At 32.5% G+C, this 65,258-nt stretch overlaps 1 protein-coding gene across 2 annotated transcripts; it reads right to left on the bottom strand.

Annotated features, from left to right (window-relative positions):
* Window positions 1–5,152: 5,152 nt before the first annotated feature.
* Window positions 5,153–54,607, bottom strand: LOC117212825 (aminopeptidase N). 2 transcript variants are annotated; one of them, XM_033457885.1, is made up of 15 exons: window positions 54,311–54,607; window positions 42,405–42,774; window positions 36,026–36,324; window positions 32,770–32,928; window positions 29,407–29,706; window positions 28,678–28,861; window positions 27,856–28,012; window positions 27,698–27,779; window positions 25,935–26,118; window positions 21,897–22,104; window positions 20,384–20,661; window positions 18,465–18,664; window positions 15,719–16,030; window positions 13,575–13,656; window positions 5,883–6,032 (listed from the first exon to the last, which is right to left on the bottom strand). In XM_033457885.1, exons 2-15 carry the CDS (start codon window positions 42,759–42,761, stop codon window positions 5,883–5,885), a joined length of 2,952 nt encoding a protein of 983 aa, XP_033313776.1. In that variant the 5' UTR covers window positions 42,762–42,774; window positions 54,311–54,607. The 2 variants fall into 2 exon arrangements, with proteins under 2 accessions (XP_033313777.1, XP_033313776.1); XM_033457886.1 differs by lacking the exon at window positions 54,311–54,607 and having other exon boundaries at window positions 5,153–6,032; window positions 42,405–42,761.
* Between the last annotated feature and the right edge of the window lie 10,651 nt (window positions 54,608–65,258).

The raw sequence follows: 65,258 nt of genomic DNA, 5'->3' as shown, positions 1-65,258 counted from the left end.
CTTATTAGGTGGGAAAATAACAATAGCTAGACATGTAGAGGTCATTGAGACAGACACTAAATGTATCGGTTTTGAGGAAAATTCATTAGAGGCAGATAGAAATGATAGCGAAGATAACTATTCATTGGATGGTATGGATAAGGAAGAGTTAGAAGGTAGGAAAGATGAAAATAATAGTAGTATTGAAAGCTCAAACACTCCTAGGAGATCTACACGTATTAAGAAAACTCCAGTAAGGTATCCAGAAAAGGAAAATATTTGCGAGATTCATGCAAATTATTGTAAAGTAGATATCCCTCGTACATTTGAGGAGGCGATTTGTTGCGAAAATAATGAAGTTTGGAAACAGGCTATGGATAAGGAAATAGAATGTCTCTATAAGAATAAAACTTGGAAATTGGTAGAAAGGGTAAAAGGCAAAGAAGTATTAGATGTAAAATGGGTTTACACGAAAAAATCAGAGGACAGGTATAAGGCTAGATTAGTGGTAAGGGGATTTCAACAAAGAAACGTAGCCGATGACATATATTCTCCAGTGGCGAGTAATCAGACCTTTAAGATATTGCTATCATATTGTTGTCAAAATGGATTAATAATTGAGCAAATGGATGTAGAAACTGCCTTTTTAAATGGTGAAGTAACCTCGGAGGTATATGTAAATCAACCAAAGGGATATGCGGACGGAACGAATAGAGTTTGTAAATTATCGAAAGCGCTTTATGGGTTAAAAGAAAGTCCGAGGGACTGGTATGAGTGTTTTGATAAGTATGTGACGAGATTAGGTTTTAAAAAGAACAATACAGAGCTGTGCCTATATACTTATGGAGAGGGAGAAAATGTTGTTTATTTGTTAATATACGTAGACGATTTGTTGATTTGTAGTAAAAACAAGGGGAAGATACAAAGTGTAAAAAAAAATTATTAACTGATAAATTTGAAATGAAAGATTTAGGTGAAGTAAAAGAATATCTTGGAATAAATATAGAGTATGATTATTTAAAAAATGAAATGAGATTAAGCCAAAAGAAATACATAGAATCATTAGCAAACAAATATAAATTACATAACGGCAAATTGTACTGTACACCTATGGAGACCAACTTAAAAATTGAAAAAGCTGAGATAAATAGAGAGGACATTGGATACAAGAATTTAATTGGCGCATTGCTGTATATTAGTGTAAATACCAGACCCGATATAAGTTATAGTGTGAATTATCTGAGTAGATTTCAAGATTGTTGTAACGAGACACATTTTAAATATGCCTTGCGAATATTGAAATATTTGTACCGGACTAGAGATTTAGGGCTACATTATAAAAGAAATGAAAAATGCGAAACGATAGATTGTTATGTGGACGCTGATTGGGCAGGAGATCATATAGATAGGAAATCGACTTCTGGGTATGTAATTAGATTGTATGGAAATGTAATTGGATGGAAGTCTAAAAAACAAAGGTGTGTGACAAAAGCCTCGACGTATGCAGAGTATGTAGCTCTATCGGAAGCGGTGAGCGAAGTAATGACTATCAGAGAACTAATGAAAATCTTCGATGTAAATGTAGACGATAACCCTGTAAAAATCTATGAGGATAACTCTGGAGTAATGAGTATAGCAAAATACGGAACTTTTACAAAAAATTCTAAACACATCGAAGTTCATTACCACTACGTTCACGAGTACGTAAAGGAAAATAAGATAAACATAATAAAAGTAAGTACAGAAGAAAACACTGCGGATATTTTTACGAAGGCACTGTGTAGAGAGAAATTTGAAAGGTTTAGGTCATGGATGAATGTAAAATAAGAGAAATGTAAAGAAAGCGATAAATGTTAAATATTTTGTTAATTCGACAAGTATGTAAATAAAATTAAGTGTACAGTATAAATGTAAGGAGGCGTGTTAGGGAAGTGATACATTTACACTGTACATGAGAGTGTGTGTGTAAGGGTTAGAGGGCGTCAAGGACTCAGTGGAGACAAAAGACTGTTGCCAGATGTTAGAAGAATCTAGGCTAGTCGGTTGGCAACCAGCGTGCGTGCAAGACGTCCTTAGAGAGGAATATAGGTGTATAACTATTATATGGAAATATAGCAAATAATTTGTATTCCCAAATCCTCGAATTTCCTTAACAATAATATCCCAATAATCTATCACATAAAAAGAAAATTAGGGATCATGTTACGACCGTTCGCGGAGAGACGCGATCGCGAGATAGCACGTCAACGAGAGTTGTAAATTCTCGCTACGATCATGTTAATCGACGCCGCGAAATAGTCGTTCCCCTGTTTCGTTTAGGATAACAGAGGTGGTTTTATGAATATAACACTGTATTAACAGGTTAACATAGAACAATATATTTTACAATAATCTGATGAAGATGTTACAGAAATTTGACTCGACTTTGATCTCTAGATAAATTCGTTTGCTATTGGTCTGATATGTTCGGTGTGTCACGTTTGACTCGTCAGAAGGAACTGCCCGCCCTTCGATTATTTTCGTCTTTTCTGGAAGGCGACCCCCCACTACGTTCGGATCACGCCACATTCTTTTACGCGAGGTAAAATAACGCCCACGAGTCGACGTTTCTGGAGGTCGCCCTGCTTAATGAACCGTGCGCTTGCCACTACAATGTTTGTTTGCCGGGCAGCCGCGACGATCCGTCTGCGACGTTGTAGGACCGCGAGCGACGGTTAGAAAATACAGCCCGTGGTAAGCCTCGTGGCGTAACAGATCAAAACTATACTTTACGAAGAAAACCTAAATGGACAGACCGCAGACACTAGGTGGAGATACAACATGGCCCTCCCTCCGAAAGACACTAAAGACAAACATAGAAAAAATACAAAAAAATATTGGTGGATACTGAATCCATAATAAAATAAGAGAGAAAACCATTAAACCGACAGAACTCAATTCTGCCCCCGTATAACACAGGTGTAAACATTGTAAATATTGTACATTTTGTAAATAAATCTATTTAACATCCCCCCTCCCGCTCCCTCTCATCCCGCCCCTCCCCAAAGTTACACAGCACCCAAAAAGTAGACTACCGAAGCGTCCTGTTTTACGACCAAGTTTTCAGGACAGAAAAAACAATTAAAAACAAAATCACATAAAAGCTCCGCTCCCTAGCGGCTGAAATCCAATAAATATATTAAAACACAAAAATGTAAATCGCCGATACATAACAGTATGGCTACGTCGTACCGTCGCGTATCGATACTTTCGAGTTTTTAAAAGTAATTTAAGGGGACGACGGCTATTTATTACCAAGGACAATCGAACGACATGCAATTTGTTGGAACTAGTATACTCTTTTCCTTTCCTAAAGCTCTACGCGCTTTATTATTTTATTGTTTGTGAACCGTTAGTCGGATATTCCAACGTCGCACATGGTTATGTAAGGTTTATGTAGGGGTTGGACATTCTTCTTCTTTGAAACATATACACACCAATTACTTCTTCTTTCCACCTGCTCCATCTCAAGAAAATGCGAAATTAGGAAATTCGAGTATCTACCCCTAGCAACTTGTCTAACTTTAAACATCGTTTCTATCGTTATCTGTAGTAAAAATAAAATAAGATTTAAAGAAACACGAAGTTGTACAAATCATTCAAAAAACCAACACACTGCACAAGGATACTTATCTGGATCCTTCACATTAAGACATAACTGGAAATAAAAAAGCCGACACTGTGGCCAAAAAAGCAATAACTAATTAAACGAACGAAACTAAAGAACCAATCCCGTACCAAGATATGGACCACTACCAAAGAAATTAAAAACGACGACATTGTATAAAATTGTCTATATTATATCTACGATACATAACACACTCAAGAACAAAAACCGATATAATTTTATTATATTGAAACCAAAATACAGTGTTATTGTACAATATTTAAGAAGCAATTTTTCAGTGTGTAATATTCACATAGCGGAGGTCTTATTTTACAAATAAAAAAAATTACAAAAAAGAGCCATCGATTCATGATTTCATGTCGGATCTTCTAAAACTTACATGGCCAATGGAATGTACACGGCATTTTATAGACTCAGGAAAAGGAAGTTCTTTTAAGTATTGTGCATAATAAAAAACAAACGTTGAAACAGGAAGTGTGTAATAAATATTTTGTGCATAATTTGTCTCTATAATTTTGTGTTACATACCACAACTTTGGCGATAATTATTGTAACAAACAATTTCAGTTGTGATTTCAAAATTTCAAAATTTCGAGTGACTCGTGCTTGCAACAAATAACTCATTGATATTATCAAATTAAGTATAAATGAATAATTATTTTCCTGGAAATTGTTGCGTTAAAGTCAATCATACAGAAATTATAATTGTTAAGAAACAGTAATGTTTTGAAGCTACCACGATTGAAATTTCATTCCATATAACTTTTGCTTTAATATTATTGTCCTGTAATAATACCATCACAATGTTATCATTCATAATTACTGCAAGCAATAATTTTTCGATTCTTCACTAAAACATTTAATTCTTCTTGCTTACCTTTATTAATTTTTTTAATTCGAAAAGAAATGTTACAGTCTACTTATAATAACATGTAAAGGTCATAACAGCTATGATTTTAAATGAATAATAACAAGAAGCATATTTACGATACAAAATTAATTGCAAGAATCTTCGTTAAACCTTCGTGAAGAAATTTAAGTTGCGCTAAGATTGTATTTTAACACTGTATAACCAGAATTATGATGGCTTATGAGAACAAAAAATTATGATTTAATACGTTATTGTAGGCTTCCGATACTAATATTTTATATGCAGTTAGTTTTAACAAACATACAGTTCACGAAAGTATTTAGCATAGAATATTAAATATTTATCATAGAAGGAGTCTATTGTGTGTGTAATACAAAACAATTTAACATTTTATTAACAATGCAATAAGACACTGCACAATCATAATTATATTGATAAAATGCAGAAGGTACCTGAAATCATGTGTATACAGAAGTTACAAAATATTTATAATATCATACATATCGCAAAAATCATAAAAGTATTTGAACAATTAATTACTTGTTAGTTATAATGAATGAAATTAGTAAAATCGCCATGAACATTAATTATATGTTTAAGGCCATTATTGCTTTATGCTAATTTTTTATTAAATGTTTGTTTGGGATAAAAGTGTTGCAATCTCTATATACATTTTCAGATTGGTTTCACATCTTACCAATATCATTACAATAATCGTATCTTAGTGTAATATAAAGAAATTTCGAAAAGTATCGTATAAAATACATAGTACATTTATAAAAATTTTTTATGTTAAGTGTTTAAATATTTCCGTGATGCTAATATCGTCGAATACTGTAGATATGTATGTATGCATAAATGATGTTACTTTTAAATCACATATGGAGGTTCAGATTAATTTAATGAAACAAACTATTACTAAAGATACATTGAAGTCTTATAAGGAAAAATAATTCAACTTATCCGTTAAATAATTTGAAGAGAATATTTAAATTATTACTATACACGAATTTGCGTAAAATACTATAACATCGACAGAATTCAACCTCTTCTATCCAAATACCTAAATGTTCCATTATACATACATACATTAATATTTAACACGTATTTACAAAATCATGAAAAAACACTTAATATTTGTTTCATAAATTTCAGATATAGGTCGTTTTTCGTGGACTACGTTTAACCATAGCGACAAAGCGATTATTTTCGTATGAGTAAAATGCTTTCGAATAATCGAACAATGTTTTGAAATATTTGCACGCGTGAGGATGGAGTCCTCGCTTCGACAATTTTAATTGCTCCATTGGATAACGCGCAGATATTACAATTATTTATGTAACACTAATCCGCTTCGTTTTATTGTTACGCGGTATTTCTTTTTAGCCAATCTTGAATCGTATTGTGATTGGCTTCCACCCATCGTATGTTCGCTTCAGCTTGTTCTATCGATTGTTGTATTGACCTCGTTGCACTTCCAAACTCCCCCTTGTGTTCATTAGTAAATTCCAGCAGCTAAATATCAAAAAATATATTTATTAGAATATGCTTATTTTTAAGAAATTAAATTGATGAACATACGAATACTTCATTATTAAATCTTTCTGCAATACACAATGCAATGTAACATTCCAACAAACTAACGAGACAAAACTATTGTGAAGGAAAATGTGAAGTTTGAACGCCTTGAAGGGCCGCTTGGCCTTCGTCACTCTCAGCTGTGGAAACAGAAAGCGTCAACACTTAGGGTGCCATAAATTCGGTCCTTCCCCGTGCGGCGTCGTGCGCTGGTGGGTCGCAAAAACATTTTGTGACTGCGATGCCTAGTATATTCTTTGTACAATCGTCGACGTGCACGAACGTCGAAATAAAGCTACGCGAGTTCGCGTACTAATATTTGTTAGTTTTATGAGATTTTCTATTAGTATATATAGAACACAATATTCAGCTGAACATGATAATATTTTTATGAGCTTGAAGTACTTAATTTTTATTTTAAAAAAGCCATTAAATATCAAATAAACTATTAAATAAGGCAAAAAAGAAACATTTACGACAAAATGAAATAGCAAAATAAAAGTGGGGAAGATCAGAGTAAATAATGCAATTCTTAGTTTTCGGTTTTTATAGCTGTTATTCACGAATTATCTTCTTTTAGTTTAATGGTAATTCAAGGGGAAATTTTCGAATTAAGCGTTTATTTATAATTGTAAATATTACAAAACGAATTCATTAATTAAAATAAATATTATCGTAATGTATCAAACCCTTTGTATTAAATCAAGGCTGAAGGAGAACTTAATCCTAATAAATATTTGTTAGCGGTAAAGCATTTTCGTAACGATAGCCCACTGCTATTTAGCGTTATCGTAATTAATGATTGGGCTCAGGACTCAATAACAATTATGGAAGGGTGTTTGAGTGAATGTCTGGAATGACGATAGCCAATGACACGAAATCGCGGAGTTATGAGGTGTTGATGATGTTTAGAGTTTTAAAAGATTTATGAAATAGTATGCCAGCAAAATGGCAAGCGAATTGACATTGCATTCCTAAGAAATAGAGACTTTGTGCAAAGGATTTCGAGTCGGGAATACAGTGATGCCTTTTGATAAGCGGACTGTGAGGAAGTGTTCGAAGGAACAAAAGTATGAGTATCATCGTGAATAATTTAAGACGCTCACTTTTGCAATCATGAGACTACTTTAGAGAACGGGATTTTAACAGTTAAAACGGTCTCTTTCAATATTCGTCGTAGTATTTTTAATTTTCTATGTCTATTGTAGCTTCGATGGCCGAGTGCGTCATAAACGCGGCATTTCCCGCTGAGGACTTCGAGCGCATCGAGCGCACGAAAGGCAGAAAATGCCTTGCGAGCAAGAATGCTGATTGGCAATTTTTTGCATTCGGTGAAAACCAATCAACGTGCGTTTTTCGGGATCTCTGTTTCGAGTCTTGTTGGATGCTCGGACGAGTTCAACATCATAAATATCAAAGAATCAGTCTCGTGTAATCGTTCAAAACGATTAGTTCTGTCTCGTCAGTGTCTTTTAATCGTTAACGTTTTTCCCAACAGATGTGGAGTAAGAATGGATTATTCTCTCAAGTTTCAAAGAGGAGAGTCTCACACAATCTCCCTTCTATGATAATATCTTCCCCTCCGGACATGGAACAAAGAATCGTTTCAATCTCTCAGCATTTGGAAAGGACAGTTCTATCTGTATTTGCTGACTCATCATTATCTCCAAATTTTTATGGACTCGACTTCAAGCGTTCGTGGAGACAAAATCATTCCAGCAATCGTAACGATCACTTGGTAGTCTTCCCAGCTGTCTTTCCTCACTCGTCAATGCCTCCAATCATTCATAGAGTTCCATCAGTCGAAATGATCAGTTGACAGTCCAGTGCGAGATTTTCAAGCGCAAACAATATCTCCAAGCACTCGTGGAATGAAGTAATCGGAGAACAATCAATGAATGGCTGCGTGCGGGTCTTTCGATTGCAAGCGGCATCGACACGCATTCACGGACGAGTATATCATTAACCATTCGTAACGTTCAGCTGTACATCGCGTCACAATAGGCACTTCATATCACATAATTATCCGCTTTCATGAATCTTGTCTCAGCAGTCGGGGACAATTCAAAACCTGCTCATCGTTCGAAGAATAACCTTTGGCGTCGTTGGTCGCTGTAACTACCATGCAACCAATACTCTTCCTCGTGAATCAGTTACCCAAGATTAATTCGGCGGGTAACAAGTTACAGTGCAATGACATCGATTATCGGACGCGTGAGCACATAACTCGCGCACGTAACTCGCACACGAAACATATTGATGTCAAAGCGTGACCAATGTGGCATGCAATAGCACAAATATTAATAAGTATTAAATATTAATGAAAGGCAATACATGTTATCATTTGTCTGATGGATAATTCCACTTTTTGGGTAATTATTTAGAGGTTTGACCACATTTTTAAATATGTCATTAGGAGCACGATTCTGAACAACTTTACCTGACAGAGGTATGAAATGATTATATGGCTCTCCTTAAAACAAAGATTAAACCGAGAAGCGGGGACAGGAGTATATAAGGTCAGCCTCTTTTGGACTGACGGAGTCAGAGTGAGAGTTAGAGTTAGTCAGTTAGTTAGTGAGTCGTTGGACGATTGAGTTATGGGGAAGTTACCCGAATCGAGTAGCACGTTGATACGAGTCCTCCCATGGACCGTGGATTCGTCCGGTGACCTGCCATGTCACTTCGAGCCCAAACCCATCGTCATAAAGTCAGATTGGAACATTAAGACTATTTCTTATTTTTATTACTTAAGGGCGGCTATAGTAAAAGTCTGGACTAGTGTATTGGGGTTTGTCCCAACATTCCGGACGGGAAATCCCGCTGTCTTTCCTTCTCCGATATATATATATGTCGGAGATGAAAGAACACCGGAGTCTTTGGAATTTTGGATAATCCCGCAATATTGTAACCTAGAGTCTACTATAGCTGTAATTGAACAATTGTAGTTATTCAATCCGATTGTAATTGTTCGAGAGTTGTGATAATGAGCTTGGGCTCGAGGCGACAGTCAGTCGCTGAACGTAGCCGCGGTCACGGGATGAACGCTTTGTCTAACAAAGGCATGGAATAATTCTATAGCTCTCCTTAAAAAGGAAATAGTTGTAACACTCGACAGTAAACATTCCAACGGTCTCTATCCTGTAGCTCGCCACACGCAGACCCTATTCCTCGAGTAAGATGATTGCCAAATGTCGACGCGTCTCCGCAGTACATGTTCAGCTAGCTCGAGGGCCCGTTATAAATCTTAAGATTTAGTCAACTAAAGTCCTTCAAACAGACAAACAGTCTTTGTCCCAACGACGAGAAAATAGTGGAGACCTATTTTTTAACGAATGACGTCTCCCACTAGCAACTTTCCCTCGAGGGCGGCTAGCATCTTTTTCTAACCACCGATACGGAGATTGACAAATTAGCAGCAACCCCAATTTTCCTTACTTTCTGAACGAAGGCTTTTCTCGACGAATCCGATGATCTCGTGTCCTTAGACACACCCCAATATAGTTTTCCTCTGTGGCATCATCGGGACGGGAAAGTCATTCCCGCTCGCGATCTCATCGATGAAAAAGAGTAACCCCTTTCGACCAGTGAATATTACGCGTCCGACTTAGATTTTGTGAGTACGTTCATCTATCATCCCGTCGACCGCGGATTCGTTATTGAACCTAGGATCATTGTCATTAGTTTCTCGAGTACCTAACTACCACGGTTACTTGTCCGGTTCTATAATAATCGTATTTGCACTAGTCAATGTCTTCTCTATTACATAACGACAACGTGTAACCCAAACGAAGATTCGTTTTACGCCCCTAACCCTAATCATAATGTAAACCCGACATATATATATACATAACTGTATCTATTACACCTGCACTGTTAGGCCCTAGTTTCCAAGATATATGTAGAAGGCTGCTGGTACTACCACAGTGTATTCTTCTTACGATTGTGCGTCCGTAACAGCGTACATGTAATTTAGTATTGGTTAGTAACAGCGAGAATTGGATTGAATGTTATCAATGCATCGGGTAAGGGTCTGGGAAAACTTTTTTAACCCGGCCACTGCGAGGTGACCGGCAACGTTTACATACAATAGTAACAATTATTCTGTTTCATAAAATAATATCAATTATTCACTCAAACAAACACTCTACGATAGAGCAAATGTACAGGCTCGTCAACGAAATTTTACTAGCAATAGAAAAGAAACAATACTGTACAGCCCTCTTCATGGACATTGAGAAAGCATTTGATAAAGTGAACCATGAAAGCCACTTACAAACAATCAAAGAACATTTCCCGGAACAAATCTACCACTTACTCAAATCATACCTCAGCAATAGAACCTTTGTATTAAAAATAAGGGACACATATTCTGAAGTTAAAGACAATAATGCAGGGGTACCGCAAGGAAGTGTCGTAGGGCTAATATTATACGCACTATACACAGCCAACATATCAACAACTACCAATACTGACAGCAAGATACTGACATTGGTGGACGATGTGACTATACTAGTCAGGCACATTAATCCAGAAACAGCAGTCACATGACTACAAGAGCATATCGCAAAAATAGAAAAATGGCTGCAAGATAAACAAATAAAAGTAAACCCTAGTAAATGCAAACATATTACATTTAAACTATAAAAATGGAAACCGCTAAATATTCAATTGAATGGCAGGCATGTAACACAAACAAAGCAAGTTAAATATCTAGGACTCCACTTAGACTCATAACTTACGTGGAAGCAACATATTAACTCAGTTATAGACAAAATACGGATAAAAAGAAGACACATGTACCGGTTGACCAGCCGAAATTCTAAACTCAACATAGAAAATGAATTAAAAATTTACAAAACGATAATAAAACCAATTTGGACGTACGGAATACTACTATGGGGGACAGCAGCAATGAGCCATATAAATAAACTAGAGTCGCTACAATCGAAGATACTGAGAACAATAGTCAACACCCCATGATTTGTCAGAAACGAGGATATACGCAAAGACTTAAAAATACCAAAGGTCAAAAAAGAAATTGGCAGGTACGCAGAAAAATATATTGAAAGATCGGCAACACATTCAAACCTGCTGGGTGCTGAAATGACCAAAACCTATATAAAAAGAAGACTAAGAAGAAAACGCCCCACTGATCTTACTGAAGGAATAAAATAGTCAAACTCGAAGATGGGTATCCCGCTGGGGGTAGCCATCCACATGTTATTTAGTAATTAAGTTAGAAAAATTTATCAAATGTCCAGCTAAACAAATAGTAAAGTACAAATTAAATAATAAAAAAAAATTATTCATTCACCTATTATTTCTACAAATTAATTTCTATTATTTTATCCATTTTAAGTATTGTCGACTGTCACAGGACGGCCCGACTGGAAAATGTATCCTAAACTCAAACCCAATACATTGATGATTATTCATTTTTAATTGAACCATAACTGATATTTTTTACAATCTCACACATGCAGTTATGCACAAAGCTTCATCCCAGATCGCCTCACTCTCGTTTGTCTACATAAACTGAAGTTAGGTGTTAGGTTTCGATCGGATCATTCTACTTCGTCACTGGCAACTAATACAAATGTCATGGATGCACAATTGCAAGCAGAACTCACCGTAGTGGCATCGATAGATTTTTGCGAATATTTTAGAAACAATAGTAGATTGACAGTTATATGTAAATAAAATGTTATTCAAAATGTTAAGCTTTGCAACATATTCGAAAATCATCGAAATCAGAGGAAATGTACCCATTCTACAGTTTCTTCTACAATTAAACTATGATCACCTTGTGTTGGGTTTGAGTAACTTTTTTCAATTCGGCCGCCACGAAGAGAAGGGCAACGCTTGCGTAAAATAATATGTTGATTACGAAAATAATAGCGCATTGAATAAAAAATAATAACGGAGATCTGTGCTGAAATAAAATTTTCGGCGACATTTCATAGAATCACGCATATGCAGTTATAAACGAAATTTTGGTAGAAGCTGTTTGTTCTCATTAGTAAAGTATAATATAAAGGTAAAGAGATCGTTAGCTGATGAATGTAGGCAGATTATAAAGCGGCAAACATGCAGGCTAAACTTGTTTTGTGTCGCAGATACACACAGGTAATTATACACAATAGAGGATTGAATGGACTAGTAACGACAGTTTTTCGCGAATATCTCGGAAACTAGAGCTAAGTGGTGGTAACATATATAGTAAAAAGTTAGCCAGAATCATGCCCTCGACAACATATTCAAAAATCATCGAAGTCGATAATAAGAGCAAATTTCTAAATTGTTACCATATTTGTTTATTACGTTACTTATACTTCTATCTTTAAAGTAAAAGATATTAAAATTGCATATAGTTGTGTATGATCCTACTTCTAGGTTCCGCTTTAATTATTGGGACAACGACTAGTATGCCCTATGATACCTTGATCGAAAGCTTCAATGTCAAAAATTACGATGAATGTGGACGGAAGTATAGTAAACTCATAGTTTTCGAAATATGTACATATCATAAAAAATATATTAGTACTATTACATTGCACTCTCTCTATACATACATATACATGTAGTATCGCGAGCGAGGGGCCTGGAAGTTGGCGGGTGAACCGCGTAGAATGTCGCGAAAGCCGAGGCGTTCGTTTCGATCGTGTAGTTTTGGAAAGAGGAGGCCTACGTGATCTTGACCACGAGCGGTTGCCAAGGGACGAGAAACGAATCAAAAATGATTGCGAGTTGCGTTGCCGAGAGAGTGTTGATTGCGTTTATGAAAGTCGAGTCTTTGATTAATTATTTAGTTGTGTTGTTTATTATACGTTTGCTGCGATTAGTTCATGTTGAACAACTATCGTTTTTCTGTCTGATTAACACCTGTATCATCCATTCATTGTAAATATATTCCATCACGATATTACATACATATATAACTGTAAAGTGACGCAATAGTCGCTTCGCTGTTTTGTACGCAGTCATATATGTATATGTATGTATAGGCAGAATGTAACGTAGTAGTATGCACTAATATATTTTTCTTAATACATATCTCAAAAATTATGAGTGGCTACATGTTGAATCACTGCCATTATAATTCTTGTGGCATAAGCTACTCGTTCTCCCAATAATTAAAGTAGTGTCGAAATGATAACAAATAACAATACATACACAACAATTTCACGAGAAGATCTCGATTTAATATATCTGCCAAAAGAAATGAAATAAATGAAGAAAGTTACTCTTTAGAATCATATTAACAAATCATTACGGGCCACTTTTTACGATAATAATTATATTTTCTAGTGAACTGATTTGCAATGAATTTTTATAAACCTGGATCACTAACAAAATTGAAATTCGTTCAGATCTCTGAAATGTCACATTGCAGGCAAAAGCAGGATTTTATCACATTTTTTAAATTTATTTACATTATTCTATTTTTATTATATTGTGTTATATTTTTGGACTTACATCTTTAAGGTCATATTTGGTGTTAATACCGCTGGTTGCTGATTTTACTATATTGTTCATCGTCATTAATGATGTTCCGAAGCTAAAACAGAGAATAAAGATTTTATTGCAATTATACTTGTAAACTTACTTAATAAAATGAATTATTTGTAAAGTAACGGTTAACAGATATCAAAAGAAATTGATAAAATATGTGTTTAAAATATATATTGTAATTAAAAATTTCGTATGATTTAGGAAGAAATGAAATGAATGGTCATTATTAATTTTGTTTTATAGGTTGATTCACCGAACTCGAACAATGTAAATTATTTATAAATTACCTGTTACATATAAAAAGATGTATATAATATTAGGCATAATGAAAAAGTTTGAAACAAAATTAAAAGTCTACATATAGGAACTACAAGATATTTAATTAAAGTACAATATATATTTCATAGAGGTTATACAAATATTTAAGCAAGGTAATTTTTCATTATGATAATGTTCAGTAAGACTATCTTTAATACCTATCATAGACTTTATTATACGTTTTACTTATTACACGTTTAAGATAGCTATTTAGAATATGTTTAGTACCTAGGCCGGACTATACCCCTATTTCTATTGCAGATAGGATTTTTTCTTGTAGGGTTTTTTTTTTAAGCAGGGTATATGTTGTGTATACAGAATCTTTTATTTCAATAGATGACTTAAAGGAACAAATTAAAGAGAATTCTTTAAGTATGAGTGCTGAACAAATGAACATTATAATGGAAAATGTAAAAAAAGGAGCGCAAAATGTTTAGAATCCGATAATAGAGAGATTGAGTATTTGTTGTAACTGTTCAAGAAATGTTACATATTTCGACAAGCATTGAGTTTTTCATGACTTCACTCTGTACTTTCCTGGTTGAAACTGTAGAAAAGCTACAATTCTTTCCAATTTTGATGATTTTTGAATATGCCGTAGAAATCAATATTTCGGACAACTCTTTTCTGTACATGTAACTTCCGGTCGGCCATAGTTTCCGAGATATTCACAAAAAGTTATCGGCATCATTATAGTGAATTCTGTCGAGAATTGAGCGTCCCTAACTGCCAGATTAAGGTAGCTAACCTAAATCCAAACCCAATACATTGATGATATTTATTTTTAGTTTGATTATAGCAAATATTTCTTACAGCCTTGCATATGCAGCTATGCACAGAGCTTTATCCAAGCTTGTCTCGTTTATACATAATATGTATAAACAGAAGATAAGAGCTAGGTATCGCTTGGCCGTTATACCCGCCCGCCGCACGCCGCCAGACTTTTGGCAATCAATACTAACGCGCACGCTGCCACGGACCCACAATGATAGAACACTGTAATGGTATCGATGGATTATTATGAATATCTCGGAAACTCAACTCTCAGTTACATGTACAGGAAAAAATTGTTCAAAATGTTGAGCTTCTCATACTATTCAACATATTTAAAAATCATCGAAATCAGAAAGGACATAGTTTCTCTATAGTTTCGGCCTTTTTTATTCCAAATGTCACGAGCAATCAATTAATACAAAAGTTTGTAAGTTTAAATTTAAAAAAAGGTGCAATGGCAGTTTGCAATTTTTTATTATGACAGACACCATATTTTACCAAAATTTGAATTTACGTACTTACTTATCGCTATCAATATAACAAACGACTGAAAAAAAGGCTGTACAAGTATTATCATATACATTTTTTCAATATTTACGCTTTTCAATTTAAACTTCTTTCTGCAAGATTATTATATTTCTTGCGTGTTTTTAACAATGACACCTAACTGTTCCGAGTTTCAACACAAAACGAGTTTCAAACACATATATTTCATTTCAAATGATCTTACAAACCATTTTGTGCAAGAAAATTACTGTTTACAATTTTTCACGATTTTGGCTGTCTTGAAGACTAATTCGACGGGTCTTCAACTTTTACCAATATCATTATAATAGTATAATGTTTCATTGCTAATGAAATTCAAAATGATTTATATAACATATATAATATGTACATGCGATTTATATAGGTAATATGTGATATTAGTAATCTGTGATAAATGTTCAAATATTTTCATGTACTACTGTAGATAACAGTGACTTAAATGATGGAATAAGATATAATAAAAGACTTACTATTCTCGAAGACGAGCCCATTTATTTCTGAGGAAATTAAATGCTAGTGGCTGTCCAATAGGGTTGCTAGCAATAGAATTTAGAACATGTCCTGCATCTTGCTTCCTGATACCCGAATTTTCCGTAACCATCCAGTCCAAATAACGACTTAAAAGCCAAGTTTCTCTCGTACAACCAAGAGAATGCAGAAGTAAATCCTTCTCAGAACCGACATTAGTTTCTAAGTACCTTTGCCAAGCAAAGTCCCATTCAATTTGTCCTCCGAATCGAATAGCCGTACAGTAGACGACCAATTTCAGATTTGGCGAGATCCTAACAATATTTAAAAGTTTTATTAAGAGATATTACTTCTCTAATATTATCAAATTTTGCAATATGTATTATCATATTGGATCGGGCAAATAGATAATTTTTCTTTGAAATGTCATTTCAGATGGAGTTATCTTTTAAATGAAGTAATATAATGTATTATTTCTATTTTTAAAAGAAATTAATTCCTAGTTAAAATGTAACTTTAGAGAAAAATACATTCTTTTGTGTAAATAACTTTATAATAAAGGACCACACACTTTTAATTTTGAATATCAAAAAATACGATACATAAGATTTCACAATCTTGATTAAACTTTAGAGTAACTTAAAAATAGTAACATAAAGAAATAGAAATATAAATAAAAAGAACTTTAAATATGTTGAGTGTCCTGGAAAATGTAATACTATTGAGCAGTATAATAGTCTTCAGGAAAAGGTAGGTTGAAAATATAGAAAAAATGTTTTAAATATATGACTGATATATTTATTATATATGACCAATATATTTTTTAAAATATATAGAGGGTTATCCATTTAACTCGTAACCCGCGCGAGACCGTGGAAAGTGGCAACATTGATCAATGTTAACAATTGTCAATCGTTGAATTTGTAGAAAGTGATCGTTAATAAATTTTAAATTATAGCATAGAAGAAGATGTACATACTAAATCAATTATAGACAAAGTACGGATAAAAAGAAGACAGATGTACTGGCTAACTAATCGAAATTCTAAACTCAGCATAGACAATAAACTAAAAATCTACAAAACAATAATAAGACCAATTTGGACGTACGGAATACCGCTATGAGGGACAGCAGCAATGAGCCATATAAATAAACTAGAGTCGCTACAGTCGAAGATACTGAGAACAATAGTCAACGCCCCATGGTATGTCAGAGACGAGAATATACACAAAGACTTAAAAATACCAACGGTCAAAGAAGAAATCGGCAGGTACGCAGAAAAATACAAGGAAAGAACGGCAAAACATCAAAACCTGCTGGCTGCTGAAATGAGCAAAACCTACATAAAAAGAAGACCAAGAAGAAAACACCCCACTGACCTCACTAAAGGAATAAAATAATCAAACTCGAAGATGGTATCCTGCTGGAGGTAGTCATCCACATATTATTTAGCAATTAAGTTAGAAAAATTTACAGAATTTCCAGGTGGACAAATTGTAAAGTACAAATTAAATAATAAAAAAAAGAATATGTAAAAAATGTAAAATGTTGGTGGAAGCAGAGAAAGCGCCATGATGTTTGTACGAATGCGAATAGTAATATTGTATATACATACTTTACTTTTCAAATTACTTTTCAAATAATCATCTTGTGTGGCAGGAGGTGGTGACCACGGTGCCTAATCGTTCTGTATTCTTGGCAATTCTTGTTTATAACCTGTATAACTCCAGATAATTCTAGTTCTAATTCTAGCAACAACTCATAGATAGCAGATGTCGATCATACGATTGCACTAGTAAATACATGCGGGTTCCGAGTTAAGTGGGTATATTAAGTGGTATACTTTCAGCTCATATCAATAATAAACTAAGATGATAAATAGTAAAGTAAAAGTAAATATGGACATACATCACCTGATCATTATTTTAGAATAGTATTATACTAAATATACTAAATAGTATTAGGTTGTCCCAAAAGTTTATTTCATTTAATAAGGAAATACTAGATGCACAACATTTTTTGTTTTATATTATTCTATTGAATTATGTATGATCGATTTTGCTCTATTATTATAAAATTTCTTCTATTATTACAAAATGAATCATACATAATTCAATAAAATAATATAAAACAAAAAATGTGGTGCATCTACTATGTGCATATAAAACGAAATAAATTTTTGGGACAATCTAATATTATTCAGTATATTAATTCCAAAATAATAATCTGATGATGTATGTCCACATTTATTGCAGTAATAGAGCAAAATGGATCATACATAATTTAATAAAATAACATAAAACAAACAGTGTTGTGCATCTATTATTTCCTTACAACACAAAAGGAACTTTTGGGACAACCTAATATATAATAATTGTACTGATAATTGATTTCCGACTTTCTCGAAAACAGTGACTTACATATGTATTTAGAAAAGTTTTATTTTCCAAATTACATATGTTACTAGTACTGCGTTTGTCAAGGCATCCTTTATACCGAATGATGAAGTTATTGTTTATGAAATAATCAGAATATATTAAACACAATTAATATTATGTATAATATTCACGATGCCGTATGCATTCAAATATCAATTGAAAAAAGGAAATTATTTTCAAACAAAGTTAGAATGTCAATGAATTACAAATATTTTTTATTATTTGTTTTATAAAGGTATAGAGAATTTGTTACAGTACTAGTTTTCATAATTTGACAAATTGCTTAATACATAATATAAGAGGTACTTACGGATTATTTTTATCCGGGCTAGGCGTATTACGCCAATTATAGAACTGTCTGACTGCATTTTGCACACAATCATCATGGCCGAAGTTACATGCCCATGTTAGCACTTCGATCCGGGTGAGAACTGTCAACTGAGGATCCCGAGAACTATCCTTAAAACCAACTTGTTTGTACACGTTGTCGAGTAGCTTCAAAATGTATACCTAAAACATTACTTAATGTAACATAAAGAAATATATGTGTCGGAGATGAAAAGAACACCGGAGCCTTTGGAATTTTGGATAATCCCGCAACATTGTAACCTAGAGTCTACTATAGCTGTAATTGAACAATTGTAGTTATTCAACCCGATTGTAATTATTCGAGAATTGTGATAATGAGCTTGGGCTCGAGGCGACAGTCAGTCGCCGAACGTAGCCGCGGTCACGGGATGAACGTTTTGCCTAACAAGGTATGGAGTAATTCTATAGCTCTCCTTAAAAGAAATATTCGTGGCGACACGCGACAGTAAACATTCCAACGGTTTCTGTCCCGTGGCTCGCCACGTGCAGACCCTATTCTTCGAATAAGATGATTGCCAGATGTCGATGCGTCTCCGCAGTACATGTTCGGCTAGCCCGAGAGCCCGTTATAAATCTTAAGGTTTAGTTAACTAAAGTCCTTCAAACAGACAAACAGCCTTTGTCACAACTACGGGAAGATAGGGGAGACATATTTTTCAACGAGTGGCGTCTCCCACTAGCAACTTTCCCTCGAGGGCGGCTAACATCCTTTTCTAACCACCGATATGGAGATTGACCAATTAGCAGCAACGCCAATTTCCCTTACTTTCTGAACGAAGGCTTTTCTCGACGAATCCGATGATCTCGTGTCCTTAGACACACCCCATTATAGTTTTCCTCTGTGGCATCATCGGGACAGGAAAGGCATTCTCGCTCGCGATCTCATCGATTAAGGAGTAACGCCTTCGCGATTAGTGATTATTTTCAGACTTAGACTTTGTGTGAACGTTCTGTTGTCATCCCGTTGGCCGCGGATTCGTTATTGAGCCCGAGAACATCGTCACTAGTGTCGCGAGTGCCGAACCGCCGTGATCAATTGTTAAGACTGTAATAATTCTATCATTGCAATAAACTACGCCTGTGTGTACTGTATCAATGGCTAATCCTCGAGAAGATTCATTTGACGCCCACAACCCCATTCCCAGTGATGATCCGACATATGTATTTGTTCTAGCACAAATAGAACATTCCATTTATTATCCAAAAATTTAGTCACACAACATTCAGTGTACTAGTTTCTGTATGTTATAGGTATAAATAAACAACTCTTACATCCATTTGAAATAATGAAAATTTATCCTTTTGGATTATGAATTATATATAAGGAAAAGATTGTGTAGAAATTTTATTTAACTGTCTCCGATCTTATTATAAATGAGTTAATGTATGTTAAAACATAATCATAAATATGGTCCTACTGGGATTAAAAATTCTATCCTTTTTCTAATATCTTTTCATATTCTTGTGTTCAGACTTTCATTCTATCTTAGACATTTTCCCGAGGCACATTTAGTTATATCTGTCTAAAACTTTCTGTAATCGTGCATTTTTCGTGCAGTTTACTTTCAAATAATCGGTCATCCCATGTGTTTGTAACATTTAAAATTCAGTCATAGTAAGATACACATCAAATTCCCGTTCATAAAATTATAAAAATTAATTTATTATAATATTTGAAATAGGATATATGACAAAATAATAATCAAATCTTTAAATAGCATCGTATATCATTTTCTAACTTACGTAAATTATGTTTGTGTTCAAATATGGAGGATTCTGCTATGAATAGCCAAAAAAACATGGCATATAGTGTTGTTTTGGGAAACTGGTATAGAAAAATTAATAAATTTTTGTATTTACCCGAAATTTGTCGTAACTCGGCGTTTTGACTAGCATGCTATCCAAATATTCCATGGCAGTGAAAGCAGACTTCCAAGGTAAATACTCAGTTTCGTGAGCTAAATACGATGTGACATCCAAAGCAATGGCGTAATCTAGCCTTCCGGCTCTGGCCAAATTAAGCGCATCATCTATTAACTGAGCACGATTGATCGTTGAAATATTTCTAAAGGAATCCTTGTTCAGTTGTTTGATTATCAATTGCCAATTTTTCCTGTCGTAATTCACTCTGTAGTATCCTAAATAGAGAAAAATTTCGAAACAAAGGATTAATCAATGTATGTGCTCAATAATTCATATAATATATTAGATATGTGTAATGTATTAAATATATTATATATATTATATATATTTATGAATTGCATGTACATAAATTAATTATATATTAAATATATTAAATTTAGACCAGTATAATATACATATAAAAAATGAACTTGATGTGAATCTTTATTGTGAGAGACAATGAATTTCGAGTGTCAAAGATGAGTGGAAGGGTTGTGCGCATATCTGTGTGTGTGTACTTAAGATTAGGCTATCAGAAGAATATGTGATAACCCATGTTTTGGGATAGGTGTAATAGAATATCTCTCTCAATCGAAATAATTGTCTCTCAAAAAACAAATTGATCGACTCTACCTTTCTTCAATTTTATTGCATAGATACTGTGCGGAGTTGGAAGATGAGCAATAAGACAGCACTGGGTGAAGGGTGGTACTGCTCTTTATCGTTCAATCTCACGCGTCGCTATATTGTTTCATTTCGTATACGAATAACCAATCACAGTCGTATTGCATATGCTAGTATTCTTTCTAGCTCCGCACAATACATGGTTATAATTAAGCAAATGATTTATTTCTTCATGCCTATTTATTGCAAGACAATTGTATAAGTAGTTGAAAATTCTAATATGAATTTTAAAAAATTCTGTTTTTGAAGATTTATTATTTTTTTCTGCTTTTTAATTTATGAAGTTGATCAATATCATATTGCATTGAAAATGTATGTTGTATAACAAAATTAGGTATTGAATAGTAGCGATAAAAGAACACATGAGAGTTTTTCGTTATTTCGCGTCGTGCTATTAAATATTTTATGCTGTGCTGCCTTATATAATCTTCACGTTTCAAAATTATTTTTAATATATTTAATTCTAATTTTATTAGATCGTGAGGTATTACGTCATTTTTGAGCGTGTTTTTATCAAATAATATATGTATTATTCTATATACTATGCCATTAGAATTCACATATTGTTAATGTAAGAGAAAATAATTCATACTTGATAATGTTGCAAACAGAATCCTAAGAATTTCCATCTCTATTTGAAACAAAAGATGTAAGAACCAAGAAAGCATAAATCGATATTTAATTTTATGTTAGGAGAGAGAAAGAGAGAGAGAGAGAAAGGTAATATACATTTTTATATACGTAGACTGATATTTGTTTCAAAATTATTTCAGAACATGTTCCTTACCAGTTTCTTGAATATTCAAGATCACCCACTCCGAGAAATTCCAGTTCAAATTCGATAGCGTAATCGATTTTTCTGCTTTCATCCATTGAGAAGGTTGAGTTGTATTGAAATTTAATTGACTTTCAGTCGTATATGTGATTGGTATCCACCATAGTGGTTCAACACTAGATGTGGTCACCATAGTACCATTACGAAGCATAAAACGGTCCTAAAATGAAAGAAGCGAACGAAAACATAACAAACGTTATTCGTGAACGATACATCGCGCCGATTCATTGTAATATTGTATTGAAAGCCACGGATAAAAAATATTATATGATAATTTACATTACCTGTCTTTTATAAAATTTTTAAATTCGCAGTCTTTGGTATAACTGGTTGCGTTATTAATATTCTGCGATAGTTCGAGTGAGAAATGAAGTGTGACAACCGATTTACTAGTGCTTTCTAATGAGTGAGAGTGCGATAGTGATTACGTTGGTTAAACCAATAAAAGGGCAGAACAACTGCCTTCAAAATCCTTCAACAATGACTTTCCAATTTAACAAATCGTACTTCATACTCTGCAGTTATCTCCGATATATTTCCCCAAAAAGATCTAACCCCAATCATAGAAGAAAATGGATAAACGATTAAAGACTACGAACAAAAACCACAAAGTTGTAACTCTACCATTATATGCATATTCCTATCCAACAGAAATATTACGGGCGGATTAACGGAGAACCACAAGGAAATTCACATATGATACAGAGGCATGCCCTTCAATCAAGATCCTTGATATTAAAATGAAAACAAATAATAATATCAAATGTACCACACAATGTAATTGTGGAATCATTAGATAAAATTGGTAAAAACAAATTAGATAAAAGGTACTCAAGTACAATAAAAAAATATAAATTAAAAAAGTTTTTTAACAAGGTTTTATTCATAAAGGCACTAAAAATTTGAAAATAATCTCTATTTTTGTGACTTTTATGAGGCACATAAATCATCTGAAAAAAAATGAGCGCCCTACATATATTACGTATATGTCATATATGGCAAACAGAGATTATATTTAACATTTTAATGCGTTCACGAATAAAATTTTCATGTGAAATTTTTAAAATTTATGTTTTTACTTTTTACTTTTTAGTAAATTCCCAGATAAAACAATTTTTAAATTATACTAATTGATTTCATTATTATTGTTCAAAGCACGGGAAAATCCTTGTAACGAATGAACAAAAAACCTCGTAACGAACAAATAAGTATTATTAATTTGACCTAGTTTCCTAGGGTTTCTGATAGAATATTGTGTTATCATATGTAATATCGTGATGTAATATGTTCACAAAGAGTGGACAATAGAGATGTTAATCAGACAGAAAAGACGATTGTTGATTAACTTGAACTATTCACACCAAACGTACAGAAAACAGCGCAATCCACACCCTCATCGGCAACGCCACTCGCAACCTCCGTCTCCGCTCGACTCGCACTCTGTTTCTCGACTCGCACCCTGTTTCTCGACTCGCACTCTGCTCCTCGACTAACTGTTGTCGCATTCTATTGCCCTTTTCCTAGGCCCACCGCACACGTGTTCTGCAGACGCTCGTGGCCAGGGTCACGTAGGTCTTTTCCACGAAACTATGCACTTGAAAAGACCGATGACACATTGATGGGCCCGACGGCTCCTCGGCTCTCGCGACACTGTTCATAGTTCGTCCGATATTTCCCAGGCCTTTCGTCCACGATACTACACATATGTTACATCGCGTGAGATGGTCCGTGCCACGTCCTTCATTGTCTGACCGTCAAAGGCCCATGCACGGTTATACAGACCCTCAATAAACCTAAGGAATTACCATAAACAAAATCTTTTTAACTGAATCTTTAATCCTGCAAGTATTTTCGGTTTATGGCTGGTCTTCAGAACAGTCCTTAGGTTCATCATTCGCTCTTAAAAATTACGGAGTAAGCGGATATTTACCTAACGGGAAAAGCCGGTTTTTCATGATCAATGTCACCCATGAGCCACGTTGGAAGGAAACTTCCTCCTCCTATCTTTATTCATTAACGTTGGCTATAACCAATGGGCATCGCGGATCGTTACTCTCACTTTCCTAACGAAAAGTGTGAACAACGAATCCGCGTACTTAGTTCAAAACGCACACCCACACCGAGCTTTCCTCAGTGATAATACGAGAACGAACTTCATTTGATCTTTAGACTTGTTCTCTGGACTTGTTCTCTGGACTTGAGCTACACTACAGAACAGTCACCACATTTCTAAACTTGTTTCACAAACAGTTCGAGTAACAGTAACAGTTAAAGCTCAGAAGTAACGATCAATCATCACAGTCCCCAAGTCGAAGACAGTCAATCGACAGAGGTCATATCATCACAGTCGCCAATACGAAAAGAGTCTCAGGTCGTACTCATTCGTAGTTTGGCAGTCAACATACGCACCACTGTATTAAATATTGAAGTTATTAGATTGTTGAAAATATATATATTATAACCTGTTAATATCAGCGTTATACCCATTTGACCACATCTATTATCTTAATCGAAATATCTGGGCGCAAGGTTTGAAGAAAATTGATTAAGTAAAAGTGTGTCAAAAATCGCTCGCAAGATTTGACAACTTCAAACAAACATAACAAATTGTATAAAATCTTATAGTAATAATAAGCTTCCTTCTTGTTGGCCTGGTTGATATTGGTTTGTCGTAACACGTATTAAGTTTTAGACATCAGTTATATATCAACCTTAAGGAGAAAGTTACTAAGCCCAAAATGCGCTTTGAATATCATACACCTTCTTCAAAAGATACAGAGAACTACACAACAATAAACCTAAATTACCAACCCCATCCTATACTAGACTTAATAAAATTCTATAATCACCCATAATCGAAACGTTTTCTACCATTGGACGAAAACAAACAAAAATAGCCCCCTGGATTATTAAGATTACACTGACAAAGACCAACCTTATTGATCTCCCGAAAAATCAAACAGGCAGAACAGAATACAATATCACATTCCTAGAATTAAATGCTAATCGAATAATAAATCGATCCATCGAGATCAGAATCAGGAGTAGGATATACCGTTATCACAGGCGATGAAATAATAAAACAGAACCTCCCGAAATTGACATCGATCTTCGTCGACATAAATTGCCATATGTTGCCATATTGAAAGCTCGGAAATTTGCACTCATCAATAACCTACAAAACTTTGCCATTTAACCGGAGTCCATAAGTGTGATCAAAGTCTTCGACAACAAAAAAGCCGATGATGCAGCTAAAAATGTTATAACCCTTTCACAGACTGAACCAACGTCCTAACCAACGTGGATCCTAATTCCACGTCAAGATCAAATAAACAATATAAAAATAAGCATAAAAGAAGGATGGTACAAAACCAAAGGAACAAGAGTTGACAATGTAATTCAGCATTTTGGTCAACAAGTACCATGTAAGAGTGAGAACAGAAAAGAAAGAACTGTAATTTCCTGGATGAGGACTGGACATACTAAATTAACGCATGAATGCCTAGTCACAAGATCAGCGCCTGCTCGGTACAATATACGCCAAAACCAAACATTATATGAGCGCAGAGGAATAGGACCACGGCATAAAGATAAACTTACAACATAGTACCAGATACAGTTCTAACACTATAACATTACATAAAGAATACAGTACACTACCTTAAAGAAACAAATATATACTTCAAAATATTACCCATCCAGGTGCAACATCGTGGCTAATGATCTTGTAATCTATGTGACATAAAGTGTAGAAAATGAAGAGGAAGAATTTTCTCATTTAACATATTGTCATCAATTTTCCACTAAACTATCTCCTCATTTAATTTTGGAATTATGTATATGTTTTGTTACTCAACCGAATACTTAAAGAAATATCAAAAATATTAGCTATGACTACTGAACATTAGACTAATACTAATTAAGTTAAAATCAAGAAATTGGGCTTCTTTCTTTCCTGTGTGGTTTCCAATCTTTTTATTTGTAACAAACCTGCGTTAATGTCGCTGAACCAGTGTTATAATCTCGAATAACTGTCACCACTGGAAAACCAGTCTGGAGAGTCCAGGTATCCATAATTTGCTTTATCGTTATCGTTGGATCGAGAACGTTGTCTTTGTGCGCCTGTTTTGTCAAAGCATCCCATAAATCATTTTGCTCGGCACTTCGGTACGCTCTGTTACAAAAGTATGAACCATGATTTTAGTTTAATATATTAATCCTTCGCTCCAAAACAATATTTTACAAGTATAAAGTATATCTAACATTTAATTAGACATTATTATCATTAACTGTTACGTTATGTATTCTGTTTCAGATTTAAATAGCGAGACCAAGACATTTTAAATATACAGCAAACACGCATACACACATACACACACATTACACTCATCCCATATACCTCAAAATTATGACCGATATTACAATCATTTTTAAGGAAGACGCGACTGCAGTAGCGCATTGTGTATAAGACACGAAATCTCAGTTTCGAAGTGAATTGTTTAACCCTTTCGCTTCGACAATCCAGTTCGCCGAAGTACTGTCACTGAACGAAAACGCGCGCCAGAAATACGCACAGTGTGCCTGTTTGCTGTATATATGTTTCTCTAAGTCTTTAATAACAATAATTCTTGCAAGAACCATATATGAAATATCGTTTCACTGTCAATGGATGTAATAAATTTTTTAGCATGAAACAGTAAACGATCGTTTGGATGTTTGAAATATATTACGTGAAACGTTCTGATGTCGTTTCAACAATGAGTAACTTTAAGAAGTGATTAATCCAATATGTCAATAAAATCAACAGAAGATGTTCTGCCGATAGCGGAAAAGTATATTATTGACTACAGATAGCACTTGTATATGCATCATTTGGATGCCGGATATATGGGGTGCCAGACCCAGGAGTCATCACGTGGTCGCAGCCTATATGCGACACTCGTACCCATAGGTCATCTCGTGGATGCCGCCTATAAGCGGCGCTCGAAGCGAAAGGGTTAAACACTTTGTTTTGTTTTGTTTTCTCATTATCCATTTGTCAGATCATTTTATCGCTGGGTTAATTAACTATTTCTGCCATATTCACTCTCAGACGCCCATAGAACCTATTTTTCACTTCAAATTCAATAAATTGAAATCGTTTTTGATATATCTATTATTTCTTAACTTTAAGATATATAATATGGAGTAAAAGTAATTTAAGATATTTAAAAAGGCATTAATAATATATAATTGATTATATATATATAAGATATGCCATATAACGTGCACCCGTGTTCAGGCACTTCCAATAATCTGTCAAAAAACTATTGGAAACAAAAATTATACAGCTTTAAGTCGACAACACATTGCAATGGACAAATTTCCAAAACATATTTTCTCGACAAAAAGCCAAGGATACTTTTACTGTTTTAGATAATACTATGTATTTCTGACTTCAAAGTGAAATAGCTGATGTCAGAACAAATTCAACAATCTTCTATACTATGATCTTGACATGACCTTGAATTCAGAAATATTGAGGAAATCAAGAAAAACATTATCGAAAACATTATAAGCTAATACAAGATCTAGATTGAAGACACATAAAATAAATCTTAATCAAAAAGGAAGTGGTTATACTAAATACCTTCTAATCTAAAGTACGTTAACTAACCTTTTGTACAAAAGTCATTGCCTTTTCTAATGCATCCTAATTTGGTCCGAAATCTGAATAATGAACGTGAAAATTAAATTATTATCCTTATACTTACTTTCCATTCAAATAATTTGTTAGACCTTGCTTGAATACTTTGTTAGTAAGAAAATGATCCATCATTCTTATTATAGAAGCACCTGTTCAAATATTAATATGATTATATTACCATATTGTATCATATTATATTACAAACAACACGTCTTTTATTTATACCTTTTTCGTAAGAAATTCTGTCGAAAATTTCACTAATCTCATCGGGATGTTCGACTTCGATCGATATCTGATGTGAAGATTCTAACGCGTCTAAAGCAAAAACATTTTGCAGATCATGTACAACGAATTGTTCCAAAACCTTCCAAGTTGGTTCCACCTAGAAGATTAAACCGATAAAATCTATGAAGAATTCTAATTATTTAATCCAAAAGGAAATAAGAAGAAAGTTGAAAATACGTATACTTCATATAGTACAATCTATTACCATCTATCAAATGGAAATATTTTACTTTTATCAAAATAGAGAAACTTCATATTATTTTAAATCCATTGTTATTACCTAAAAAGTATTTAATTTAAAAATTATTAATATAAAAAATATTAATTAATTTGAAATTATTTTCATAATGACTATTACGTGACCTTTTCTTGTTTTCTATATAGTAAGAGTTTTTCAAGAATCTTAACAAATAATTTTTCAATAAATGTATTTCATACTATTATTATACGCAATAATTTATTTATGTTTCTGATTTCCTTTTAGAAATAGTTCTATATGTGTTTTATATTTAATGTGGTACTTTATCTATTGAAATATTTTAAACAAAATTGTAAATTCAGAAAATCTGCAAACAAGCAGCACCCCGGAAAGAATATCTAAGAATAAAGATTTATACCTAGAAAACATTATATGAAAATATTTCCTAAAATTAGAGATTAGTTGCCGTTATGAGATTACCTGTCGAAGACGACAAAGTATTGTATTTTTTATTCGAAATAATCTTATGGTATTATATATTTTTTTCCGGTTTATCAACTTACTGCATTCACACCGATATATTCTACATAAGTAGCAAAGCCTTCGTTCAACCAAAGATCCGACCACCAACTTGGAGTGACCAAGTTACCAAACCATTGATGAGCAAGTTCGTGAGATATTACAATTGCTACACGTTCCTGATCACTGCTGGTCGAGACGCCTTCTTGATATAGCATAGCAGTTTCTCTAAAAATTCAATCATATCACTTACCAAATATCGTAACGAATTTTATTCCATAACATGTTACATGTAGAATGTGAAGAAATTGTTTTGGTGTACACAGAAAATTAATTTCTATAAGAAATAACGAACCAATTAAATAATTAATAATCTCCTTAACAGATTGTTTAGATTATAAGAGTTTAATCAAAAATACTTGGGAAGAATTTAAAAATATTATCAAATATTAATTAATCGGTTTTAAATACAATTCTTCGATATCACTAGAAATAACTATATCCATGCAGTAATTGTGTAATATGATGAATATTCTCTTATAAAGAAATCGGAATATATTGATAAATAAGATGAAGTAGATAGTTAGTAGACGTTTTAAGTAGATAGAGTATTGTTTCGTGTTTCTAAAAAAAGATAAACATGAACGAAGGTCACTTTTGTTATGAATTCTCCAACTGTCATTCAGAGTATATAGGATTAAAATCGATATGCTTTAAAATACCCTATAAAAATACACAATTTAATGATAAAAATGATTGTTGATAAAACTTACCTGCAAGTGATTAAACCCCAGTTTTCCATAGCTCCTGCTGAAAAATCAGGTAGAGCAACAGTATCTATCTTGGGCAAGGGAAACTTAATCTTGAAATAGTCTTCGTAATATTCGAGTATTCTCGGGCCAATGTCTAAAGTGTAGCGTGCTTGCTCGATAGCGTCGATCCGTGCCCAAACTCTAAAGTGTTCAGATTCGGATTTCAGTACCTCGAAATCCGAAACAATAAAAGCAACCAGGTATGTGGACATCGGCACCGAACGTTCATAATGGTCCCACACGTATGTTGGTAAGCCAGGCCTGATTACAATTAAAGAAGAAAGATGTATTATACGATACAAAATTTATGGAAAATATGAAAAAATTAAAAATAAACATGTGAGACAATAGAAATGAATTGTGAGGCACAATAAGATTGTCATGGGGAGAAATGTCACAAATGGATGCGAAAATGCACGTAAAAAATATATAAGTAAATAATTATTCATTTCGTTATAAATGTATAGTATTCAACATCTTTTTCTAGCCCTTCTATCAGTTAAATACTTTTTGCTTCTTCCATCTAAAATTTAGCAACGAACATTTTCCAATTAACATCATACACGAAAATTTGGATCATATAGTTAATATTATATTTTATATATTTTTTGTATTTGTTTCATATAAGATCAATTTACATTTATAGGTACATATATGAATAAAACTATACCTATATTTAACTTCCCCATGTATTCTATATTTATATCAGTTTAATCGTGTGATTTTATATTTATACCATGTCATTTTTATTATAATTATATCACTGAGCCCTGTTTTAAAAAGTTTAGCAACTGTAATGTTATATTTGCCATCCCGCAATGTTTTACGGGTTCAAATATTATCTGTTGATAATATTTGAAATTTAGTACTATTTTAATATAACATTTTTTATTTTTCTTGTTATATTTAAACAATCATACAACTTGATTCTAAGCAAGCATCTCACAACATTTTTAGATTGTTGGGAAATAACTGACTACTTCAAATTCAAAATTTACTGAGTAATTGTGATAATAAGTATCAATTATCTCACAATAATATTAGAGAAAAATTATATCTTATTGGAGAAAGAAATTATCGTATAGATATATAGTTATTATAATTATCATACAGGAGATACTTCTATTAAAGTAGTGAAAATGTAGATACTCTTCTATCACATATTGTTGTGGGCTTGTATCTACGAATTATTACATTTTTTAAGAAGACAATTTTTAACGCAGAAAAACTTTACTACAGGAGTCGTAATAATCTAAATTTTTATAAAATTTATTAAATTGTTGGGGTTACGCACTCTGCACGTTTCGTGAAAAGGACGCAGAAAATAGAAACGGTTGTATCCTAAACATTTATCTAATTGTAAGCAATAAGAAGGCACAGTCGCGATTATTCATTATATATATTCGGAGAGTTCCATTCTTAAAAATCTTGCAGAATGACTTTTTCCATATGCATACGATAAATTCTTGATCCATCCTTACTGTGAATTTAAAATTCTCATAATACATGTATAAGGAGTCAAAAAGTCATGATTCTCAGAGAGAACGGGCTGAACATCAACTGTGTGACATTGCGTCACGTTTGTTAAGGGTGCCCTCAGACGACCAACAATATTATCAATATTTCAAGGTTCTCTACGAAAATGTGGTTTATCAATAAATATTGACAATAGATATTGGTTCTTTTAATTAGGAACCTTGAAGTATTGACAATATATATTAAACGCCCGAGGGCCCCCTAAGACTGTTAAGAGTCAGTGCAGTGAAATCGGACTAAAGTTCTGTTTTCTTGATCAATCGTTAATTCTACAGAATACGCATGTCAGTATAAATTCTGTTCGACATTATTTTGGAATTGCTCTTAGTTCTCGCATTGTTAGTGCGTAAAATACCATCTAAATAGTCATGTAACGCGTAATTATACTCCTTTATCCACGACATATACATACTTGTAACAACCTTTCTGATTTCAACACATATACATATATAGATAACTGTATTGTCGCGTAAATTCGAATATGATTATTTAAAATCTAACATTCTACCCAGCAATCCTTTACATTATAGTTGGACAAATGCATTAGATATGACTTCGTGTCGACATCCACTAATTAAAATTACAAGGCCTATACTAATATTGTAATCGTATTCCCTAAAATACCCCAGTCTGTCTTTTGCGTTGTTCGAATCCAGCTCGTAATAAAATCAAGCACATCAGAATGTTTTAGAAAAAAAACGAGTAGTATCACGTTTTTTCAATATTCATTTCATTTTTTAATATTTAAATAATTTAATACGGTAGAAAATTCGCAATTGCTACCAAATTCATAATAATCGAAGCTTTCTAAAATTTTTCAAATCAAGAATATTAGAATCTATAAAAAAGATTCATGAAAAATATATTTGATATATGAAAATGAAATAAAATAATACGTAAGTAACGACCATAAGATTGACCAAAATTTATTTCCCACCAATACAAATTTTATTATAAAGTTTCCGCTATATCGAAATGTTAAGTTATTCTGTTATTCCCTTACTTCTTGATCGTGAAGGAATTTTTTCATTGTCAATTGTATTATGGAATCTAATGGACAAAGAACAGTACAGAACAATTAACTTAGACAACACGTTTTGCGCAAGCAAATTGATTACACAGTTAATAGACAGAGCCTTTATTGGTTCTACAAATTACGTCTACGTTGAAATGCCGCAAGTAGTAAGAATGTTACATCCATGTCATGTTAAATTGCCAGTCATGCGCATGCTTTGTGTGTTCTATCAGTCACTATCAGAAGATTCGTATAATTGTTACTCAAAAAATTTTTATTTGAAATTTAGGTAATTAAATTATAAAATTCATTCAATTCAACGTAGTACCCAATGAAAAAAGATTATTATAATCTATTCAGATACCTAAATCATAATCTTTTAGATCCAATTTATATACATACCACAATCGCGCACACGCGCGCACACACACACATGCACGTTCCTACACATAAAACGTCCTGTTGATCTATAATAATTTATATATCAAAGATTATACCTTGAAACACAACATTGGGGATGACAAGAACTTATGATTCATTTTTGAAAGTCTAATTACGACACATCTCGTCTACGGAATTGGACAGTCTACATGCAAATAACTTGACAAAATTATGAACTTCTCGAATAATCCTATACATTTGATTCGATTGCGAAAATATCTCATAATATCCAAGTAATCGAGGTAATGTCAATCAACTAAACGGTCCAAATGTATCGCGTGTCTTGCGAAACCGTTTCCTCCATAGACGTGTTAAGTAGTTTAGTCACTTACACTGGCATAGGCTCCCCCGTTCTAGGCATGTTCGAGATGGATGACATGTTCTTTGGTCGTGCAATGCTGATCTTGAACGTGGCTTTCAGAGCGGGTTCATCGAAGCATGGAAAAGCACGTCGCGCATCTGTTGGCTGGAATTGTGACGTGGCGATCCATCTGTAACGCAAGATACAGAAAATGTTCACAATAAAGTGATAAATGATCATGTTCAATATATCAATACATACAAAGTTCCCTTTACAATTAGAAATTAATTGATAAGAGAATATCATGATTTAAACAGGCAAGAATAGTAAATGGAAACGCAACTTCGAAAAGGAAAATATAAATAATTATGATAATGTGAGTAGTATATTATAAAGATTAATATCAATAAATATGATTCAGAAAATAACTCTAATTATTGCTAATATAGATATATACGTATGTTCATCGCAAAGTCAAACATTAAGGCATATCTCTGTGTTCTTTATTTCTTCTATTTTAAGGATATAGATTGCGTACATAAAATATGTCTCTTCATATAATACGCTTTCTTTCTACGATTAAAAAAGATAATGTACAAATATTTGTTAGTTTTGTTATTTTATATTTTTGTTTTCATTTATGTATATATTTGTATAACTAAATAACTACACATATATACATATTTGAAATGCTTAAATAATGGAAGAAACCTAAATATTTGGGTTTCCAGTGAGATTAAAACTAGTTAGTACATACATTTTACATACATCTGCATATATACATATGCATATATAATTGTTCAATAACGCTATGCACGATTTTTCAAGCACTTCCGATAATCTACAAAAAGGTATTCCTAACAAAAGTCAGTAAGTTTTGAATAAGCATCAAAATTATTTCAATGCATTTCGTTGGTGTTTGCCTTAAGTGCTACCGAAAAAATTTCAGATTGAGTTCCCTAACAAGTTATTGTAGAAAAGTAATTGTATATTGTCCTGATACCGATTCAAATAATGGCTAAATAAACCTATATGGATTCGTCTAAAAAAATGTTACGTTGACATTTTATAGAGTGAAAAACCTTTTGGTAACATCTACTATCCCAATTTGTTGAGCCACACACCTGTGATTTAACGTCTTGATAAACCTTTCATACGTTAATGTTCCTATAAGTCCGATCTAGATATCCGAACTCAAGGATGTGTCGTATAGATTACATATATATACACCCGGCATATATATTTCGGGTTCGCATTATGATTAGGGTTAGGGACGTGAAAAGAATCTTCATTTGGATTACACATTGTTGTTATGCAATAGAGAATGTATTGACTAGTGCAAGTATGATTATTACAGAATTTGACAAGTAACCGTGGTAATTAGATACCTGAGAAGCTAATGACAATGATCCTAGGTTCAATATCGAATTCGCGGTCAACGGGACAACAGAATGCGCTTTCTTCCAAAGCCCAAGTTGTACTCAACTTGCTTGTCTACGGTACAAGTATTACTAAACTAACTCATTGTTAAAACGTGGAATATCCACCGAACGTAAAGACGCTAAGTAATACGACCTCACCAGAGAATGCCTTTCCCGTCCCGATGATGCCACAGAGGAAAACTATAATGGGGTGTGTCTAAGGATACGAGATCATCGGATTCGTCGAGAAAAGCCTTCGTTCAGAAAGTAAGGGAAATTGGCGTTGCTGCTAATTGGTCAATCTCCATATCGGTGGTTAGAAAAGGATGTTAGCCGCCCTCGAGGGAAAGTTGCTAGTGGGAGACGCCACTAGTTGAAAAATATGTCTCCCCTATCTTCCCGTAGTTGGGACAAAGACTGTTTGTCTGTTTGAAGGACTTTAGTTAACTAAACCTTAAGATTTATAACGGGCTCTCGGGCTAGCCGAACATGTCCTGCGGAGACGCATCGACATCTGGCAATCATCTTACTCGAAGAATAGGGTCTGCACGTGGCGAGCCACGGGACAGAAACCGCTGGAATGTTTATTGTCTCGTGTCGCCCCGAATATTTCTTTTAAGGAGAGCTATAGAATTACTCCATACCTTGTTAGGCAAAACGTTCATCCCGTGACCGCGGCTACGTTCGGCGACTGACTGTCGCCTCGAGCCCAAGCTCATTATCACGACTCTCGAACAATTACAATCGGGTTGAATAACTACAATTGTTCAATTACAGCTATAGTAGACTCTAGGTTACAATGTTGCGGGATTATGCAAAATTCCAAAGGCTCCGGTGTTCTTTCATCTCCGACATATATATATGTCGGAGAAGGAAAGACAGCGGGATTTCCCGTCCGGAATGTTGGGACAAACCCCAATACACTAGTCCAGACTTTTACTATAGCCGCCCTTAAGTAATAAAAATAAGAAATAGTCTTAATGTTCCAATCTGACTTTATGACGATGGGTTTGGGCTCGAAGTGACATGGCAGGTCACCGGACGTAGCCACGGTCACGGGAGGGACATGTACCTGACAGGAGTATGAAATGATTATATGGCTCTCCTTAAAACAAAGATTAACCCGAGAAGCGGGGACAGGAGTATATAAGGGCAACCTCTTTTGGATTAACGGAGTCAGAGTGAGAGTTAGCGCTAGTCAGTTAGTTAGTGAGTCGTTGGACGATTGAGTTATCGGGAAGTTACCCGAATCGAGTAGCGCGTTGATACGAGTCCTCCCGTGGATCGTGGATTCGTTGTCGAACCTGAATTCGCTGTCACCATCATCCCGACCATCCTATTACCATTACTCATAGCCTCTGGTAGTGTCCACATTCTTACTGATAGAGATTGGCTACATTCGCGACGGTAAAGTAAGTAAAGGTTCGTCGAACGCCCAAGTGCCACCCTGCCTCCGACATATATATATATAGACTAGATTGTTTAAAAATTTTCGATAATTTAATCGAGATTGCTTTTTGAATAATAATTACGGGACCAAGTTTCCAATTATATCTAAGTGATCCATAAATTGTTTTTAAAATATTTTTGAAGTACGAATTATTTATAAATTATTTAAAAATTGCCTATTATTTAATTAAAATTAATTATCGAATACTAATTACACGATTAAATTTAACGCAAATTAAACTGTCATGGTTTGATTGCATACGTTTTTGAAATAACTGACGTCTCAATGAACCGTTCCAAATAGATTAGTCAACTGGCAACTACAGATATTGCTTGATAAAGCAGTTTAAATTTACTGGCTACAAATAGCTGTCACCTACACTCTACAGAACAGAATTAAATTGCCGAAGCGTTTACCTCGTCTGACTGCCAACAGTATACGAGCTTCTATAAAAGCCTTGCAAGTAGTCATTCAGATAACCAACAAACTTTAGATGCACCACGTATTGCTTGCCACTCTTCAACGTGTCCAACGTTCTAATCACGTAAAACTGCCGTTCAGTGTCGTTTCTCTGTTCCATGATTTTGATTATCTTCTCCACTTTCTTGATTTCTGAATACTCCTTGATATTTGTGAAACTTTCATTGATATGCATATCCACCGCGTGCAGTGTCACATTTTTCGTGTCTTCCGTAACGTTCACTAGAATTTTTACCTGAAAATATAAAAATTATTTTAATTTCTGCAGTGTTTCCTTAAAAGTAACGCAGTGAGTCATGAATCATGAAAGTATTTCAACACTTGTAGAAAGTCTTCGTGAATGTATTATTTATAAAGGACATTTTGACATTTCATTATATTCATGACATTGTATCGAGGTGCGACTATCGTGATTAACATACTGATAAAATTTGAAACGAATCTGAAAATATATATACAAGTTACAAGACATTTATTCTAATCATACAATCATATTCTAATACTACAAAAATCATCCAAGTCATTAAATTATTCATTAATCATAGATATAGTCATTAATATAGTTATAAGTCAAAATATTTAGAGAAATCATCTATAGTGTTGATTATATGTTACATAATGGTTCAATTATATGGTATAAGACCTCCACTAATTGACAATAGAGCACACGCACATACATACATCTAATTTCATTGTTAATATGGATCCATTAATATTGCACTTATGTATATAATCATTAATAATGATCTAATGATATAAAGATAGTAGACTGTTTCCTATCTTTTTCATTTATTATTAAGATGATGAAATTAAGAAATTAATTCCAAAAGTTCCCGATATTTATGCATTATACATATATCTTGTAAAGTTCATTCGTTAATTTTTATTTTTGTATAATTATTATAAAGAAACAACACCAGTTCACCAAGGGGTGAACGAGCCACTGTAAGTAGAAAGTTTGGAGCGCCATCTACTATGAGTATAGTTTACAAAACTACAGTGAAAACTTGCAGAATTTTATGAACTACACTCATAATAGTTTTGTTTATGAACTTGTATAGACTCCCCTTTATTAGTATTTTTGTAAAATATATAATTATTAATATCTATTTTCCTCTTTATATTCATACGTTTAATCCTTTTTATTTATATAAAATTATTGGAATTGCTATTATAGTGTTATCTCTGACGTCTGGTAAATATGATTATATTGAAGAAGGGAAAATATGGCTAGAAAAAATCCCAAACTTTCTGTTTTTACAGGCTATTTCACTCCTACGTGAACTTGTGATCATCGTTCTAGTTTTTAATATTTGTTCTACATCTTCTGAATTAAAATATTTTCAGAGCATCGGGATTCGTCGCTCTTTTGATCTGTTAGGCAAAGAAGAAACAGTTCCTGTTTGATAGTTTCATGATCGTTTCACTAATATTTCAAAAAATTAATATACAGAAGCATTCTTGAGAATTAAGCTTTTTGTACAGAAAATAACTTTCACTGAATGCAATTCTTACTTGTTTTCCGATTCGTTAACGAGTTCACTGTTTGTTTGTGAGAATATCGCAGGAGAAGTACTTAGATTCATAAAAAGTGCAACTGCTTCATTTAAAAACACAGAAATAAACTCACAAATGCATGTTCCTAGCACGTAGTACGTTCCAAGCCACACTACTTCCTGTCATAAACCGCATTACAATTATAAAATGACTCAAAGGCTCCAACGTATTACTAGGATTATGATAATCCCTTACCCTAAATTGAAAGAATTGAATTTAAAATGAAAATTTCCTACCATCACCTTTATCAAATAAGACGTTAATGGATTTGATCTTTTTTACAAACTAAAAAACTAATCGGTTATATCTGTTTACTAAAACACCTATTTCCTTCGAAATCTCGACGTAGTTATCTGCAATTGTAATTACTTTTATGGAAAATGTGAATATTGGATTAGAATTATATTCTAAGAAATGTATTTTTAACGTATTTTCTTTACGCTATTGAAAGTGTTTTTTTATGTAAATGTAACAGACGAAATGCAGATTACTTAGTCTTTATTATACTAGGGCGTAACGTATGAAATATTTGTTGCCTGTCTTCGCTTAGAAAAGGAATAATTTTTGTTTTGTATTATAACGCATTTAATAATATAAGCATTAAGAAGTATTATATAGAAAAATTGGTTTTTCTAATATTAAGTTTGTTGGAATGTATGTTAAATCTCTTTATCAAGAGTGATTACTCTTTCGAGATTCTGAGGTAAGTGCTATACGACCCCTCACAGTTCACTTACTAAACTGTGTCAATGCTTTTCTCACTCCATGGTCAAATTCTCCAGAGAAAGTGTCTATTTTTTGGCAATGCGATTAAATCCCAACCCACGTAAGGCATCTTTTAAACCAGCGCCGTCCAAAATTATTTCCCGAGAGACAAATATCGTCCTCATCAACACTTTAAATGAATACCTCGCGCTTTTTATTCATTAGGATTCGAGGTTCATGTTTGACTTCTTAGGCTGCATATCCATTTGTTGCTTACCATTGCTGCATATTAATGTGGATGGGCAAATATTGTATTATTGTGTATCGAAATGTGGTCCAAAGATACAGAATTATTTGCCGGTTTTTCGTCTTTATATCAAAGTCCGTGGACATACAGAAAAGTAATGTGGTAAAGCAGTTAGGACTGATAGACAAAACAAGTGAATTATCCTTCCGTATATCCGCGGCCAAAGGGAAGGATGACGAGATATAGTCCACTCAAATCAGCCTCAAAGAAGGCCAAAATCAATTAAATTTTCTTATGCGATCTTATAGAAATCGTGTTCGGGGACAAAACCTATGTGTTTAGCACTCAAGATTTCTTGCATAAAATTTGTGAATATAAAATTTGTTAAAAAGTGTGCAAAGTTTCATCTTCAAATATTTAATATTTTGCAAAAAGCTATTTAACAACCAAAAATACAATGTTCGGAATTCGTACAGCAACTGGCGGGGGCTTTGTTTATTATCGAAAAGCTGTGCTATCATATACAACTAGAAACTAATCGATTTTTTAACTTTAAACTATTTAAAAATAGCACCAAAAATTATACATCATTTTACTTTTTTTACAAGTCTATTAACACTGATAGAACACGTTTAGATAACATAGAAGATTCATTTAGAGGATAACATTTGTGGTTAATATATATAGTATATATAATACATAATAATAATATTTAATAACAAAGTAACAATTCCATTTTTTTAATGTTCGTTATAAAAGCATATGGAGGCAATGCTAATGATTATAACCAACAATAAATTAATGGCAGAAGTAATAAATTAAGCGTAAGCAACTAAAAATTTATGTATTCTGAAATCAATTTATTTTTAAATTATGCTACTGAATTAATAAATGTTTCAATGAAGTATGCTAAATTAAGCTGAAGATCCACTAAGGTTAATTTAAGCCAATCCAAGCTCAGCCCGTCCAAGCTGCACCACGTTGAATTACCATGGTTCTTGACACAGACCCTTTGTACATATCTATATCAAAAGGTTCGTCTCCGGTTTTACAATGTACAGCAGTGCACATGCGGTTCGGGAAAGCTCCTTGAAGGGCTGCTGCGAATTTATGAAGCGCCCGGCGCATCTGAGTCATGAGATGTGCCGAACATAGTACATTATAGTGAAAAAAACAAATAGATTTGGAGTTTTCCAATTGGTAGATCATGGGTCATAAATATGTAAATTGTTCGTTATTTACGATTAAAATTTGTTATCTATTATTCATTATGCGTGTACTCATTAAACTTTTCCTTTTAAAAATTAGAGTGTTAGGTGATTAAGGAATTACAAACTATTTTCTAGATAGATAGAAATACAAAGACAAAAAATACCGCTTCATGTCTTTCCTTGTCTTTTACATGACAAAATAAAGTACGGATACGTATGCAACGGTGATACGCAATGGTGGTACGCAATGATGATACGCAATGGTGATACGCAATGGTAATACGCAACGATCATACGTAACGATGATATGCAACGATCATACGTAACGATGATATGCAACGATCATACGTAACGATGATATGCAACAAATGGATATGCACCTTTTTAGCATCGTGCGGTTTCTTTGATGACGAACGAACACATTACACGAAATAAGAGATGGGATACCGTAGTTTTATTATCGACATCTCATAGCTCGATCACTTCGAGTCGCCGGCTACCTACTTTACATACGTTCGCTCAAATCTCATCACCGCCATTGCTTGTTAAACTCTGTAGTAATTACATTTGTATCAGTAAGATATCATCTATAATACATTACAACGATGTCCAATACACCTGAAGATTCGTTATATGCCCCTAAGTCCAATGATAACCCGACATATATATGAAACATCTGCCGCAAATAGCAAATGATAAATAATAGGATGTATCCTCTAAGATCAACTACCATTGTTTCAAACAAAAGTTACAAATGTTTCGAACAAAAATTAGTTAGTTTTCAGCTCAGTAGACATTTTGATATTAAACATTTTCAAAACTCCGTTATCGATAAAAAAAATCAGTTACCGTGATTTCTCTAAATGATTTATTTTGGATTTTATAGAGTTGTAGCTAACGTCAAGATGAAATCAACGACTTACTATACTGTGAACTCATTATTATTATGATGACTTTGAACGAGGTAGTTCATTATAACGCGTACTGCAAAAGAATAATATCGTTATTGCTGGATTTTGGAAATAAACTTATTAGTTTGACAGTCTTAATTAAATTACATATTTTCTGAATTCCGCATGTAATTTGACTGAAGTAAAGTAATTCTCCACGTTGTTTCTCGTGACTGCACTTAAATTTCTGAATTCAAGGTCATCTCAAGGCCATAGCATAGTAGGCAATCGCTAAATTCGTTAGCTACAACTTAGCTACAACTCTATCAAGTTCACAACATATAATGTCATTTAAAAAAAATGAAGATGACCTTGATTTCTTGTTAAATAAAATCCTATATACTACAGAGCTTACAGCATTCTCGTAACGTACACGAATCGATTGAAACCTAAGTAAAAATCAGTAAAATTATACATGTTATAAACATATATCTAATAAACACAAACATTCAGACTAGACGCAATACCCTCCTCCTAGCATAGTGGGATAAAAATTGTTTTTTGTCCATTCTTTATTTTCAGAACTAATATCTGTATCACATACCATTGCAAAAAAATTTAGAAAACCAACGACACATAATATATGCACTACGTCCATCAACGACTCTTTTCAAAGGTAATATTAATATCATAATATTCGATTTAACCGCAGAAGAACTCAATGTAAATTTAAAAAAATTACTCAAATTCGTGCGTATTCATCACCATTACAAAGAAAATACTAAAGAAATTCCATCACGTTTTGAACTAAAAAATAAAATAAAAAAAAATAAAAATACAAAATACACAGCACGCAAAGAGAATGGATGAATGTTAAATTTTATGCATATAAATCATGTATGCAAACGAATAATATGTGTACATTGCTCAGAATTATTAAAGAATTACTACTATGAAGGATAATAATAATATATAAAGATATATAATATATAAAGAATAATAATATATAAAAGAATAAAAAATAATAATATATAAAGAATAATAATATAAATGTAAATGAAAATTTATATTTTTGTGGATGCAATTAAAGCAGTGGAATCTAAGTAGAAAATTCTTTCGCTCATTAAATAATCTAACGAATAAATTACCTCGGATGTAATTTTATATATTTTTGTATATTATATGCATTATATATATTTTTGCATTTTCAAATTTTCCATAAATGCATAAACATCTACTGGAGATAAAGACCGACCTTAAAACGATTATTAAAAAACAACTGTATACATGGATTGGTTATAAAAATTAAAGACACGTGAAAAACGATCGTCTTATTATTCTGGATAGTGCAATTCTTCATATAATGTAAGTAAAGAATATAAACTTAATAAATGGGTGTTATGATTTAAAAAAAAATTGAGAAACGCTGCTTCAAACGATTCAACTTTCTTTGAACGTTTAATAAACATTTTTCCTTCATTTAAGAGGTAATCAATCAAATCTTTCTAAAAACAACGTATTTCGAAGAAACGTCAATAAACAGTATAATTTCTATACTGCAACGAAATTAATTCAGACGAACAATCAATCTTCGTCCAATCGGTAATACGTATGTATATGTTAATCGAGATGTGTTAATAGAAAGTTCTCGTTCAAGGATACAGTTGAAGACTAGAAAAGAAAGAAAGAAGAGAACGATTCGTACCTCGCCATGGAAAGTAAAATTTCCCACTTGTATGAACGGTATTAGCTTCAACTCGTACGAATCTGGCACCACAGATCTTGGTAATCGGACGTCCAATTTTTTCTTGTTATACGTGTCCTTATTAAACAGACCACGACCCTCGAATTCTGAATTACAGAAGTCACCGCATGGTTTAACGAGCTTTTCCTCAAGACATGGCGCAAGATGATAGACCAGAAGCCCGGTCACGACCAAAGATATAAAGACAGCAGCACCAAAAAGGAAAGCGCCGCAAGGAGAGACTGTGCAACCTCTTTTACGTCCAAACGTTGTTGTGTGTGCGTCCATCATCGCCAAAACCTCGCGGGACTGGGTCATATCACGTGTAAACCTGAAACGACGAAAAGAAAGTGATAATTTTGGTCTTGATAAGCATCCGATAATACTGTCGTATATAGTGGTACTATTTTTGGCAAAATTAAGGTTAATGTTAGAGAAGAAATCTAGAATTAAAATAAAATTTGAAGGTGAAAGATTATTCAATAATTCATTATTAATAAATATTAATAAATAATTAGTAATAAATGAATACGGATATTGAGAAATATTTAGAAAATATTAAATAATAATTTAAAAGCAGTATCTTTAACTTTATGTTAAAGTTATTATTGTGAACTAATTTATTGACAATCATAAAAGATATATTTAAAATTTTAAATGTGTCATTCTTGATTGGGGTTAGGCTACTATATGTAAACTTTCAATTTTTTTTTTTGTAACTAACAATTGGTTTCTGTAACTAACAATTGACATAGACGTAAAAATATTTTTTACTTTGTATACATATAATATACCAGACAAATAATGAATTAAAGATTTACTTTATTGCATTAGAATAGAAATTTACAGCAATTATATTTATTATTGGAAATAAGGGCGATCTCACCGACTTCATGACTTTGAAATATGTTATCAAGCTCAACATTCTGAACAACACCTCTTTCGACATATGTACATTACGACATGTGATTATAAGCTAAGAAAGCAGAATCGCCAATTAGTAATGTACACAACACCTGATAATTTTAAACTGTATCAAACTATATTAATTTATACATAATTAATTTATTATTGATTAGTATTCCTTGTTCTCTTATAAGGCAATATTGAAGCTAAATTCTACATTCGTTCATACAAGCTGTATTCTGTAAAGAATATTTTGAATGCATGTATAAAGAATATTAAGAAAGATTTTCGAAATATGTATTGTATTATACAATGAATATTCGGTGTCTCGAAAATATTCAGACTCTAGTATAATTTTAACTTCTATGTTCTATATCTGAAACAAATATAGACAAGACAACAGAAATGTTTAGCAACACATTGAATGTCAGCATTACATGAATGTCAGAAAGTAAAAAGCTTTTAATTTAAAATAAACCATTTATTAAATATTTAAAAAATTATTGAAATAAAGTGAATTTTCATATCCCAAAAATGTTCAGACACTTTATAAATTGAAAAACACTAAAACAACAGTTAAAAACACTAAAATGACAATTTTTGCTAAAAATTTTACCTGATACTCCTTTTGTTCAGTAACATCTTTTAAGCAGTTTAATGTGATGAAGATTATTTTTTGTTAGTAATCGACGCTATATTTTATTCCTCAATTACTCGAGTTTATCATTTTCCTTTACTGTTTATTATTGTCTTTTACTAATTCCCCAATGCAGTTCATTCCATAGGAATGATCATAATTATGTAAAGAAACTTGTTATCTTAATTTGATAACATAAATTTTCTAATATCACCCAATATCCTTGCAACTTGAAAATGCATATTCTTCATCGGTTTATCTTGTAATACTCGGGTAACATTACATAATTAATTAACAGATTTTTTATGTTTGATACATTTTAAATTAGCGAATTTTATATTTCTGACATCTATAGACCGTATTGTAATATGTTATGTTATAATTTTTTAGAATATTTTATGTCAGTAGTCAAAAAAGGAAAACTATACTGATTTATTGTCGAAGTATTAGAACGTAAATGGAAAAAAATGAATTTTAAATTTGCGAGAATACCACAATACATTACAAATCAAAGATATTAAATTAAGTTAAGAAGTTTTTACAATATGACCGCCTCTACGGAATGGACAGAACTACAGGATTAGTAAGAAACAATAATAAACACTAAAGAAGAATGACAAATTCGTTTAACAGAAGAATAACATACATCATTGATTACTAACAAAAAATAATCTTCTACATATTAAACTAGTTAAAACATCTCTTTTTGAGGATAAGCAAAAGGGGCATCGAATAAATTATTAAACCTTTATATAAAATTGCCAGTTCAGTTTTTTAACATTAATTTATAAAATGCTCGAACATTTTCGAGACACGAAAATTCGCTTCTTCTTTCAACATTTCTTTTAATATTTGAATAACGATTTATTTTAAGGCAAAAGCTTTTTGTTTTCTGACATCTATACAGTATATTTCAATATACTACATCTTTGTTGTTTTATCTGTATTTATTTTAGATATAGAACACAGAGTTAAAGTTATGCTAATAATCGGAATATTCTCGAGTATTATTAGTAGTTGAATATTTTTATGATATAACTAATTTTTCTTCCTTCAAAATATTTAAAAACTATTTGACAGTATTATCCAAAAGTCTTAAGGCATTTACGATAATAACCTTATAATGGCAACTAATCTATATCTTTAAGAAATATTTTCATATGATGTTATACATGTAGACAGTAGATATGAATATTTAGATATTCCCTTTATGGTATTATGTGTCTGTAGTTTTATCTGGTTCAAAATTTTGTTAGATAGTAAATAAACTCCTAATTAAACATAAGATTTATTATAGAATGTGCTATGAGAAGAAAGGAAGTTCACATTATGAATAAATTACTTGAATCACTAATAAAGGGATGACACAGATATAATAAGTTTATTGAAACATTATTTAACAGGATCCTTCAAAAGGATTTGATGTCTAGCGAATAAAAGCATATTGCACAAAATATTAATCATTTCAATGATTATAAAAATGACTGTCTTAAACCATTATACATATATGTAGATATATCGGTTCTGATTGAAATAATTATGAGAACCGAACAAATATTATAACTTTTATGGATATAAGGGTTCTCGCTCATATCGATTTTGTTTTCGGTTCTTTGGTACCGATATTGCGTAAATTTCATATCGGTTATGTAACTGTCATTTTTCGGTTCTGCATCAGTTACGGCCCCGTTCTATAAGGTCATATAGTAGATATCAGCATTCTAATGCCGGTTCGATTTCGGTTCTTATTGATTCATTTATTGATTTTGCGAAAACATTGATATGTATTAAATACATATTACAAGTGTGGTATTACGTATCTTAAGATTGAAATTAAAAAATTTATTTCTATAAATTAGGAATTTTAATTGTAGTGGGGTCTCATAATTAATATATCGTTCATTATTTTTGCAATTATTTTCGAACGATATGCAGATAAAATAAATTCCCATCCCAAAAATTTATTTCGGCTTTCGGTACTACGTACGAAGTGTAAAGAAAGTAAGTATAAAGGAATCGTAGCGTTATTCTACATTGTACACTTTCGGATTGGAGGAATTTTGAAAAAGAAGTTACTGTGGCAACGACATTAACCTTGATTATTGCAACGCATTCTACTCATTACGAGGAATAGAAATTTAGAATGTCGGAAATTACCCCTTCTCTCGGAAAAACATGGTAAAATTTTAATGATTCTCAAATTAACTTTATTCGGAACAAATATATACAGGGTCATTGGTAACTGGTGGTACAAGCGGAAAGGGGGCGATTCTACGCGAAAAAAGAGGTCGAAAATATAGAATAAAAATTTTTCGTCTGAGGCTTTGTTTTCGAGAAAATCGACTTTGAATTTTCGCTCGGTACGCCTGCACTTTATCACGTCTCGTTATAACGGATCTCACTGTAGATCGTTATCTCGATGGAAAAATTAAAAAAAAATTTTTATTCTATATTTTTAATTTCTTTTTTCACGTAGAATCACCCCCTTTCCGCTTGTATCACCAGTTACCAATGACCCTGTATATTTGTACTTATATTTACATTTACTCTTAGTAAGTGAAATAAAGTGATTCGCTACTCATGGGTCACATCATTCTTTAGATCACTGAACTTCCTTCTTTGTGGAATAAGATACATCCTTCATGATTCGGTTCTATCTGTTCGATAGTAATGCCAAGTCGAGTATACTTTCTATTGCCTACGATACAAAATAAATATTTGCAAAATCAAACAGATTTTTGATATTTTATTGTGTTTTACTTAACTACGATTCCGAATACCTATCAGAATCATCATTGGCGGAAAAGAAACCGGAGTGGAATACATCGAATTAAACGTCGTTTTTATTATTGAAAGTGAAGAATTACACATAATTTTGGGGATAAGCTTGAGCGAGAAAAAGAAAACGAAAGGACAAAAAAAGGAATATGTGCAATACATAATGAGAGATTTGAAATATTAACCTGTATTAATAGATGCTACTTTTTTTACACGTCACTGGCAATAAAACCAGTATAAAGAATTTAAGCCAGCTGAAACTTTAACATTTTTTTTTTTTTTTAAAGGAAGTGTCATTTACGCCTCATGGTTTCTTTCAGAATTTTGTTTCTTATGATGCGTAGAATACGTTGCAATAATATAAAATTTTGATCCTGAACTTCAAGGTTAAGGTCATTTCTCCACTAGCTTTTTTATAAATCTTTATCTTTTATACCCTGTACATATATCGATTTCGGTTTCGGTACTCATCTATTTCGGTATAGATTTGTCACCGTAATAGCGTAATGCACAAACTTAGAGGTATCGGAATTTAAAGTCATCCCGTTCTCGATTTCGATGCTTTTCAAATATGTTGCAGAAATCAACATTTTGAAGATCTTCTTCCTACACATGTTATCCCGAGACTCTCTTAGGTTCCGAGATATCCGCAAATAATCGTCGGTACTACTACAGTTAATCCTGCTCATACCTATTTATGTCTATTTTTGATACAGCGACAAGCATAGTCGCCTCGCTCAATCTTCATTTATATAAATACAAACAAAAGAATGGGGTTAGGTCCCTTGCGACTAGTCCTACAAATTCCATCCGAATACTTTAATATCAAACATTTGTTTTCAATATTAATAGTTTTTTGTCATAAATAGGATAATAATTTCTTTTGTAAGGAATTCCATGACAGATTGATTGACGTGTTAAAAAATGTGCGGTTCTATTAAAAAGGATAAGGTTGACCTTTATACAATTCTTGAACAATTCTCACAACACATTCACAGAGATTCAAGTGACACGAGATTTACGAGGCATGTTAGAAACTTTGGTGTCGCGCGCGACACCGAACAAAGGTCAGCTTCATTTTTTTATTGGCTTTATATTAAAATGTCCTCAATGAGGACTCCTCACATTCTAGCAGCAAAACGACATTCAGCCGCGCGCGACTGTTGTGCACGCGGGTACAGCACGATATACTCCATATACTTTGTAGTTGTGCGCGACCACTGTCGCGGTGAATCGCGCCTTGACTTTTGTAGTCGCGGTAGTGCGAATGGGAATTATGCTATATACGATAATGGATTTTCTAATCGCACAACTGTGAGTCGCGTGCGATTGTAAATTGAAAAGAGGCTTAAAGAGAAAAGAGGTTAGATGTTTTTTGTCCGACCGCCGTAAGGTAAAAACCTGGGGAAATAGTGTATTTCTCTCCTAGTGGGGAAGTAGTTGTTCAAAATGTTGCTTTCTTCAACATGACTACTAAATAATTACCAACATCCGTTTTATTTGACTCTTCATAGAAAACATAGCTGGAATTTAGAATTTTAATACTATCCTATCACTAATTCTAAAATAATAAATAGTAGATGGTTATCATTATATTACAATTTAATTTTGAATGTAAATCTTAAAGTATTTAATGCTCATACTTGTAATATTTAATACATATGTATTAACAATTTCCCAAAATGAATAAGAGTGAAGGTCAGTAAGAATCGAAATCAAATTGATACATGTAAGAATACATATATCATGTATGTACGTATTATAGATTATACAATACTGCATCGTAACCAGTACAAAGCCGAAAAATAATAGTTACAGAGATATGGAACCGATATAATATCGATCTTCAAGAACTGAAACTGATGTGCGCGAGAACCGTTATATTCAGAACAGTTATAACATCTTTTCGGTTCTTTTAACTGTTTCAAGAACTGAAACCGGTATCATAACTGTTTTAATTAAACTAACTTTTTATAATAATTTTTTTGGCAAACTATGCATAATGTTTGAATTAAGTATTTAAAAAGCAACAACAAATATAAATAACTATCATCTATCTTAATATTCATTTATAAAAACAGAACATTTCCGTTTGATAGATGACCTGAAACTTTTGACATGGAATATTAATTATTTCTAGGTAATTAATACTTATTAAGTGAATTACTAATAATTTTTTAATTAAATACTTTTTAGGACTATCTGATATAAAGTAACATAAAGTAATACTTAATACTTATTAATAGAAACAAACCACAGATGCACTTCCAGTTAATAAGTGGCTAAAACTTCTGCATAGTATTGTATATAAACTTTTTAAACACTTGTATATAAACTTTTTATTTTTAAAAATTTAGAACGTTTAAACACTCATTGTTTGTCATCGAAGAAACGTGTCATTTGTTCGTAAATAATATTGATTTCAACCTGTTTATTCAAGAATTCAGTCACACGTTTTTTTCATCCTCACCGGCACGGCGCGGCGTTCCATCCTTCAGACCTACCTATATGTACACACTGTAATTAGCATCTGTGACGAAATACACGAAGGCTGTCATTGGAGCATTGTCCCGGAGAAACTTCCTCTCCGGCGTAAACAGGGTGAAGGCAAGCGATCATTAAAAGTAATTTCACGTTCAGAATAAACACGTCAAGGAAACGCGAGTTGCCTTTAAACGGACGGAAAAGTCTTTCTAATTGGCCGTCGCCGTCGCCTCTTATTGCTAACGGATCAGTTAATAGCAACTGCAACTTCTGTGAGATCGATTTATGGGAATATCGATTGATTCGGTCAATGTAAGCAATTACGACTTCATACTATCACTGTTATGATAAAATTCTGTTGTGTGAACTACTTATTCTACCATTACTACTGAACAGTCTACTATTTGGATTTTGTTGACCGAGGTTGCGTTATTCAATCGTGTGATTTAAAAATATATATGGATAATTGCGTTATAATATTGCTACTTTAAAAGCGTAAATGCTTGGACTTAAGTTGCAATACATGTATACATACGTATGTAAATATATTATTATTATGTTCGAATATTTTCATCAAAATATTTTGGTGACATAATAAAGAGTTATTCTTTCATTACTCTATTATTATTTAAACAAGTATATGTAATAAATAAAGAATTTTTGCATTCTTGTTATCTTCGTTGTAAATATATCCCTGCATAACATAATATATTTCTCTTCTCTTCACTTATATGTATATTTATTTAAAATGGCTTAAATTATATAGGTTTCTGAACATTTTTGCGACAGATTGTAACTTTCACGCCATGTGATACCGATAAACTAACATTAATCGTAAAAAAGTATCACAATATATGTATAGTTACTCCTATTAATATTCGGAAATCTTTTAGAACAAAATTATCTTTTTAAAATTGGATCAAGCGACTTAATTTCTCTCTACTCTTTTTCTTTTTGAGAAGTTCGTTACCAGATGACGTACAAAAATGTTGAAAAAAATGTAACTGGTTGAAATTGTGAACAGAAAAAGAAAGTCACTTTCTACAACTTTTTTTATTTCAGTTTATAACAAAAGCTTAAACAATATATTGTGGAGATTCATGCCAGTTATATATATGCTGAAAATTTTATCGAAATCAGTTAATGTATAGCTGTTATAGATTATAAACGATTCAGAATAATGAAAACTGCATTTGTTCACGACTATCAGTTTATAACTGTAATAAAATAAAGAATGTAAAGATCTAAGCTGTAAAGATTTCTACATTTTTGAATACATGTCGCTTGTTTCCGCATCAAACATATATATGTTTATAACTGCCATAAATCTTCAAAATGTGTTGCTTAACTTTTTATTACAGGCCTAGATAAAAAGTTGTAAAAAGCGCCCTCTACTTTCTTCTTCTCGATTTCGATCGATTGCAATTTTTTCAAAATTTTTTTATACGTCATGGAATAAATTGATCTATCTAGTTTCTAAAAAAATGTTGTCGTTTAGATCTATCACAAAAAAGTTATTCTGTTTTAAAGTGTGTGCGAATATTAATGGTAGTAACTATATATAATATACATATAATGAATATAAATATTATAGAATTAGAAGACTTAAAAGTTATCTTATTGTAGTATATTAGTAGAAAACAATGCAGAAATATAACATCATAATGCACAATCAAAATAAAGAATGAGGTTAATACATTGTTAATTACAATAACTAATATTTGATTAAAATTAATTTTAACTAATAATAAATCGACTACAGGCAGTACGGTTAAATGCTTTGACAACTAAAAGAAAGATATGATATACAAAAATTGTTCATAAATGTTTCACTTAATTGTTTCATTTAATTATTAAAAATATATTATAGTGCAGTTAAGTATAATATATTATAATAAATAGATTTCAATACATGGGCATCAAGCAATATAAGGTAACGAAATAAATGAATAAAAAATTGAATGATAGTATGTACGAGGAAATTAGTTAAAAAAATGTTCTTCATGAATTATTTTATTATATATATTTTATTATATTTTATTATATGTATATTATTATATGTGCTTTTCTGAAATGTTTAAAATTAATAATAAGGGCAAAAATTCTATCCTAATTTTGGTTTACTGTTTCCAATGTTTACAGTTTCTTGTTAATATTTTTGGATTTTCTTAACATCTAACATAGATTACAGTGTCACTAAATGATATAATGATAAACATAATATACTTTGGGTTTCCTTTGTTATGTTTGGGGTATAAATAGGGTAACCTTCAAATTATTCAAATTACATACATATTACCTTCAAATTACATACATATTTCAATACAAAGAGAAATTAAGCAATTTAGTAAAAGTACTTGTTGAATAATATTATTTCATTATTATGATATCGTTGAAGTAAAATAGAATGTTATTAATAAAGAATATTTATTAGGACACATTACAAAAATTATACTTTTAAATTATACGCGAAGATATTTCATATAATGATTATAAAAGCATAATGAATATTGTATAAAATTATTGTATTTTTAAAAATAAAAAAAAACAGAATCAGTCTAACAAGCTACATTATTCTCTTTTTGAATAAATTTGATAAAAATTAAAGAAAAACTCTGTAGGTATTACTTTTACTTAATAAATTATGCAGTATAGACGAAAAGTATAGTTTGCTTCTATTATAACTAAATATATGAAAAATTCCGAAAAAGTAACAGAAATAAATAGTTTTCAGGAACCTGTTTCGAAGATATTACAAAAATATTAATTACTTTTATTGATTAAAAGATTATGTCAAGATGAAGTTCATTAGTATTGAGATACCTGTACCTGAAAACGAGTAGTTCAAAGGTATTTCAACTTTAATTTTGTAAAACTTATCGTATGAAAGACAAGGGAAGGCGCAAGACAATATTCTTGATTTATATTGTCCTTTTTTTTTATACATCAGATTTGTAAAGATTAAAGTTAAAATATCTTCTAAACAATGTATTTTAGGATGCAAAGAAGTACTGTAATACTTTTGAAACTAAAAAAGCGGATCGATTGGTGTATAAAAAGAATATGTATTTCTGTCTAAAGGAAAACCGTTGAAAACTTGAAAAATAATGATTTTGTGGAAAAACTCACGAATCTCGATGTTCATCATTTTAAACCAAACAGCTTTGTCCTGATTTGTAGTTTGTACACACCGTGACAAAAAAGTAGCACAAGTTTCTGCAAATTTTACGTAATAAATGCATCCAATTTTGATGCTCAATAATTTTCGATGTATAATACAGTCTATTACTACAAAAGTTGAACAATAAAGTCTCATTTAACTATATAGGCATATATAAAGTAAAGAAAAAGATAGGCATATATCTGAAAAGTTGTGACAATATGTTGCACATTACATACATACATTTATAGTAATATATGTATATATATGTATGTATATAATGTTACGCTACTATATATATATAGTCTCGTGTATGACAGTTTATCTTATTGTTGGAACAGAATTTGATACTTTTCTTAAATTGGCACGTTTATAATGCCAGTTTATTGCTCCCAGTCAATTTATACTTTATTTTGTATTATTTCCTTTTGAGTATTGGAGTAAATTTTGAATTATTTGTCATTTCCTTCGTAAAATACATAAAATGTTTAAAGCAGAATATCTTATTTTTGTAATGTTAGAATTCTTCCTATTTCACCCATGATTAAGGGGTTTCCACACAGTGTGCTAAGAACTTGATAAAATAACATGATAAATGCACACGATAAATGGGAATAACAAATAGAAGATGTGCAATAATGCTTGACTTAATCACATTGATAATTTAATTTAGCAGAAAGAAATTTACAAAGCATGCATTTTATTGCATTGATTTTCAGTCTTTTTGAAATATATTTAAGTTACAAGATCTCTTCTACATTCCTACTTGTTATAGTTATAGATTGCAGCATATAATAAAAATCTTTGAATATCGAAAATAAATATATTTAATCTGCACAGATAGTAAGAACATTAAATTTTTAGGGTGTGCTATCAGCAAAAGTAACTGAAATATTAAAGAATCCAAGGTACACAAAACATCACGTTTATATGTATAGTGAATATACAAATACACATAATACACCGTATATAGTAAAAAGAGCCCAATCTTAATAATGCAATTATTTCGTTGCTTTCATTTTTCTTACAATATTAATAAAAGTTATATCACAACTATGATAGTAACAATTGAGCTTATTCACGCAGATACAAACATAGACTGCCGTAATGTTTTCTCATACCAAACACACCAGCAAATGCCTATATGTCAATTACTATGTACGAAATCTTAGCAAGAATTCTATACCGTGTCAAATGTCGCAACAACGATTATACCATTAATTCAAAATGTTCACTTGTAATGTTACTAATATAACATTTTATGCTGCTTAAAAATGTCCTAAATAATTATAAAATAATGACGAGACATTTACCCATATAGATTGGGGGATTATCAAGTAGAAAAGATGATTAAAATTTTAAATTACTTTTCAAAATTATATTTTTTCTATTTTTGTCTATAATGCTTATGCACAACGTTTCTATTCCAAATTATATTTATAAATTGTAATGTAGAATTTCATTTAGGAAAGGTGTCAAAGAACACTTCTTCCCAAATAAAATTACATTCAAGTACTATCGCCTAAACACAAAACGATTCATATAATTTTCACTTATTTCCAACAAATAAATCGATATAATTCAAACAAAAAAATTTTGTCTCATGATACAATACATGATAAATTCCTCAAATAATGTTTGTTCGTGAAAGAATTTTTAACTTTTACAACTTAATTTACTTCAACTCGCTTCAGTAACAAGAAGAATTTTTTACTTAAACTAAACCAGATAGTTCACAATGCACGACAAAAGCTTCACACAACTAAAAATATACCATATATTACTTTTATATACTATTATATATCTGCCTTATATTAAATCCACAAATCACGGTTATCTCACATTCTAGATTATAGATTTACAATAACTGACACATAATGTTTCATTTCAAAATTTACCTACCATGAACAGTAAACAGAACGATGCCTAGATTACTGAAGAGCCTGTAAATCACGTGAAATTACTCCGCAGTGATCGAAACTAATTGAAAGTTAAAATGGATACACGAGAGAAACGAATACACACGACCTTATATCACACGAAACAGCGTTCAGCGCGACAAAACTTTGAACATTAGTTTCCGACGAGGCATGCCAATTAACGACGATCATAAAGGTAGACCAGGAGAAACCGACGACGCGTCGAGAACCTGCCGCTCAACTCGATGGTTTGCGCGAGACTGTCGCGGACTGGTGCGCATTCCAGCTTCGTAACTTCCTCGGTCCTCTCTCCTTGCCATCGACGCTTCCTGCTTGGCCCGATCGATTACTCGTCGATCGCTGAATCACCTTAACCTCACATCCTCCCACCTGCATACGGTCCTTCGGATCACACGAAACCGTACAGTCGTTGTCCGTCGGATACATGAACGAGATGTCGCGCGTTTTATGATTCATCTACGAAACAATAAACTTCTATTTATCTGAACTGATTGGGATTGAACAGTTCGTATACCGAGAATTCGCTGACTCTTTGAAATTATCTACAGTCAAATAATACCATAATAATACCATGGAATAGTTTGTGTTCAAATATAATGACACGAAGAGATTTAAATATTTATCACATAAAATTTATAGAAATATATAGTGGCATGATACATACAAATATGTATTAAAATATATATAAATATACTATTATATGTGAATAAATATATATATTTATTCGTTATGTACAAATATATAATAATAGGAGTTCTTGTTCGGATATAGTAGGTATGCACAAAGATATTTGAACTCTTATTACACGAAAGATTTACAAAAATATCACGTGTGTTATCTAAAATCTTCTTTGATTTTTTGAACGTAAATTAATGTAATTTATTTTATGAATTTAATAAAAAATTGATAAAATAAAAAAAGCATATGGGAAATGTGGATAGATTGTGAATATGTTTGTTACGACTGTGGAATTATATCACACCTGTAACTACTGCTAGTAAGTTTTAAGACATGCAATTTATATTTATAATAAGATGATAGTTTCTATGCTATGATTATATTATGTGATTAGATCGTAAAAGAAAATAATTTTATTTATCTACTTGTTTTTGAATTTTATGTAGTGAAAGTAAATTGGAATACCTCTAGTCCAAATTACTTACGTCGTAACAAGATCATTACTTTATGTCATTTTTCAATTAGACCAAAGTTTCAGATACTTTTTGTTTTTCACTATTAGTAAGAGTTTGAAATATAAGAGTTTATTAAAATTACGCAATTTTATTTGTTACCATCTTCTGCTATAGTTTTTTATACGTCTTAAACAAAGTTATATTCTAAATATATTGTACTTTCTCTACTAAAGATGATCCCGTGAATTATTAGAATGAAATATTAAAGCTTATTACACTAAGGCCTATACTGGATGATTAACTATTAAATACATTTGTCATTTCTACGAAGTATTTGTTTGCAATAAATATCTTGTACCTTCTATGTACATTTTCGCATTAATTTCAGGTAATAATTTATAGGTATTCAAATCCTTTCATAAGCTACTGTAAATGGTTCCAATTACAGAAAATAGAGCAGTTGTATGTATTTCTTTGTTCGTGATGTGTTTTACATACAGAGACATTTTTTAGAAGCTTTAATTACATGAAAACCATTCTGTTTAGTTTTGGCTGCTACATGAACGGAAGTATTTGTATAATATCGTTGAATTGTTTGCAAAGGCCAATGATCCATTTTTTAAATAATCTGACCAATGTCTTAACTAAAAATTTAGTATAAAAATGAAATCCAACAAGGTACATCAACTCCAAAATACTCAAATTCATCATATAACTAAAATGTATATTAATTTAATATTCTTCTATTTCTCTAATCTTTAATTTGTATAATTCTTCTAATTCTCTAATTTGTATCTCTCTAATTTTCGTATACGATATTTTATTCAACTAATAGGAACTCACATTTAAATATATGTATTCAATTGACAAGAAATTGGATAATTAAGCACTAACTAAAATTTCGCTGCAATAGATAAATCCAAATAAATAGAATTTTACTGTACATATAGTTTGTTTCATACATTGAAAATATTTGATGAATCAGATGGTGTTACAAGATTCGGTATTCATGAGTTGAAGACACAATTATATTGGGTTGAGTCATAAGTAGTTATGAATGCAAAAAATTGAGATTTCCTGGAAATTTTGATCATCTTAACTTATCCATTATGACCTTTTCGTTTATGTTATATCTAAGAATAAAAGTGTCTGAAATTATACGATTAAATATTATTATATAAAAGTATATAACACTGATCAGGAACATCCTTAATCAATTGATGTTTATGTATATTAAAAGATTATCCTGAAAATCACATACATCGTATTTTGAAGGAATTGTTTAATAAACATAGAAACAAAATTAATGTAGTTCTGGTTCAAAACGGTAAAAGAATCTTCTTGGATTTATAATATACATTGTTTGCGAACACATAGTAAAAATGAACAACCATAATATTTATGCATATATGAATAAAATCACATTGAAGATGTAAGAGATGTAAATATTTTTAAGGAAAGAACTTGTACACTTTATTTTATCGGCTTGTCTGTAATATGCTTAAAATGTTATACCAAATTAAAGATGATGTACTATAAAATATATTTAATATTTGGTAAGTTTGTAACTTTGGGTAAAAGGAGTACAAAATAACATAAAGTTGCCAATGTGCAGAAGTTTTAAGAAGTTAATTATTCTTGCTAACTGTGTCATTATTATACAGGGTGTTCGGCTACAGGTGTAAAAAAATTTAAGGGGTGATTCTTGAAGCTAAAATAAGATGAAAATTAAGAATAAAATAATTGTGTTTTTGGTTTTATTTTTCCCAGTTATATACAATTAAAAATTAGCGGAAATACCCCTGTGCGCGAGCAAACATCCTTACAAGAACGAAAGTAGGTGAATCTAGGCACAAGGGTCCTCAAATCGAAAGATACATGATCAGCAGCTTACCTCGTATAAGTCGTATGGAACAAGATTATGACGTTCGAAAATGTAACTCGTTATGCTTACTCATTACAATCCATAACAATATATCGAAATCCGCCTCTATTTTCGAGAGGATTAATTAAATTTTAGAGAGGATTAACATTTCCTCTCCATTTGTCTCCATAAATAAGTAATAAATAACAGCACATATAAACAATGTTTGTACAAATTTCATATACGCACAACAAGAACAAAGATCACACACGCACCGCGAAGGTTCAGACTGTTCTTAGAAAAAGTGTAACGAAAATAGGAATCGTTTTATATTACAATAAATGTTCAATATAGCCTTTATTTTCTTGCAAACAAAGTATATAGTACGCACAATGCATAGAACACGCATTGTACATACTACACACCCAATCAGTACACACTCTAGTACACACTCGCGTTGAAACTAAATAAAAAGCGATTTAAAAAATAACAAAATGAAGGAAATAAAAAAGTTAAAAGAACTAAAAATAAAAAAAGTCCAAAAGAGTCTAAAACTGAATAACTTAAAGCTATACTAAATCTACAATTAACTCCAAGTTTATATTTATACAATTCTCGCAATGTTTCTGTTTGGCCGCTGAAATTATTCTGTCCTTCCATAACTGTTTCATCTTCTTACTAAGTTTCTAAAATCATTAAAACATATTACGTAACAAGGTAGTAATGAAGAGTTCATACAGAAAAAAAATTACGATGATGTTTGCTAACGCTTCCGTTTTCTTTGTATAATTTTCTCGAAATTAGCCAGTCATGATACCTGAGTGGTTCCTTTTTAAGGCATAGTTAAGTATGCCTATTGCGAAAACGAACAGGCTATTCACCAAATGTGTTTAAAAATGCTAAGAACTGCCTTGCAAGGATAACAGCATTTTAGCAATGAAAGCAAAATCTTAAAGGAGCTGTTCAACGCAATAAATATAATTTTGCATTTGGTTGTACATTAATTTGTACTATTACACATTACTCTATAAAACGACACCTTTGTAAATTGTGTGAAAAATGTATGTGGTCCACAGAAGACAGTGCTCGACCACATTTAGTAGCATCTCAAGAATACTTGATGCTATGCGACTTTTCTGTGAATAACCCCAGACGGAACGATCGCGGTGCATGTATGAAATTTGTATAAATATTGTTTATATGTGCTATTATTTATTATTTATTTATGGAAACAAAGGATTAGAGGAAACTTCTCTAATAAGTTAATCTTCTCTAAAATTTAATTAATTCCTCTCGAAAATAGAGGCAGCTTTCGATATACTGTTATGAATTATAATGACTAAACCTAACAAGTTACATTTTCGGACATCATAATCTTCTTCTCCACAACTTATATCGTTCGATTTGAGGATCCCTGTGCACTCCGCTGCTTAGGCTGGCCTCCTTTCATTCATGTAAGGAGGTTTATTGGCGTACAGGGATATTTCGGCTAATTTTTAATTGTCAAAAACTAAAAGATAAAGCCGAACACGTAACTTCCTTAGTTCAGAGTAGTTAATTCCTCAGTTCTGTGTGATTAGTTCCTCAGTTCTTGGTGATTAATTCCTTGGTTCTTGGCGATCAGTTCCCCAATTCTTGGCAAGTAATTTCTTTGTTCATAGCGATTAATTCTCAATTCCTATAGCTCTTAATTTCTCAGTTCCTTTCCCTTTCAATTCTTTAGTTCCTTAGCTTTTCAGCTCTTAGTTCCTTTAGCTCTTAGTTTTTTACTCTCAGTTTTTAAGTTCTTTAATCCTTTAGTTCTTTAGCTTTTAGTTCTTTGTTTCGTTAGTTCCCAGTTCCTGTTAATCTTGTTAATCGACGTGTTTGTATTTGTCAATTTGTAAATTATTGAAAATCAGTCAAATTAAAATCTTGTAATTAATAAGAGTGAAAACGTATTGCGAACGATTGTAACTTCGAGTATTCGAAATCTCAACGACAATTCTGTCAATATCCAATTAGAATACGAATAAACATTTTTTGTGAAGAATATTTGTCTAATAATATAATAGGATTAAGCGAATATTTATTTTCACCAACTTTAATTCTCTTCCGTGCCAGTAGTCCTGCGCGTAGCAGGTTAACCGAAACGTGGAGTTTAATTGCCAATCGCATTAAACAACAGACAACACTACAATTTAATCTGAATTCAAAAATTAACGGCAACACAACCAAAACGAGCCAAACAAAAACGTAACAGGGTAAATATTTTTATTCTTAAGTTTTAAGTTTCATCTCATTTTAGCTTCAAGAATTACCCCTTAAATTGTATACCTACACCTTGTATTTACCAAACATCCTGTATTATAAAAGACCTTGAATTTAAACTTAAATTTATAACTAAATACATAACTGAGTAATTAATTCACTAGTCCACTATTTCAAATCGATTAATGGTTTTTAGTGAATTTTTTACTTTACATATGCATAATTGAATATGTTCTTTATTGGGAATCATTTTACCTAAACACGTATACGATCGCGAATAACCAATTTCACACAATACGTGACATTCTCACCAGTTTCCGATATCGCATTCTGTGTGCTGATGGTATCCATGAGTTATAGTGCTTTAAACATTCTTCGGGACGTGCAACTAGTTGAAACGAAATGTCATAAACTTGTAACAGTTGACGGAATATTCGACGCACAAATATTTTGACATTTAGCATGTGCGGATTAGATTCAAATAACCAACCCGTGCACCAAACCGCTGTTAGATTAGATTCTGGGTGGAGAACTGTTTTCATGAACTCCTTCTACAACCACTCTGTCACGTGACGCTAGGCGACTTACAATTACAATTAAGTTTTGAGATATCGAAAAGAGAACTTCGCATGCAATACATTCCACTGAAGAATGCGCTTACGAAGAACATTACCGCTTGAACACACGTAGGAAGGCCAGGACTGCCCGATACATTATTAGACTGTCATTAAAGGAACAGCTAGAGCACATGACGAATCACATAACACATTTAAGCTTTAAAGAGACTTGATTGCATTAAGTTGCTTTTCAAGGCATAAACGATATCTCGCACTGCAACACAAACATACAATATAAATAATTAATATGTTTAGCTTAAATTTTAAATAAATGTAGCGTGATGCGCCTACGAACATTTGTAGCCTTTTGTAAATGGTGTAGTATAGTTACTGCACCATTTACTGCAGTATACTTGTTTTCCTTTCTTTATTTATAAAGCTTTTTTCTGAGCTCTAGTTATGTTGCCCATTAGATATCACTAGGGCATCAACGATATGATAAGAAAAGAATTTAGACTAAACGAAGAATGATCGCGACATATGCTGTAGCAATATTAAATTTTATTTAAACAAAAACCTAACAAAGGTATGATACACGGTACGAAACTTGGTTTAGACTTATGATTACGATAAGCAGGGCGCGGCCATGTGTCGGGTCAAGCATGAGCACGTACTTGAAACGGATTAAACCGTGACGCGAAATCGCGATGGGGACCGCACATGAACCGAGCGCGGAATGTGATACGAAAAGCAGTGGTGAGACGAGCGCGACTCACCATGCCGATTGTTAAATTGGAGTTGACAAAACGTAGCAAAGGCGACGCACGTACTTGGTATTCTTCTGAATTTTCCGAGCCTTCGATGATTAAGTGATTAATTGACACAAGCCGAGCGTGGCTCGCCAGTTTATATGCCTGCGTGCTCTTCTTCCGTTGGTTCCTTTGAATCTTTCGGAACACGCAGGGGTCTGTAGAGGACTTGTGTAGAGGATGTTTGATCGTGAGATTTATTAAACAAGATTGCTCGTTGTTGAAACCGTCAAATATATTTAAAATAAGTGAATAAATTAGTATACAGACAATATTCGCTGAGACGTTCGTACAGTGTATAAGTCGCAAAATAAGATCGCTGATAAATACTCGATAGATACTCGTAGATGCTGATCGATAACTGTTAGATAACTGGTTGATAACTGCATGATAATTCCTGGATAACTGAACTCTTTTCGATTGCGTCCGTTTATTTATAATGGTCGGGAGAGAGTCGAAAAATTCAAATTCGTCTTTGTTCGACAGTTGCACATAGCGGCGACATTGTTTTGCCCGGAGTTTATTTATTATTACATTACGTGTATCCTAACGATCTTGATAGTCCGAGGCAACACAACAACATGATTTGAATTGTCCTCTACTTACGTGCCGCTACAGGTCTAAACAGTTTGAATGATTAAGATACAAAAAAAGTCAACGGCAGACGTGAAGCGTAAACAATGGCCGCTCGCCGATGTTCGCTATGATAAGGTGATAGTCGAAGAGCTATGGCCGGAGTTTGCCGATCGGGCCACGGTACCGGTGCCAACAATGTCGGAAACTGCTGAACGAAGCTGTCGATTTCTAGATGTTAGAAAAACAAATGCGACGAGCGAAACGATCGGGCCATAAGAAACGAGGCAAAAACTGTGATAAGGTTTTTACTACCGAAACCTTCTAAGGATAGAACGGTTTAACTTTTCTTGTTCTTAAACAGTTCTTAATCCACTTGAGACCTATGAAAATAGAGTTTATATTTTTGGTTTGTATCGATTTTTTTGGTTTTACATGTATAAGACAGGAAAAACTGTTAAAAATTTGTTATGTGTAGGCTAAAGGTCAATGTATTATTGACAGTGGAAGACAGGAGATATTTTGTTTGCTACTGCCAGGTAATTTTTTATTAATTGTACGATGCAGTTCATTCCAGGAATGATCATACTTCTGTAAAAGAACTCGTTACCTTAGTTTGATAATGTAAATTGATATGTCCCAATATTCTTGCAACTTGAAAATATATATTCTTCTTCGGTTTATCTTATAATGCTCAGGTAACAGTACATAATTAGTTAACAAATTTTATATGTTTAATAAATTTCAAATCACTGGATCTTTTATTTTTGTTATCTATCAACCGTATTATAAATATGTTATGTTATATATTTTTACAATATTGTATGTAAGTAACCAAAAAAGAAATCTATACTGATTTATTACCTGTGTATTAGAAAAAATCGAAGAAAAATGAATTTAAAATTTGCGAGAATACTTCAATATATTACAAATTTAAGTTATCAAATTAAAATAACGACCTTTTTATAGAAGGTCCGGACTAGAGAATAGAGAAAACTGGATTACAGAATTAGTAAAAAAATAATAAACACTAAGGAAGAATGATAAATTCGGCTACTAGAGGAATAAATGTTAGAAATCTCTGTGATTAGCGACTAAACCGTTGGTTTTTTGTTAATGGGCATGAGCTTCTTCAGTCTGTTTATTGCGGGCACGTAAGTCGTGTCGAACAGGTTATTGACCGAGGCACATGGTAATCTCAAAAAATAAAAAATTCTTAGAACGCGTGTTATCTAATGCAAGTTATAATTTTTTAGATTATAAATGCAATCCTTGAGTCAGGAAGTTCTTCGTTGCATCGCAAAAATGGATGGGAATGAGATTCGAAGTGCTTGATAAAGAGAAGTATAACACGTGGAATTTTAAATGCGTGCGGTTTTAACAAAGACGGATGAATGGAGCGGCAGCTCCATGGTATGTGAGCGGCAGGATTCCCAAGCCGGAATTTATGCAGGGCGGCACAACATCGGTGCAAGGAGCGGCAAGATAAATCGAGAACGATTTGAGAGCATATTCGAATTTTGTGCTCATTATTAGTCCATCGGAAATTAAGCAGATAAAGAGATATGAGAATATAAGAGAGATTTGACTAAAATTAAAGAACATCTATCAGTAAAAAGGGCCAGCGTGAAAGGTCGTGCTCTTGAATCACTTGGAGTTGCTGAAAATGCAAAATGGTTATGGTGTATGGCGAACGTTTTCGGCGTTTCTTCGACGTGATGGATAAGTTAGCGGAACTGAAAATCAAGATCAATCAAGATTCTATTGGTGGCACTGTCGTATATACAAGTCTGGAAATTCCCGCGGTGATGGTAAGGCTTTTAATGATCGGAAACTGTTGCTCGATATGTCCCCAGTAAGCCTCTTTAGTCGAAAAGTCAGAATTCATTGTGTGACGTCATCGTGTAAAAATAGCCCGGACTCGGTTGTCTCTGTCTTTTTCTCTCTCTCTCCTTAATGCGGTCGCGTATTCGATTCACGGGCCGAGCAGCTAAAGAGATGAAAGCAAAAAGCAGTACCACAATAATAATAATAGAGACAAAATTTCATCTTAGATATATGATTATTATGATTATATTATTATTATTTTGTGTCTAACTAATGTCTAATAAATATCATATAATATAAATACTTCTTTCATTTTTATTAGAAACCTTTGTAAACTTTAAAATTATATTATAACTTTGATTTTTCAATAAAAAATTTAATAACATTGAAAAGTTTTAGTCTTGAATAATATTTTGGACATGATATTATTTACACATATCATAGAAAGTATTAATAATTAAACAATTTTCTAATAAATTAGAAAAACTAAAAACTAACTTGCTTCCCAATATACGCGTGAAATATAAAAGTATTAAATACATGTGTACATATTTGATTTGGAAATTGTAATATTATTAAACTTTTCCGTTGAAAATAGAAATATATGTTTAATAATGATTCAAAATTAATATTCATCTAAACAGCATTTTGCTGTACCAAACAAAATACTGCATATGTACCTACCTTAAATATATGGTGAAAAATTATGAAAAGTAGTTTTGTCATTGAGTAAGCTCAGTGTTTTATTTCTATTCTTTTCTTTCAATGCTTTTACCCAAGGATAACATTAAATATGAAATCTTAACTTCGCGATCACAAGGTTTTGTGGTGGCTAATTTGTAAAGTAGAACTCCTAACCTTAAAAACAGATGTGTGTGTATGATCGTGGTGATCATGTGGTTGCGTAGCTTACCCTGCAGCTTTGAAAGCTTTCATTGCGCCATGTCTGCCCATGACGCATTGTCATCCCTTGAGACGTTGCAAATTAAAACTGTGGAAGAATTCGATACGTAAAACGAAATGAAGTTAAACGTGAAATAAAATATGATGATGATAGCAAAATAAAAACGTAGAAAAGCGCATCATCGCAAGAATCGTCACGGAAAAGGTGGATCGGACATGGAAAAGCTCATGTCGCGAAAAATGATTTTAATGTGAGATGTTTCAGGTGAGGACATTTTGTGAAGAATTGTCAAGGAGTAAGAAACCAGAAATGACTGTTCTCCAGTGACACCGATAATTTAAGTTTACTTGCATTTTCGGACGTATTGGTAAACAATGTTTCGTATTACAATGATAATGCGAAACACGTTTGGTGTTATGACGGTGGGTGTACATTGCACATGTGCAAGAACGTCAAATTATTTCAAGAGCTGAACATGGATTACATCCTGAGAGTATTGAATCTTTCTAACAGTGGCCATGCAAACATAATGGGAAGAGGCATCATGTCGGCCATCACGAATGTTGATGAAAATAGATAAGAGTTTCATCTCCCGGACAATCAATATTTTCCGGTTTTCGACTGAATCTTATTTCGATATGTAGGATTACCAACAAAAAACGCAGTGCCCTTCTATCCGGGAAAGGTCTGAGGTCATTAACCGAAATGGAAATGTTGTGCTTACCGCGACGTGAGGGAATGATCTTTTTTCTCTAACACAATTCTTTGGGAACTGTCAAACGTTGAGTGCCGTAAAGTTTCAAAAGGTCCACTCTCCTTAAAGAAACATAGGATATGGTCGCTAGGACCATAAAGAGGACAATCATTAGGAGTCGCTTCGTGTTCTATAACAAATATGGCACAAGTCGTTGCTAAGGGATATTCGCAGCATTGCAGAAATCCCAGCGCAGAAAGGACTTCCACAAGACTTACGCTCGTGTTGCGCGTCTGAGC

This window comes from Bombus bifarius, unplaced genomic scaffold (assembly GCF_011952205.1).
Source record: "Bombus bifarius isolate JDL3187 unplaced genomic scaffold, Bbif_JDL3187 scf7180000008381, whole genome shotgun sequence".
Taxonomy (NCBI): domain Eukaryota; kingdom Metazoa; phylum Arthropoda; class Insecta; order Hymenoptera; family Apidae; genus Bombus; species Bombus bifarius.
Note: the sequence above shows the minus strand (reverse complement) of the source record. Positions and strands in the feature narration are given on the sequence as shown.

Excerpts from the sequence above, each read along its gene's own strand:
- LOC117212825 (XM_033457885.1), bottom strand. The coding sequence starts at position 42,761 with ATGACCCAGTCCCGCGAGGTTTTGGCGATGATGGACGCACACACAACA. Across the intron at positions 27,780-27,855 it reads CAGAATTTCTTACGAAAAAG|GTGCTTCTATAATAAGAATG; the intron begins GTATAAATAAAA and ends ATATTTGAACAG. Across the intron at positions 6,033-13,574 it reads CCAAATATGACCTTAAAGAT|CTGCTGGAATTTACTAATGA; the intron begins GTAAGTCCAAAA and ends TTTGATATTTAG.